We start from the raw sequence: 69,915 nt of genomic DNA, 5'->3' as shown, positions 1-69,915 counted from the left end.
CATCGACTCTGAGGTTCTACAGAGTCCCAGCTGCAGGGAGGGCACCACGGCAGGACCCACCTGTGTGAGCAGGGACTCCCGGCGCTGTGTGGAGGGAACGTCGTACACCTCACTCCTGATGTTTGGGGCTGAAGCCCGGCAGGCTCTCGGGAGAGTAAACAGGTGCTTGGAGGGGGAGAAAAACAATAATGAGAAAGCTGCAGTGAGCAGGAAGCTCAGGACATCTTTGGAAACTCATTTAACTGGATAGGCCACTGTTGCAGTAATCACTCTTAAGGGATTAAAAACCTTCAGCTCTTCACTGAAGCCGGGGTAGGAACTGAGCTTAGAAGCAGGTGGCATTCTTCCCTCAGAATTCTCCTTTGCCAGCATTTCTGCTGTATTTCAGGTGAGATAAGAACTGGCACATACAAATCAAAGACAATCTGCCTGAGTAACCATGGGAGGGAAAAGATTTGGAGGAAATCCAGCTTCACTTATCACTTAAATCTTTAGACTAACCAAAAGCAGAACCACTGAAAAAGGAAGTGGGGAAATTTCTGCTTCTCCAGGCACACAGAGCCATGGGGTCAAGCCATATTTAGTGTAAGAGCAGCAAAAAGGTGTGGGCTGAGCATTATTCTGTAGTTATGAAAGACTGACTCATTCTGTAGTTATGAAAGACTGACTCAAGGAGTAAACCTTGATGTCCTGTTCAGCTCCATAAACAGGGAAGTCTGATATGAGAATTACATTATTGGTCTGTAGTCGAATTCTCCTGTTTGCTTAAAACATAATTTGAGAAGGCATGACCACATCTGTGGGATAATTAGTTAAGATCCCAAAATTTAGGGGAAATATGGTAGAGGAACTAGACTTCACCCTTACAACTGCCTGTTTCAGCTTTGTGGAAGCTCTTAACTCTCATCTGAAGAAAGGGGAGGAGGAGTGAAGATAAATCCCCTTAGTGCTCTATGAAACAGAATCACAGAATCACTGAGTGGTTTGGGTTGGAAGGGACCTTAAAGGCTGTCCAGTTACACCCCCTGCCATAGCAGGGACACCTTCCACTATCCCAGGTTGCTCCAAGCCCCATCCAGCCTGGTCTTGGACACTTTCTGGGGTGGGGCAGCCACAGCTTCTCTGGGTAACCTGTGCCAGGACCTGGTGATCACCTTTACCTGCAAACAGAGGCGTAAAAGAGACTTCCCTGAGCAGAAAGGGTAAAAGACAAGAGGTATCAAGAAAGCCATCCTTAGCTCAGCTCTGTTTTCATGTCGACAAATCTCACTATACAGCAAAAAGGAAACTCACTGGATATCACATCTTACTACTTTTTAAAGTCCTTTCAGTGAGAGTAAAACATGAAGGTGCCCTGTGTGTCAGGCAGCAGCAACGAGGCTTCTCTGTGGGCTCTGAGGGATTTTGTTTTGTTTTATTGCTTTCAATCACAGTGGCTTTACCCAGCTGCTCAGAGGACAGCTGACTATGCCAGGAGCTTTGCCAGTTGTCCCACAGGCTCTGCGTGGGGCGGTCCGAGTGCTGCAGTTCATCCTGGCCTTTCACAGGCTGCTCTCCCTGAGCCTTCCCTGCATCTGGGCATGGCTTGTGACCACCACAGTGCAGTTGGTGTGGGAACAGCTGGGACACTGTGCAAGACACAGCTCAGCTCTGAACTTCTAGATCATAAATGCAGGCTGGGACATTTCCTTTTCATTCTCGGTTAGAGCAGACAAAGCTTAGGTGTATAAACTCAGGAGATGAGAGGAAGAGCCAAGGAGCTCTTCTGTTGGGCCATTCATTCAGAAAATGAGTAGATGAACATTTTCCACCTGATTTGCTGGCACAACGTGGAAAATTTGTCCCAATCTCGCATTCAGTTTGCAAATGGCTCCTTTAGGATCAGGAATGTGGAGAAATCAGATCACGGTAAGTACAAAATGGTCCTTTGCAGCTCTTAGCTTGAGCTTGCAGTTGTGGGAACTGCACACAAGGTCTGCACTGCAGCTGCAGTGCTGAAAATTAGGTTTCAGTCATCAGGGTTGCACTGAGTTTGTCTGTTTTCCAGCACCCATCTGCCACACAGCAGGAAGCAGCATCTCGGTTTCCATGACTTGCCTCCCAGCACAGTGGGAGGGAAGGTGGCCCCATAAATCAAATGATCATTAAATCAGCCTAAAAGACTGTATATCTCAGGGCTGAATTTTCTTCCTTTTCCTTTTTCAATTAGCATTTCTAACATGATTTTCCTACACAGAATAAAGAGCCACCCAGGGCTGAAGAGCTCATGGAACTGAACAAAAACTTGGACTTGAATTTTGTACTCACTTGCTCTATTTACTTTTCATTATAAAACAGTCCCCATTTATTTTTTTCCTGAAGAAAGCACAAGTTTTTGCTCTTAAGACATTTGATGCAGCATGTACATGTTCCATGTGCAGATGGATGTAAAGACCCCACATGTGCCCAGGGGACTCTGGATGGCCACATGCTGTGAACAATCAGAGGAGAAAGTTCTGTGTCTTGTTATTTTAACTTCGGGGAAGGTTTGTAAATAATTTCTAGATTCTCCCAAACAAATGGTATATTCTTTGCTTCCTGCCCTATTTTACAGCTGCTTTAAACTGTCAAAAAAGTGAGTGACTACAGAATATAGAGACTCTCATATGTTGCCCAGAGCAGTGTTTCTCACATAATGCTATAAACTGTAGTAGAATTGATGGGAGTTTCCTAAACACCATCATTCTTTTGCTGCAAATTCCACTGAAAAGCTCAGGCTGACGGCCTTTGTTATTTTCCCACTCCCAGTGGTTGTTTCAATAATAACATCTGTTACTTTCAGGGATGTTTGCCTTACCTGGTGTGTGGAGCTTTTGGTCCTCTCACTGAGCAGCTGCGCAGCCAAGGCTGGCACCTGATATATGGCTTGGGCAGGCGTGGCAGAGAGCCTGCCTGGGGGTTTGACCCACCCCTCCATCTTCTCGTAGGTGGACGACACCACGGTGGGTTTGGGGCCGGAGGGAACCTGGTAGATGTTTTGTTGGCCCGCTGGCAGCTCCGTGGGGTCGCTCCGGGTGGAAGGAAGCAGCAGGATGGTGGGAGAGAGCAGCTGGAGGCGGTTGGCGGGGGCCAGGCCCTGCCTGCCATGCAGGGAGCACTTCCACCAGCCCTCGCTGCCGAGGACGTGCTGGTCCAGCACGGTCAGGATGTCTCCCTTGCGGAAGGCCAGCTCGTCCGAGCACTCGGCCTTGTTGTCGTAGAGCGCCTTGGCCAGCGTGTTCTGGGGACACAGAGAACACCAGCAGTGCACTGTTACACCCACAGCAGTGGTCATTGGGGTCTGCTTTGGTGTTTATCCCCACCTCGATTTCGATTTAGTTCAAGCACAGCCATTATCACATCAAACCACCTTTCTCAGAGCACTGGTCTCAGGAGTTAAACTTCTGCCTGTGCAAACTTTAGTGCAAACTTTAGCCTGTGCCTGCTACATTCAGTGCATAAAGAAATAGATAATAATAACTGAACAGCAAGGTCATGGGTTCAATCTCCTGTTCAGTCCTCTGTTCAATTCCCTGTATGGGCCATTCACTTAAGAGTTGGACTCAATGATCCTTGTGGGTCCTTTCCAACTCAGAATGTTCTGTGATTCTGTGATAATACTACAATATATTTCTTCAGCACCTTTTCCCCACAAGGCTCTTGAAGAACACTGCTAATGTTCATTATTTAGACTTATTATATTAGACATATATATATATGAGACTTATAAGCTAAAACACAAGAAGTTCCACCTCAACATGAAGAAGAACTTTCCGTGGAGGGTTTGGCAGAGCATTGGAACAGCTGCCTTGGGAGGGTGGAGAGTCTCCCTCTCTGGAGACATTCCAAACCCACCTGGATGTGTTCCTGTGTTGCCTGCTCCAAGTGACCCTGCCTGGGCAGGGGGGTTGGACTGGATGATCTCCAGAGGTCACTTCCAACCCTAATGATTCTGTGATTCTATGACTACTGATGAACATTCCTATATGAAAAATAGATGTTTTTCCCATTGTCATTCTGTGAATTCTTCATTCTACCCCCTGCCATGGGCAGGGACACCTTCCACTATCCCAGGTTGCTCCAAGCCCTGTCCAACCTGGCCTTGGACACTTCCAGGGATGGGGCAGCCACAGCTTCTCTGGGCAACCTGTGCCAGGGCCTCCCCACCCTCACAGGGAAGAATTCCCTCCTGACATCTAATCAAAACCTCCTCTCTGTCAGTTTGAAGATGGCACTTAAAAAAAATGAGAAGTACTAACAGCAGGTGGCTTTGGTCACCTGAGGCGTTTGTGCAAAGGTTAGAGAAAGCTGTGGATGTGGTTGTTTTCAGTACAAGATAGAATTTGCTTTCAGCTCCAAAATGGGACTGTCTGCTTCCCAGGCAGAGGGACACTGGCTGTGTCTCAGTGTGAGTTTATCAGAAAGTGCAAGTAATGCCCAAAGAGATAGCACCCAAATAGGAAATGTGATGCCTTGTATTTTTGTCCAGAGCATTTGCTGTAAAGCAACAGCTGGCTTGAAGCTGCAGCAGGAGAACCCCAATTTGTCACCTCAGCTGGTGAGAAGGGCCCGTTGTTGGCTGCACACGATCCGTGGTCGGGGTGGCCACGAACAATGGCCTGTTTGTGAGCTGTGGGCTCGTCCCTCAGCAGCTGCCAGGGGTGGACAACAGCCCTTTTTACCTTGTGTCCCAGCCTGGTTTTAGCCTCGAACATGGGAGTCCCCCTTCTGCTTGGACAATGCCAAATGTTGCAGTCAGGCCCCCAGGAATCCCACCACGAGCACAGCCTGGGCTTCACACGTCGTTGCAATTGTGGAAAAAAAAAAAAGGAAAACGTCCAACTTTTCCTATTATTCATCAACACTTTGAGATCCTTGTTGTTGGATGCTGTACAGACACAATGAAAAGCAGACCCTGTTCTTCATCCCTGAGGAGGATGGGCAGAGGAACTCTCTCCCCCTTTTCCAACGTGAAGAGCCTTATCCAGGCGCACGCAGGAAATGGGTGGCGGGGCAGGAAGCCTGAACTCGGGAGTGGAGCTTGGCACAAACAAGGCTGTCCTTCCTAATTGCACCAACACAAACAAGAGGAAGATTTGTTTCACTGTGTGGTTTTAAAAGGCATCTAAATGTTGACGTTTCCTCAGCTAAGTCTTTCCCATGGCAGTAGCACACTCAAAACATTGCTGGGCCTAATGCTTTAATCAAACAATGTGTGAAACCACACATCTATTTTCAAATCTCATTTCTTTTAGAGCAACTATGCATCCAGGCCAGAAATACCAATTCACATCTAGTCTGCTAGTGGTAAGAAATAGATTTACTTCTTAGTAACACAGGATGCCATCCCTGTTCCAGTTTGCCTTCCAAAGATGCCTCATTTTTCAAGACAACTCCTCCCAGCCAATTGATTTTGTGATCACAACAACAGGAGGAGAAATTCTATAGACAACATTTCCAGGAGGTGGGTGCTTGATATGACTGCACAGATTGCTAAGGTCCACCAAGTCTGTCTCCAGTGGTGTGGAGTGAGGTTATCTGTACTCCAGGCTCTGGATCATCTAATGCGGGGCTGTTTGCCAGAAATCCAGCCCTATCTACACTCTCAGCTCTCTGGGACATGTGTGAGGGATCACTGTGGCAGCCCCTTCCTATCGTAAGCAGAAGCATCTCTGACCTGCCAGTGACTATAAACAAGAACTGAATTCCCAGGATCACAGAGACCTTTGGGGATGCTCAGCTCAGAGGAGGCCGTGCTTTGGGGGCAGTGAGATCTGCATTTTTTCCCTGTTAGCCAGAGGAAACTGTCTGTCCAACGTGTCACCCACAATGTGCCAGCCAGGGCCAGCTGGGTGGAGCTCTGTGGTATTTTATGTGACCTTGTTAATGTGTCCTTACAATAACCAACGTGTAATAAGCACTAAAGCAACACAGATGAGATCAAAGTGTTTTTCCTCCTTTGACATTTGTTGTTTCATCCTCTTCAGCAGCGCTGAAAACACTCTCCTAAGACAAAGAACATCCTAAAAGGCAGTTCTTGCCCCATGAGAGACCACCTTGGCTGTGACTTTTCTCTCACTGAGCAGATTTTAACGAGATGATGACAGCACAGACCTAGAAAACAGAGGTTGTGTTCCCTGCAGCCCCTTCCCGAGGCTTTGTGCCCCCTCCAGAGCCCATGGCTGCCCAAGGGCAATGCAAATGTGTCACACACTGAAGGGATTTACAGTGCCAGGTCCCTGGAAACAGCTTCAGTTAAAAAGTTTATGTGTAGCTGGAAGTGTGTCTCCTTTATTGGAGTGTGGATCAGATGTTAAGAGACTAATTCCTCCTACAGACTGGACTGTTCACACCTTTACTGTTTGCATACCCTTTTCCAGCTCCCCTATAAAACCTAACAGCCCTTGAGAGTCATCGAAGGGAAAGCTGTTAACTCATGTTTATTAATGGAGAGAGGGGAAATTTAATTAAGAGGCAGTGAAGATGACCAGTGTACAATTCTGTAATATAAAATTCTATACCATCCAAATGGGAATACTCATAGACTGACTCTGTACACAACAGGAAAAAATACCTCAGTATTACCAAGATCTCCTGATCCCTCTCCTATCCCAAGCCCAATCCTCAGCCTATAGTACTATGCAACAGAAAAAAAAAAATCCTTATAAAATATATGCAAATGTTGCTAGAAAAATCCAAGTGATACCCAGTGATGTGTACCAAGTGATAATTTCAGCATCCTGCCTGAAAGCCTGACACAATAATTTCTCTATTCCCTCTTCCCCCTCAGTTTGTGTTTGGAAATGTCAATTTATCACCACAGATTATTTCACATGATACACAGGTAAGGCACTGCTTCACAGCATTTCAAATAAAACAACGTTTTTCATTTATTGTCTTAAATTTGCTTCTTGAAAAACCTATTGAAATAATGTAAATAAAGAGACAGCTTTAATCGTGGGAGGTTTTGTGTGGATCAAGGTAATTATTTCTCAGCTGCATTTTGCACATAAATACATGTGTAAGCACTTTTACTGCAGGAAAACGGGACTTAAAATATTTGAGGGGGAAGAGACACAGCTAAAGGCGTCGGGTTGTGTTTGCTAAACAGTTCTGTTCGTGCATCAGTGACACCTCTGACATGTTTACAGAGCGGCTTCCAGTTAATCTCTTCATCTCCCAACAAAGCTGGAGGACTAAACATTCTCCCTCGTCCATTAGCTGGGAACGGGCTTCCCAGAGAATTCCCTTTTAAACAGCAAGCGACTTCGAGTCAGTTCAGTTTTGCCCAGTTAATTGTAGAGAGTTCCCATCGTCAACCTCCCCAGGAAAAAGGAGAATTTACCTTAAATGATCAGGTCTTTCTCTACATGCAGGTGCCTCCCTGTGGCCACGGGGCTGCACGTCCCTCTGATGTGCAGCGTTTCCTCTGACTTGCAGAAAGTCCTTCTGCTGCATTTTTTATTTGTTTATGTATTTTGGAAAATAAACGTTCAGGTCATACAGAAGTTTTGTGTGAGCTGCAATGAGGAACCGTTGTCAGGACTTGCTTTTATTGCCTATCCAACGGTTAATTGATTTTGGGAGGGTGGACCCAGGTGCTAACCAGCAGGTTTTAAATTCTCAAATGGTCAAATCAGTTCTTGATAAAATAAAGAGCCACTTTGAAAATTCAAGCAGGACCACTTAGAAATCCTGCAGCTTCCCCCAAGTCAGTGCTCCACATACAGTGGCAAATACAAGCTGGTTCTGTTAATTTTCCTCAAACTCTTTTTTCTCCACAAATGTAGTTAATCAAATTCTAGCTGTGTTAAAATCAACAGAGCTGGCAAGTGCACGCAGGATTTCACACCGTTCACAGCATTTTTGCCTCTGTGGTCTTATGGCCAAGTTCAAGAGAAAATAAACTGCCATTTCCTGATGTTTCAAACCCTGACTCTGTGTGTAGTTCTGGGATTTGGGTCCTCCTACTATCCAAAGGTTTTTGCCCATATGCTCCCAATTACTTTGCTTTTTAAACCTTTCAGTATCTTAATTACATTTTACCACAACATTTACTTCCAAACATGGATTTACAGACACAGGAAGTTCTGATGAGTACAAGTTTTCTCCTGTTCCTCAGAAATAGGTGCTTCACAGCCACTCCTTAGAGCAAGGTCCTTGCCCTCTTTCTTCCCCTTGCTCAGGGAACACACAAAAAATTCTTGGGGCACGTTGTCAGGAGCAAACTGCACGTTTTTCATTGGCAGGGACTGCTGTGTGTTCCTCTCCTGGGTGCACAGATGTGACAGGATAGTGTCCTTGCATCCCATCTGACCCGTGGTGGAGTTTCTGCCCATTTCCTGGATGAGGCAGAAGGGAGAGCAAGAGGAGAGGTCGGGGTGGGTGTTTTCTGATTCATAATGAATCAGCAGCAGCACCACAGCTCCCAAATGCAGTGGCTTCCTGCATCTCTCTCGCTGCAGTTATCTGCCCCCAAAATCAGTTCTTTTTTTAACACTTTGGACAATGCTGCAATGGTAGTATCGCTGAATGAATTAATTAACTAAATCGAACAGATTAATAAACAAGTTATTTCTGAATAAATATTACTGGCACGACAATATTTCTCTGGGAAAAGGAGCGGCTGGTTTTCCACCTGCCCTAATCACTGGTGTCCGTCGCCGCTCCCGGGTGGCAGCTGGACTTTCCCCTTTCCCTGTCATTAGCACGGGACACATGGTGACAGTGCAGACCCGTCCCCAGCCACAGCTGCCAGGGATCAGCTGTGACAGGGGGAGTCATTTAGTTGTGTGACAGCCAAAGCACAAAGCCAAGGCTGGGGGTCCCTGAGCTGTGGGGGAGTCTGGGCAAAAACACTGACATACGACTGCAAAATGGATTTGATCCATCCACCTATTCCCCCCTCCTCCCAGGGGACAACAGTATTTCCTAAAAATGAGCACTGCCACCACTCCTTTCCTCCTTTGAGCTTCACTTCTCGTTGCAAACAGCACTGCAGGACGTGGCCAGTCATTATCCTAGAGAGCACAGGCTTTCCCAGGCTCACATAGCTCCTATTGCAATTACTTGACGTTTTTGTTATCACAGCATGACTCAAATTGTTGAAACATTTCCATTACCTCTTTTCTAGGAATCAATGCTAAAACCATAATCTTTTTCTAGATAAAGTCCAGCTCAAGTGTTAGTCATTTAACCTCCTTGTTTCCAGGAAAATAGGGAAATGGCCAGTCAGGGTCATTCAGAATAACTTTGTAATAAGGCATGTTATGCATGGTAGAAACCTTTACCCTCCTTAGCCATATTGTTCTTGATAAAGCATTTTTTTCTCAGTTTTACTTGGATAATATTTTAAAAATTAAGCCCACGTGCTCTGTTAGTGATGTGCAAATCAGATGAACACAATCACAAAGGGACCCTGCCAGATGCAGATTTTACACTACAAATGAAATCAGTAAAGTCAATAAATTAACTGCAACAGAAAGAAAAGAATCCAGTACTTACATTGACCTTCATTTTGTTGCCTCTTATTTCCCTGCTAGTCCATCACCTGAGGAGGAGGAGGATGATCTCCCCCAGCCCGGCCAGTGGATCAGGCAGCACTGGAGGGTCTGGCTGGAAGCCTGGAGGGGGAAGGCTCAGCCTCTGGCACCTCCTGCTCACTGGGAGCCCCAGGAAAGGGGCTCTGGGGGATGGAGGGAGCTCATTACGTAGCAGATTTATCTGCAGGGAGCCACTGGGCTGCAGCTGGTGACGGTGCAGGACACACAGACATCCTTCCTGCAGACACCCCCGGGAAGTGCCTTCCCTGCTCTGAAGAGAAAACCCAGGGCAGCAAGGCTGGACCAGAAAAAAGGATTGGATTTGGAAGCATTTTTGCTGCAGCATTTTTTACTCCTGGGTTTTTTGTTTAGGTTTGTTGTTTTTGTAGGTTTGTTGTTTGTTTGTTTGGTTTATTTTTTTTTAACTTAAAAGTGGTTTGAGGTTTGATACACTTTGCAATTTTCCTGTTCAGGTCTCTAGAAAACTTAGCAGGTCCCTTTTGTGGTTATGGAAAACCCTGCAAAGCAACCTCACCCTACAGAGGCAGAAAACCCCGGGAGGAAGGCTAAAGATGACCTGCAGCTGAAATGTTTTGTTTCTTTGATTACTTAAAAAAAATCCTTTAATATTATTAAACTATAATGTTATTTAAAATTATTCATGGTTGCTGTTTGCTCAGCAGCAGTTCAGCCCAGGTCACACTTACGCAAATGCACAGGTTTTACCACTTTGGACTTGTGAATGTCTTGGGGTTTGCAAACTTTTACCGGTTTTGCTTTTGTACATGCTGCCTTTTCTTTGACAAAAGCCTTTTCCTTCCTCTTTCCACGGTAGCTTCAAGATGAAATTAGACACTTACTCCCAAAGCCACAATCACTTCACTAGAAAAGACTTTTGCGTCTTGGAGAGAAAATGCTGAATTGAAAATGCTTTCTCAACAAAATCTACACCTCTGGGTTGGGACCAGGGCAGCAGCTGATGCAGCTGCCCAAAGGAGAAAGAATTCCTGGCATGAACCATCCCATTTGTATTTTTTTTGGGTTTTTTTTTTTTTTTTTTTTCTTTTTTTTTTTTTTTTTTAGTATTAAAACTAACAGTTTTTCTCCTTCAAACAGTCCATGCAGATGATAAAGAACCATTCAGTTGCTACCCTGGAATTTTAAAGGTGCTCCAGCCTTTGAAATGATGGAGAGTATAAACAACAAAGCCACAATTTGTGGCCACAAAACTACTTTCAAATGCAATTAAATGTTCTCTTGAATGAATCCCAGAAACCTCTGTGAAGGACCTGGGGTGGACTGAGTGTACCCCCTAAAAAATAAGGCAAGTTGAGACCAGGAAGGGGGAGGAAAGGTGTTTACTCAAGTGTTTCCTTAATTGTTCATGGTTTATTCTTTCTCAATCACCCAAATCAGAAGTTTGTGTTAACTGGCATTAAATTACATGAGGTGAAAATTCCCTGGGTCAAGACTGTTCTGTCCATGACAACTAAAGTTTCACCTTTAAGATTTCCCCAGGAAAGTTGGGCATTGAGTCTAATTCCATCCCTGAGAATAGCCCCAATTTTATTGTCCGAGGCCCAGGAAAACAGAGACTTCACCATTTTCTCCAGTATTTCCTCTTGGCTATTGGAGTAACTCCTTGCTCAGTATATCAACTCTGGCAAATCCTATTTTGAAACACATCGTTTGCTCCTGAGTGTTTGAGATGGAGACTGGGGGGTGACAGCAGAGCCCTGGGGCTGCAGGTGAACACATCCCCAGGAGCAGAGGGACCCACAAAACAAATCAGAGAGTCACAGAATGGGCTGGGTTAGAAGGAACCTTAAAGATCATCTCATTCCACTGCCAGCCATGGGCAGGGACACCTTCCACTAGCCCAGGTTGCTCCAAGCCCTGTCCAACCCGGCCTTGGACACTTCCAGGGATGGGGCAGCCACAGCTTCTCTGGGCAACCTGTGCCAGGGCCTCTCCAACCCTCCCAGGGACCAATTTCTTCCTAATATCCCAACTAACCCTACTCTCTGTCAGTTTGAAGCCATTCCCCCTTGTCCTGTCCCTCCAGGCCCTTGTAAATAGTCTCTCTCCATCTTTCCTGGAGCTCTTTCAGGTCCTGGAAGGCCACAATTAGGTCACCCCAAAGCTTCTCCTCTCCAGGCTGAACAATCCCAACTCTCCCAGCCTTTCCTCCCAGCAGAGCTGCTCCATCCCTCTGATCATCTTGGTGCCTCCTCTGGACTTGCTCCAACAGCTCCAAGTCCTTATTTTGGGGACCCCAGAGCTGGAGGCAGCTCTGCAGGTGGGGCCTCACCAGAGAAGAGCAGAGAGGCAGAGAATCCATGTCATTCCTCACACACGTGTTTGTGGATGAGATGGGAAGATGCAAAGTGGGCATTTTAAGAGAGACAAACCTCAGATCCACTTCATGTGTGTTTCAAACACTGTGTTTGTCCTCTGGCAGCAGCACAGCCCGTGTTGTCAAACAGCAGGAGCGCTATTTCGTGAGCAGCCCCCGTCGTGCTCACAGTGCTTGAAACTGCACCGAGGGGTGCAACGCTTCCTGTGCAGCCTTTGCCACATGTGGGTGCATAACAACAAAACAAAAGCAATGTTTTCTGCCTGCACTCACAGACTGAATTAATTTTTAGAAGGTGGAATAGCTGGGGCACAGGGATAATTGCAAAATGTTGCCATCGCGGTAACACTGCTGAGGGTTGGTGTTTCAAGGAGTCCAGATAATAGAAAAAAAAACCCTTAATGTTTTTGTATTAAGCATAATATTCAAAAATTATAATAAACAGTACTGCCAGGGTAGTAGGAACCTTATAAACAGTTCATAAATGATGTAGCAGAAATAAATTTGACTTTTTCAGTTATTACTCAGCTGAAGTTGTCTGGGTGTGCTACAGCCGTGTCTAAAGAGCTCACAGCAGAACAGGGAATCATTGATTTACCATTGACAATCCATTTAAGAAAATTGGAAATATCAAACCTAGAAATAGAAAATTTCTCTGTATAGAGTCACTTACTGTGACTCAATGTGAAAAATAGCCCCCTAATCTTTACACACCTCAATGGAAAATTGACTCATGGAGCTCATACTAAGCTTTTTCCCCCCACTACATTTTGTATCAAATTTCCAGGAGGCAGCTTATTTACAGCAAACACTGAGATCATAATCCAGGATGAAAATCACAATTTCATTACACTGCTTATTAGACTTGCAGACAGTAGGACAATGAAGGCACTGACCTGGAATCAAGACCTCAGCATTCTCTAACCCTTACAGCTGCAGCAGGGCATTTTAGCTATGTATATATATAAAATTAAACTAGATGTAATATGAATACACAAATGTAAAAACCCTATATAAATTAGTTCCAGTCTTTCAAAATAAAAATAAAATAGTGCTTCAAAATGTTTTCTGTTTTGCTCATAACGTAGAGATGCAACTGGTCACTTGGACTGTCACTGAAAGCCTCTGACAATGTAACCATGTCTGCAATGTCACTACAGGATAGCAGTATGACAGGTGGAACCTTGAAGTTATATATTTGTAATTTCACATATGTGGCTATCTAGAGGTATGTGGTGTTTAGGAATCCTGCTTTATTCAGAATCCTCTCCAAAAAACCTTTCTTGCAGTCAATAATTCTGTCACAATGAAAAGCAGAGGGTGACATCAGGTACATGAGCATTCTAAGAGCCTTCTGTCCCCTTGAGATGAGAAATCCAAACACTTCACAGTCACAGAATCATTAAGGTCAGAAAAGCCCTCCCAGACCAACGAGTCCAACCTGTGACCCATCCCCACCTTGCCCCCCAGCCCAGAGCACTGAGTGCCACGTCCAGTCATTCCTTGGACACCTCCAGGGATAGGGACTTCCCCACCCCCCTGGGCAGCCCCTTCCCATGCCTGAACACCCTTTCCATGACTAATTCCTCCTGATGTCCAACCTGAACCTGCCCTGTCACAGCTTGAGGCCATTTCTAGGGCCCAGAACTGGACACAGCTCTTGAGGTGTGGCCTCACCAGTGCTACCTCCATCATCATCAAGCATCACACCGAATTCAAACATCAAACCCTTCCCCTGGGCCCCCGTTTCTTACTTGTTCATAAGCAGAACTCAAAAAACCAGACGTACCGTTGCCATTCTGTTGACCCCTGTATTTTTATCCATTGTTGTCATTCCCCAGCAGCACCACTTGAGCAACACAAAGAATTACAGCAGGGTGAAGAGTCTTCAGCCTTGCACAGGCACCATGTTCTGGAACTGCGCCTCAGGAGAGCCCATCTGACAGCTCTGCCCCTAACAGCACCTGGGAGCTTGGTGAAAAGATTCTTATGAAAGATAATTTCTGTGACAACAGAGAAGATAAAAAAAAGGACAGAACACAAACCAGAAAAACCCAACTGGTGACCAGAAGTGAGAAAAAAAAGTCTGCCTGCAAGTGGAATTTTCCTTGGTCTATCTGTCACTAACTTGTCGCAATTAACCGCAGTGGGAAGTCTCACCCCTCTTTTGCTACGTGTTCCTGTGTTTCCTCTTTTAGCAACGCAATGAACACCAGGCAGTGGTACCACAGGGAGCTGCACAGGGCTTGATAAGAACACGGCTGCCACAGTGGTGGAAATCCAGGATTTTGAGGCCAACAGTTTTCATGGCTTTCGAAGTAGTTTCTGCTTTCATGGCACCGACAGTTTTTTGCCATGAAGGGGCTTTGGGGACGCTGGGTGTGTTCCCAGCCCCACCTGGGTGGATGCTGATCCTCCTGCCTGCACCACAGCTCCAACAGGCCTGGGAAATGCTCAGGGAGCAGAGCAGTTGTGCTGCAGCACATCTGAAGGGTCCCCTACGGCCACACCGAGAATTTCCCAGCCTGAACCACAATTACCTTCACTACTTTTACTTCTTCGATTTTTCCTGGGATTCAGTCTCACAGGGCAGCTCTGGTGGAAAAACAGCCTCTGTGTCCAGGAAGTGAGAAATGTTTATCCCAGAGCAGTATTTCCTCTTAAACAGAAAGTTTGATGCCTAACTCCAGAAGTGGTCTCTTAGGAAAGACCATCCCTTAGAGCCACATGCCAGTTCCTGACTGCCAAATCAGCATCCCAAGGAATGCTGGTGGCTGAAAGCTACAAAAAGAAATGATTTGTCTCCAGAGTTTTTTTTGGCTTTCACATTGGCATAGCTCATGTGTTATCCGTGGCATCACCTTGCCACATTCCCACAGGACCTTATTCTGAGGAGAGGTGAAAGTAGGTTACACATCAGATGGATACAATGGACCTTTAGACAATGATGGAGACCTTCCTGACGTGGTAAATTCCAAGTATTACAGTGCTTCTCTGAGCAGAGCAGCTGGGATGTCTTTACCAAGAGGTACAGACTGTGAAACTCATGAAAGGCAACTGGAACTGTAATTATCAAATACAGCTTTGAGGGGTGAAGCTCCTCTGACCGCAGGAGGGAGCAGGAGCCCATGAGGAATGGTCACTCAAGATACTTCCAGACTTCCACACTGGAAAGATCTTTTCAGCTTATGTTGGAAGGGACCTTAAAGCTCATCTCATTCCACCCCACTAGACCTGGTTGCTCCAAGTCCCATCCAACCTGAGCAAAGTTTCTTCCAGCCTTTACTCCTCAAACGGAAACCCACCAAACCTCTGGCCTCAGGAAGAGGACCAGGATATGAAAAGTCAGTAGGGCACCCACGGCAGGATGGTTTTGTGTTAACAGAGTAATTTCTACACTGCAAGTTCAAGACCGCAGAACTAAGGAAGCCTGAGGTGAGAGCTCATGTTAACACTGTTAACACCCACAGCAGTGCTTTAGTACGTGAACCACCACAGGAGTGTTCTGAAAGGTTGCAAACCCCAGTAACAAATGCATTAGTTATGGACAGCTGCTTTAACAGAATTTCAAAAAGGTGACACTCCAAATGAAAATGCCACTGCTGTCTGTGGCAGAGCTGCTGTCACCCAGCACACACCACTCACCAATGGCTGTGTCAGGACTTCCCTTTTCCCTCCCCCAAGCTCTGCTCCTCCTTGTTTCTCCACCAAAAAAGCCACCAGAACCACTATCTCCGGCCACCCATGTTTCTGAAGTTTCAGAAACTCAAAGGGAGGCAGAGGAGGAGCAAAGAGGATTCTTAAGCCCAGGAAATATTTTGCATAGCAGGAGCTTTTAAAGAGAACATTGAATTCCATTCTCTCTTTTAAAACCACCATCCCACTTTGTTAAATCTGTGGCTGTACCTGGTTCAGGTGTAACACAATGAATTCATCAAGCTTTAACAAGTCCCTAAAGACCCAGCTTTCCATACTTGATCCATTTCTCCCTTGTTATACAGAAAACAAATACAATCCCTTCTTTACGTATCAAAGAACTTTTTAAAAGGCAATTTTTATTTAAATACAGACAAAACCTGTACCCTCATCAGCCCTTGACAATTTATCAGTGTAATGGGAAGTTAATCCAGCAGCAAAACAATCTTACTTTTAAAAATCCTCATGAAGGCAAGTGCTGAGCTTGGACCAAAGGAACCTCCCAGATGTGACACTCAAGAGCCCTGCACAAGGAGGCCTGAAAAAACATGTTTACAACTCTGCTCAGGCTGTCCTCTGTGAAAATAAGTAGTGAATTTTCAAACTTACAGGAAGTTTTAAGCACAGTCTCTTAACGATCTGCACTGGGTTTTTAAGTAATTAAAAAAGAATGTCATTCAATGCTGTGTAACAGAGCATGAAAAATTCTCGGTAAAATGAAACGGTGACGTTTCTGAGGTACATATACAAAAATTTATATGCACAAGTTTCGTGCTTTGAGAGGATACTAAAGGTCTCTAAGGCAAAATAATTCCCATTTTCATCTGCAGCAGCGCTGTCACATTTTAGTTGCAATGAGGATATTCCTTGAAAATATTATGAATTTATTATGAAGTCCCACTTGTTCAGATAAATTCAAAAGAAGATGAGATGGAGTCTGAGGTTTAACACCAGAACTAGAAGACCATTTCTTGAACTTATCTAAACAATTTAAAATCCTGTTTGAATTCTTATGGCACAAGACAGCTCAGAACTGAAGGTCCACTTGGCCAATTCAAAAAAATAAAAAAAAAGATCCACCAAACCCCCAGACTAAAAGATACAAACCAGAGCTTTACAAAGGATGAATTGGGGCTGAAGGCAGTTTAAGGCTTCATTAAAGTATCTGCCAAGTTCTGCTGCTCCTTGTGTAATCCATTAACAGACTTCAGTGGGATTGCACAGACAAAACACGGAGCAGAAATGGCTCATTCTGCCCAGTTTGAGCAAGACACAGTCACATTATCTTTTTTTGTGATTCAGAAAGGCAGGAGAAAAAGTTTAGCCCTTCCTGCCAGGATCATTTTATTCTCCACCCCTTCCCTTGAGTACTATTAGAGATGACTTACAAAAATTAAACCACACACACTAATGAAAAAATTAGTGTGGGGCAAAGAGTCTCAGTATTTTGTTGTTTTCCTGCCACGTTTGACAGAATTAAAAACCAGACACAGCACGGTTTTCACGCAGGCAGCTGCTGGCGGTACAATCAACACAAGGTGGTGTGTGAGTTGGCTCATCCCTGTCTGTAAAGCTGTCCTTAGTCTGTTGTTGACCTCCTGTACCAAAACCTGGCCCTGTAGTCGTCACTGCAGGTCATGAAGCCGGGGTTGGTGGGGGAGTGGACAATGCAGCGGACGATGCTGTTGTGCCCGAGGGAGAGGAGGTTCCTCCGCTCAGCAGTTCTGGAATCCCAGCAGCAGAGACTTATGGTCCTTTCATCTGGGAGCAGCACATAATCTTCTGTGTGGTTGAAGACAGCTTGTGTCCTGTGTACTTGTCGGCCACTCAAACCGGCACCTGAATATACGCAGCAAAATATTGTTAAGTTTTAGGAAGTTTCCAAAGACCTAAGAATAACCTTTTCATAAGTATCAATTCCTGCAGTCTATGAAGGAGTTGTATTTTCTCTGCTTTCCTACCACTTCCACCTGCAACAGGAGACCAATAATGAATATTCTTTTGTAGAATCATAAAGGTGGGAAAATATCGAGTCCAACCTATGCCCGATCCCCACCTTGTCCCAGAGCACTGAGTGCCACTTCCAGTCATTCCTTGGACACCCCCAGGGATGGGGACCCCACCACCTCCTTGGCAGCCTGACCACCCTTTCCATGAAGCAATTTTTCCTGATGTCCATGCATAGATACGTAATATATTACAAAATTCCTTAGAGGATGGAAGGAATACCTACTCCAGCTGTGCCCAACCCCTCGGTATGAGTACCATCATTTACCTTTAAAGAGCACTTTTGCTTTATATTTTTGCATGAGGCTTTCAGCTGTAACCAAGGGGAAAGAGCACAGACAGGAGAACACACAGATTCTCATGATCACTGAGGACTTTTTAATGTATATATCATATGGCCTGTTGTATGAGCTTCCCTGGCCATACCTTCAATAAAATGTGTGTTTCCCATACAGACATTTACTATGCACTGCACACACTCGATCCTACCTTGGATCCTGCATGTTTCCTGGGAAGGTGCTGCTCCCTGCTGGCTGGGAGCAGGAGAGAGCTGGAGTGCAAAAAGGGACCTACACAGCCCAAAAGCTGAGCCAACTTTCAGCATCCTCTTCTCTTTTATGCTATGGCTCCTGCTGCTGAAGCACTTAGTGCTTGACACCAAAACCTCTCCCAGCACACAGCTCCTGCCACATGCAAAGCTCTCCATCCTTCATCATTCCCTAATTCCTGCTGAGATCAAAGCATGGCACTGTTACCATGCTCCAAGGATTGCACACAACTGCATCCTTGGAAAAAAAAATAAGCAAAAAAAGAAACAAACCAACTGCAGCCACATTTCAGACTATTGCCATGGCTACAGAGCTATTTTTTGCACCCGAGTTAATGGTTAAAACAACTGCCCTGAAGTAGGTTCAGTGTTTCTTTTTACTTTTTACTTTTCCCCAGTTTAAGGATAACATCCTTCCAAAGCAATGGAGCAGTGATGTCAGAAAAGTCTCCAAAATCTACTCAGACTAAATACATTTACACTGACACAGAAGGATCACAGATTCTCTTATGGAATTAGTTTATCTGTTTTCAAAAATCTGGGGCAATTTATCCTCAAAGCAGCAGTCTCTCATTGCCTTTAATTGTTCTTTGACAGTATTTCCACCCCTGCCATGGGTTAATACCTGAAAAAGAAGGTGTTTGGGAGGTCACCTGCCACATACCTGTGTATTTGACCAGCGTCCTACCGGTGGATATCTCCCAGAGCTTAGCTACAGAGTCTTTCCCACTCGACAAGATATACTTGGAATTTTTGGAAAAAATAGCAGAGCAGACTTCGGCTCCATCGTGTGCCTTCTCAAAGGTGGTGATGCAGCGGTTGGAGACCCCATCCCAGAGTTTGATGCAGCCATCCTTGCTGCCCGTCACGTACATGTTGGCACTGGCGTTGTAGTTGACGGAGCAAATGGCGTCCGTGTGCTGGTCCTGGGGGTTGCAGGACACGAAGCACTGGAAGGTGTTGATGTCGTACAGTCGTAACGTCGGGTGCTGGGTCCCAACCAGGATGAAGTCTCCAGAGGGGTGGAAAGAAATGGAGCGCAACATCTCCGCTTCCTGTTTGCAAAAATACACAAATGGGTAAGGAAGGACAAAATCTGCAATGGGAGGGTGAGTTCTGGTGGCACCGAAGTGCTAAAAAACTGCTTAAATGATCACTTAGCACAATGGGTTCTGGTTTTGCAAACTAGAAAATGCTTCCTAAATAGGATTTAATGCCAAATAGGATTAAAATGACAGGCTACCTGTAAGTGTATCACAGTTCTTGTCCTAGAGTAGCCTGCAGTGCCTCCTCATTTTTGGGATATCACACAAAAGTGACAGGAGGCTTTATCAGCCAGCCACACAGCCCCCAGCCCACCATCACCTAATCCCAAGCTCCCCTCCAAAACTGATGATATAACTGACTTCAAACTTAGCCACATTAGATTTAGTCTAGATGAACAAAAAGCTGATAGGCACTAGATTTACTTACTGTGTCCATTATGCACCAGCTCTTCACCATAATGCCTGCAAATGTTATACCTGTGTCCTCCAACATCCCTAATCCCTGATCAACTCAGGCACAACTCAACTCACTGATACCTCAGCAATTAAACATTCCAGCTTTGGCTGCTCTGAACTGGTACTGTATCTAACCTGTATATATTTGAAGGCTCTTTTGGCAGAAGGTTTTGAATAATCAAACAATTTAAGTGTGTAGTCCCTTGAACCAGATGCCAGGATCTGTTCTGTTGGATGGAAAGCTAAACATGTCACTTCATCCACGTGATCATACAGAGTCCGGATAACAGGGTGGTTTTCCATGTTTTGCTGTGCTGTCTCATTCATCATGACCTACAGGGAACATTCAGCAAAGTTATTGTTAGAAACCAGAATGTTTTTGACAAGAAAAGTAGGTTCTAGGCTTGCCAAATAGCAGCTCCTTTCCAACATAACCAGGCACACAATCTTTTTTCTTCATTGTTTTGATGCCTTAGAATTTTTAAGATTTTTAGCAAATATGGATTTTTAGTATGGCTGTAAAGTTTCTCACACTTCAGAACAGCAGCTGACAGTTACCAAACCTGTGCTTCATATTGAATTTTCTAAAGTCTTTAGGCTTGTTTAATGTTCTTCTCAAAGAAAGACTTTAGCAAGGACATTCCATTGAGACATGCACCTGGACTGGAATAACAAGATATGTGGTAGACAAAACAAGATATAAGGACCCTTGGAGGGGCTCCAGTGGGGCAGTTCTGAGTGTGGCACCAGGGCAAAAGGACTGCATGTACCCACTAGACATGATAATTAGTTAAAGATATAAAAGTGTAAGAATTCTGTATGTAGGTGTGTGCCTATGTATTGCGTGCACCTGAAGGCCTTCATTAAAGAGCTGCTCTCTATCTCATTTATACTGATATTGTTTGGAGTATTTTTTCTTCCATTTCAGGCATCAGTTTGAAGGCCTTTTATATACTGTCAACAAACTAAATCCCTGTATCTTTACAAAGGTCAAACAACTTGCTCAAGGACAAACTAGTTTCAGTAGTAGAGAAATAGTGAAAGAAAACATCACCTTTATAAACAGCCCAAAGCAAAACACTGCACTGCTATAAAAACTGAGGGAAGCTGCACCAGAATTGCAGCTTTTTGCTGAGAATTTAGTGTGCACTCTGTGCAAAAAAGCCCACTTTTAAATGCCACCTGATAACTGCCTTGGAAAAATATACAGCAAATCAGTATGTATTGTATGAAACAGTTTTGAAACACCCAGTGAAACACATTGCCATGGGGGGCTGCAGAGGCCAAAAGTGCAAGTGGGTTCAAAGTAAACTGTGTTCAGACAATACAGCAAAGACCAGCAATCAGGGGAAGCAATTCCTGGTTCAGTTCTCTCTCTGCTGCCAGGAGCGACACAGGTGTCCTTGCCCTAGTTCTTCCTTTTTTTCCAAGGTCTATGAGCCACTGTTGGTGCAGGAAATACATTGAGACAGGTATTTAGTCCCACTCACAGAGGGCAGCCACACAATACAGACATGGCAAGGACACAGCTCCCAAGGGGTTACAATTCCCATGTTACCTCAACGGGCATGGCACGGACACAACTCCCAAGGGGTTACAATTCCCAAGTTACCTCAATGGGCATGGCACTCTTGGCCAACATCCTCTCCGTATCCAGGATTTTGATGGAGGCATCAGCAGAGCCCGTGGCTATTAACTGTCCATCTCTGCTGTAGGTGGCCACACGACAGGGCCCTTTGTGAGATGTGACGTAGCAGGTCTCGTACTCTGAGGCCTCAGGAGACATGGTCTGCACGTCTGCATCGAATTCCAGGTCAATTCCTGTGCCCGGAGCCACCGTATCCGACCGGCCAATTGCGTATTGGACAGCGCTGTCATCGTTCTCCATGCCTGCAATGAGAGAAGGGGGGGCACTTTACCAGGGGAACCTCCTCCTCAGACAGAGGACAGACCCTGCCATGGCTCCAGGGCAGGTTTTGGGAAAGGGAACCCCGAGGGGCAAGGCTGAGCTGGCAGAGCAGGTTTGGTCACACAGCAGCACTTGTGGTGAGCAATGAATGAGGTGCTTGGGCTGCGCCTGAGCAGGCACAGCTCAAACTAACTGTGGAAATACAACCAGTGAATATTGTAGTGTTCAGTGCTGGTAAATGCACTGAGAATCAGCTACGGGCCATGGACAGGCCTCTGCTCAGCTTTTCACAGGGGGTGAAACAAACCCCAACACTATTACAGGAGTTTTCAAGTAAAAAACCGAAGCATTCACTGATTCTTTTCTTATTTTATTGCACTCAAGAACAAAGCCTACTCCACAAACAACTATGCCTGTACTGCAAGGCAAAAATTTTACTGTTCTGCACACCCAATTTATAGATTTTTATTTCTGGGATGCACCTGCAGAACAGAGAGTTCAGCACTGACAATCATAACAGGGCAGACACAAGAGTTTTCAGCCCTGTGGTGATCATCAAATGATCAAATGCAGTAGAACAGATTTTTGCTGCTTTCATCTGCAATTTCAAGTCTCTCATTCATATTTCAAACAGACATGAGGTCTCACGTATTTATACCCTTGGAACTCAACCAGTTCAGGCAGCAAAACCAGCTGAGTTACAGACAAGACATGATGTCATGGCCAGAGCTCTTCCAGGACTTGTCAGCTCATTCCAAGAGCAGCTCAGGTGTTTTCCCTACACACTGAGGCCCTTCCAGAGAGAAGGTACGGGGAGAGGACACACGACACGTCTGCTGAGACCTCAGACTAGGAAGATTTCCTGAAGACTGATACATAAAAGCCAGCAAAGATTGCCAATGGAATGACTTGCTCCCTCTCCAGCACTGCCAGGAAGAACCACATAGAAACTATTTCGAAAGTTGGCAGAACTGTGAGGGTGGAGTTTTCTCTCACATCTGTGGACTCAGTGATCCTCTTCACTGAGGTGATTTTAGAAAGCTGCCACTCACCCAGGACCTAGGGCAAGTGTTCTTATATGGTACAGGAGTTCAGACAAACAGATCTGGACAACACTCAGAGATCTGTGTTGCTTTTAATGCTCACTAAAGGATAACACAGGAATGCCCTCCAAAAAACACCACAGAGGCAAAGGCTGTACCCCAATATGAAGTGTGGTGCTCTTACCAGACACAACCTTTGCATCAAAGATGTGTTTCCAGTGACACCAACCTCTTCATTCACTGGGGATTTAGAAACTAGACTTTTATGTCAGCTTTTGGTTGTGGCTTACCTAACTTAATTAGGTGCAGCAGTTGTTCAGATGGAGCACAGACAGACTGAGGTTTGATCTCATTTATCAAGCCATTGGCAATGTTGATGTATCCATCATAGAGCAGCTGACTAATGATCAGTTTGTAAAGTTGCTGACGGTCTTTCAAACTGACTTTTGTCCTATACATTGTGAGCAAGGACTGCCTTGGAGGGGCCTGAAACGGAGAAGAAAAATCACATACAAGAGAGTTGCATGAAACCACCACAACCTTCCAAGAAATTTCAGTGCAGGCACCAAATATTGCCGTGTTTTAGGTGAGAATCAGAGACAGAAAGGGGAGAGAAAGGGGAGGAAAAACCTGTTTCACATGTCTGCAGCGAAAATGAGAATCCGACCTATAACCGGGCCCGGCACTGCACGAAGCAGCCCCGGAGCCCGCAGCGTTACCGAGGGACCGTGCCGGTGCTCCCGGCGGGCCCGCGCTCCGATGGATGGATGCACGGGGCGCGCAGGGCAGCACCGCGCCGGCCCCGCCGTCCTCCCCCCGCGGTCCCCGCGCCCTGCCCGCCCCCCCGCGGCCCCGGGCGGTGCCGGGCTGCCGTGCCGGCGGCCCCGAGCCCCGCGGTCCGGTACGTACCGACCCTTCCTTCTGCCGCCCGCGCTCTGCCCCTAAGATGGCGGCGGGAGCGCGGAGCGCATCGAGCGGCGGCGGCGGCGGCAGCGGCGGGGGCGGCCGGGCCCGCAGGACGCTCCTCCGCGAAGGCGGCTGCATCGAGCGCCCGCACATCGATGGGAGGCGGCTCTTGAGGGGGGGCGACAGAACGGGGCGGCGTCACGTGACCGGGCACCGCGTGGGTCACGTGACGCGGGAGGCGGAGGCCCCAGGGGGGAGCCCGGGGGACCCTCTGCCCGTTCCAGGGATCCCGGGGGACCCTCTCCCCACTCCCTCTTCCGGGGGTCCCCAAGGTCCCATTCCCCATACCAGGAATCCTGGGTGTCCCTCTCCTCATTCCCCCCAGCAGGGATCCCCCGGGGTCCCTCTCCCCGTTCCCCCTTCCGGGGATCCAGAAGTCCCTCTCCCCATCCCCCCAACCAGGGGTCCCGAGGGTCCCTTTCCCCGTTCCCCCTTCCAGGGGTCCTTCTTCCCATTTCCCCTTCCGGAGGTCCAGAGGTTCCTCTCCCCATTCCCCTTTCCGGGATTCCCGGAGGTCCTTCTTCCTATTCCCCTTTCCCCGTGGGGATCACGATGGTCCCTCTCCCCATTCCCACTCCCACTCCCCCTCCAAGGGGTCCCGAGGGTCCCTCTCCCCTTTCCCCCTTCTAGGGATCCCGGTGGCCCCCATTCCCCGTTCCAGATCCAGCGGGCCCTCGCTCCGTGCGGGCTGCGGGGCGGGCTCAGCGCGGGCCGTCCCCGCACAGGACGCAGGTTGGGGGGGAGGCCCGGGGGGTTCTTTTGTGTCGCAGCCGCGAAGCTCCGAAGCGGCGCTTCCAGCAGAGCGGGATCCCCCCCCGGGGCCGTGCCGGGGCTGGGCGATAAGTTGCCGGGCGCTGCAGGCCGGGCCGGCCCCACCGGCGGCGCCTCGCCCCGCCCGTGCCCAGCACAGCCCGACCCCTCCCCGGTCCTACTCACGTCAGCCTCGAGGAAGGGCAGGCGGAGCGGGCGCGGGTCGAGCAGCGGCGCCGCCATGGGCGCTGCCATGGCCCCCATGCCCCGGGGCAGCTGTCGTCTGTCACACGCTGCGGCCACTCGGCGGCCCGACATCTTCTTCTTCCCTATCCTGACCCGCTTTGCAAACACCCACACACAACAACCAGGGGCTCTCTCCCTTCGCTCTTGTTTTCAGCACCGCGGGCGCAGCGGAAAGTTGCCTTCGGTCGCGGTTCTTCGCTGGATGGAGTTTTTCCTCCCCTGGGCGGCCGCGGAGCCTCACGGGGGCCCCGGGGCAGCACCGGCACCGCCTCGCAACTCACGGGCCGCACTCGCTGTCCCGGCTCTGGCCGGGTCCGGGAGTGCCACACGCGGGGTCCGCGCGTCCCTCGGGCCGCTGCCTTCGCGCTGTAACGCCCGCGGCACGTGGCGCTGCCCGCGCTGCCGGGACGGGTCGGGAACGCTCCGGGGACGCTCCGGGAGAGGCTCCGGCCCTGCTCGGCCCGTCCGCGGGATCACCCACACAATGGCCCCGGCGGCGCTGGGCCCCGCGCGCGGCGGTGCGCGGAGGGTGCGGAGTGGGCGCGGGGGGCGCGCGCGTGTGCCGGAGGGGGCGGCGGGACTGACCTGGCGGCGCGGCGGGGGCGCGGGGCGGGCGCGGCGGCGGCCACAGGTGCGAGCGCGGCGGGCGGGGCGCGGGCGCGTTACGCACTTTGCGCAGCGGCAGCGGCGGAAGCGGCCGGCGGGAAGTGCGCGGGCGGAGCGCGCCGCGGGGCGCGGGCGCTACGCAAAGTGCGTAACGCGCGAGCGGCGCGGCCACCGACACGGCGCGGGCAGGGCAGGGCACCGCGCGTGCGCCCCGCGAAGGGGGCGGGCACGGCGGGACAGCCAATGGGAGGGCGGGGCCGCCTCGCGAGGGGAGCCAATCAGGGAGCGCAGGCGGCGGCAGGGCGGCCAATGGCGGACGGCCGGGGTTTTAAGGGGTATTTAAGGCGCGGCAGTTTGAATTCAAACAGACGGGAAGTGGCCTCTGAGGCGGCCGGACTGGGGTGACAGTAGGGATACTGGGAAGGATGGAGAGGGTCCTGAGGCTTTGTGGGAGTGTATCTGTTCGCTGGGGGCGTCCCTGCGGCTTTGGGGGGGGCCCCTACCTGCCAGAGGGTCCCTGTGGTGCTGAGGGGTGGTCCCTGCCCGCAGAGGGGTCTTTGTCCTTCTGTAAGGAGACCCTGTGATTTTGGGGGGTGGGTTCCCTGCCCGCCGAGGAATCCCTGTGGTTGTGGGGATGTCCTCTGCCCACCGGGAGCGTCCCTGCGGTTCTAGAGGGTGTCCCTGCCCGCCGAGGGGTCCCTATGGCTTTGTGGGGTGTCCCTGCCCAGCGGGGGGACTACCCCGGACGGCGTTCAGTGGCGGTGGAAGGGGGTTGTTGATAAGAGCCCCGAGAGCTCGCGTGTTCTTTCAGCTGACCCCTTTTCCCCACCGTCTCCTCCCAGGCCGAGCCGGGTGTCCCTCTCCTCGGGCGCTATGGACAGGAACAAGAAGGAGAACTACGCCGCCTACCCCGGCCGCGCTGCCAAGGTAAATGTCCGAATTACAGGGGTTTTATATTAGTTCTCCTGAGCTGTTTCTTATGCTGGATCGCTGGTCTTTCTTTGTGAATTCTTGTGAGATTGCCATGAAGATTCTGGTGGTCTGTCTGGTTGGGTTTGGGGTTGGCAGTTTTTGCTTTATTTTTTAGTGAAGGCGTTGGTAGGGTGTATTTCTCCCCAGAACTAGAGGTTTCAAACTCCGTGGTAGTGTTATCCTTCTGTAGCTTTCTCTTTGAGACAACAGTGCCCAGAGCTTACTTTTTTTTTAATTGTTGCTAATATTAGCGTGACTTACTTGATTTGGGAAATTCTCTGTACGTTGTAAGTACTTTAAGATCTCTTAGAGAGAGAGTAAGTGTGTATAATCAACTTATTCCAGATAGTTTCCAAAAGCAAGAACTGTGTCAATGTTGCTGTTAACACACACATGCAGCAGTGCTCAAGATCATCCTGACTACATGTATTTTCTATTTAGAAACACAAGCACTTTCTCACTTTTTTAACTTAATACCAAATAGTCCTGGTAAGATTTTGAATTAGCATAAACAAAACTTCCTTTTAATGAATCTGTCAATGCCTTATTTTTAGTGAACTGAACCAGAAATAATATCTAGGGGGAGAAAAAAGTACAAACTGTTGCATAAGTACAATTAGAGGGTCAAAAATGTAGGAATGCTCATCATTAGCATTTGAACTGAACTGTAGCCAAAGGACTCTAGAATGACTAAGATTTTCTTAAATACAAATTAACTTTTCTCACTGGAAACAAAAGATTGAAAGTATAAAAGCAGGTGAACCTTCTGAATTTGCTTTGTTCTGCTGACTTCCTCTTGCAGTGCAAGATAGATTAGGATGGCCAGTACTAAGGGCAGCAATGACTCAAAGCTGGGTATGTGTTTGTAGCGAGCATCTGCTGTCTTAATACCTTTGGCTGATGTTCTTCAGATGTGGAAAAGTTCTGCTATGAATTTTTCTACAATTAACATAAATCTTTCCTTTTTGCAGGTTGCTAATCCCCTTGGGGATGGCCCCAGACGTGTCCCTGTGTCTCAGCCTACTGCCCAGAGCCGGTTGCTGACCAGTGGAGCTCAAGCACAACGTGTCCTGTGTCCTGCAAACCTTCCCCAGCGAGTTCCTGTGCAATCCCAAAAACCTGTGCTGTCAACCCAAAAACTGTGCCAAAACCCCCCAGCACAGCAGCTCCGACCCAAACAGCCCGTCCAGGCCACTGTGAAGCCTCGGTTTCCAAGCAAGAACAGCGAGAAACCCCAACAGGCTCCAGGACCTGGTAATTCTGAGGATGATGTGCCTGTGGTCACACAGCTGTGACACTGGGGATACTCCTGTGGACCAGAGTGGAGTGCAGGAAACCTAAAGCTGCTGCTAATCTGGGAACAGCCCTGTAGAGAAGTTCTTTGTTGTGCCCCAAAACAGAAGAGCAGCACGTGCTTCACCTTAGATGTTAATGCACTATCCTTGTAAACTTATCTTCAAACTGACCATTTAGAGCCAAAATGTGTGTTAAAAGCTTCCAGGTGCTCACTGGCCAGCTGTGAGTTAATGTAATTGGCACTCAGATATCACAGGTTTTTGAGGATTGATGTTAATCTTTTACACACAAGAATATACTTTGGGGGTAGGGGGAACCTCATGGGGTTCATTTTTTAAGAAAGCTGTTAAAATTACATTTTGCTAGCCCTCTTTCTTTCCCAGCAGTCAGCTATGCCAGGTTGCTTAAAGTGTCACAGAATGTATTCTAAGAATGTCTTCAGATAGTGCACAAAGGTTAGATTTGTTCCTGTGTTGAGTGTTTGTAGGTCTGGTTCATAAATTGATTTACTTCTCTGTTCATAGCAAAAAATCCTGAAGCAGAAAGCACCTCTAAACAGAAAACTGAAGAGACTGCCAAAAAGAAAAGTGAAGAGACTAAAAAGTAAGTTTTATACCTGAATTCTAGATAAGTGAGGCCTGTTGGATTAGGCTTGTTTTTAACTTCTAGAACTTCATGCTACAGTTAAACTGAAGGCTACTTGAGCCCCTTAGTTGTGGAGATTGATGATCCCTACACTTTGCAGTGACAACATGTGAAACACTAGGAAATCTTCCTTTGAACTGATAATTCTCAGGAACAAGGACTTGTTGTAAACTAAACAGAACTTTATGCATTTAGCATAAATGCATAGTAGCTCTTCACATGAGAGAACACTGATAGCTGCTGCTCCAAGATGTACTCTTGAAAACAAAGCCTCCTTCATCTGGGCAAGAGGCTGGAGTCTAATTCAGGATGAAGTTGGATTTGTTTGTGGCTGCCTTAAATAGTTCTGGCATGCACTACTGATGTGTTGGTGTTAAATGTATCCAAAGGAGCCAGTCTTGATTTCGTAGTAGTGTGGTTGGTGTTAGTCTCCATTTATTATCAAGGTTAGTCTGCATAAATTTTAGGAAGGAATAAAACAGCTTTCAGAACTTCCTTTTGGAAAGTCTCATTGCATACTTTTAGTCTTCTGGTGTTCTCTTCAAGACTAAAATCACTAAGAATCTATTGAACAGGAGCATTAGAAGTGACTGTAAATTTAGGAGGCAAAGCCCAAAAAAGAATCTAGCTTTTAACTTTCCTCTTGCAGAAGGCAATGGTCCCTTGAAGATTTTGAAATTGGTCGTCCTTTGGGAAAAGGAAAATTTGGGAACGTTTACCTGGCACGTGAAAAACAGAGTAAATTTATTCTTGCACTGAAAGTGCTCTTTAAAACACAACTTGAAGAAGCCGGTGTAGAACATCAACTAAGAAGAGAAGTTGAAATACAGTCCCATCTTAGGTAAAGTTTAGTGACTAATTACTCTGCTTTGTTTGCATTCAAATAAATAAAGTAACCTGGATTATGATAAGGTTTCTTTATGATAAGATTTCTTCTTTCTTGAAAGAAAAGAGAAGTTTCTTTTTAAACATATGACACCCTGGTATTCCTAGTCAGGATTTTTGCCTTTCTGCACCACAATTTACCTTTGTCTGCCTTGCAATGAAGTGACTTCTGGTAACAAATCTTCCTATTATAAAAATGCTGCTTGGATTTATGTGGCTGCAATTTCTCGAGTCTGAGCTTGTTTCTGGTGTTCTGCTTCCTGGAAAATAGGAAGAAATTGAGTTTTCACAGAAAATACTTAAGCTTCAATTCCCAAATCTATAGGAATTGGCACCTTCAGTGGTAATTAGTCTTCCAGCTGCTGTAGAAAATTATGTTCAGAAGACAAGAATTAGCCAAACTCTTGGCTGGCTGCTTCCAGTAGGGACTCTAAGCTGCTGCTTTGGTGAACACCATCTCTCTGCTATGAAGCTCTTCTTGATTTGTTGTGAGCTGAAGGAACACTTATGAGATGAAGTTCCCGTGCTGGTCTTGAAATGGGGGAGGCAGGAAAGGGAAATTAAAGGTTTTGGACAAATACCTTGTTCAGAATAACACTTAAATCTCTTTGCAGGCACCCCAACATTCTCAGATTATATGGCTACTTCCATGATGCCAGCAGAGTCTACCTGATCCTAGAGTATGCACCTCGTGGAGAAGTCTACAAAGAACTTCAGAAGCTCACTAAGTTTGATGAACAAAGAACTGCTACAGTAGGTTGTTCCAGCTTCCTATACATCACTTTTAGTAGCTGGAATATCTGCAGTATAAAGCCAGCTCTTCACATAAAGTTCTGTATTCTGCTATGACACTGAGATTCCTTGGATCTGGTTTGCATATGGGCTTGTAACAGGGAATAAGTTGGGAACACAGTTACATTAGTGCTGTGTAATAATGTATGTTCACAACTGCTTGATTTTGCAAGTGCTTGGTCACTTCAGGCACAGCCTGTATTGCCAGATTTCAAGGGTTTAAGGAATAATTGCTTTAACTTAACACTACTAATTATGCCTAGAAAAAGCTGTACTGCAGCCAGATAAACTCTAGTGACAATGTCTTTGTTAAAGATTGTTCTCTCTCAACACAGTACATCACCGAACTAGCAGATGCCCTCTCGTACTGTCATTCCAAAAGTGTTATTCACCGAGACATCAAACCAGAAAATTTGCTGCTTGGCTCAAATGGAGAGTTAAAAATTGCTGACTTTGGATGGTCAGTGCACGCTCCATCTTCTAGGTGAGAATTCAATGTAGTGAAATCTTTCTCTAGTGAAAATAGCAGTTTTTGTGTCACACAGTTGTGGAATGGAGATGAACTTCTTAAAATACTGGGAAAAAATGTTACCACAACAAAGGTCTTAATAGTGAACTGGTGTAGCAGAGGAGTGTTGTTATCCTGTTTTTTCAACAGTTCAAACCTTGCTGACCCTGAAAGAGGGTTGGGTGTAGGGTTACAGTGGTCTCTGAGATGACAGACCAACACTGGCAATATGGTTATTTCCCACTGAGTGTGAAATTGCACCTAAAAAAGGAGGACTGTATTTGTTCTCGCAGGTGAGGTGAAGAAAGGAAAGTGATTGCAGGGACTGAGATAGGAGAAAATGTACTGCTGGCAGTTCTTTGCCAGATATTCTGGTGGTGCTGAGCCCATTCAGGTGGACTATACTGAGGTACTGATGATGGTCAGCATTAGTTTTTATCTGGCTCTGGAAATAGATCCTATAATTGCCATAATCAGTGATTAACTTGGACTTTCCTGCAGGAGAACAACTCTCTGTGGTACACTAGACTATCTGCCTCCTGAAATGATTGAGGGAAGAACACATGATGAAAAGGTGGATATTTGGAGCCTGGGAGTTCTGTGCTATGAATTCCTTGTAGGGAAACCACCATTTGAAGCAACAACATATCAGGAAACCTACAGAGCTATTTCCAGGGTAAGTGCCAGTGCTTATTTGGACAAGTTGCCTTTCAGCTCTAGAAATTTTGAATGACAGATGTATTTTCACTAGAACTGTAGCATGACATGATTTGTGTAAAACTGTATCCCCAAAACTGTCTTCAGTCATAGTGCAATGACTATAAAGAGACTTCAAGATACCTTGTCTTGCTTCCTTGGTTCTACCCTGTTTCTGCCTACATCTGAATTTCTATGTTTCATAAAGCAACTCACCTTCTAACAGCTTTTCTAATTGATAAAATGAATATTTAACATTCAAGATGTTATTAAAAATACGTAACTTTTCCTGTTGCATACCCCAGAAAGGTTTCAGCAAACTAGTTTTGTTTGAAGCAGGCTGAAAATATACACAACTATACAAATACTTCTGCAAGCAGCGAGAGCCTTGTTCAGGATTACGATGAAATTATTTGATCTCATCTTTGGTTCTGTAGTTTGGTTATTGCCAAAGAACTTTTCCCTCATCTTTAATGTCCTTTATTTCTTAGGTGGAGTTCAAGTTTCCTCCATTTGTAACAGAAGGTGCGAGAGATTTAATTTCCAAGCTTCTGAAGCACAACCCATTCCATCGACTGCCCCTGAAGGATGTTCTTCTCCATCCCTGGATCACGGCAAACTCTACAAAGATGCCCAGCAGCAGAAAGAGTGATGTTGCTGCCCCGTCCAAAACGTAGTTTTAGGAGGACCTCATGGGATCAACAAGAGGAGTCTTGTACTGTGACTACTGTAATGCTTACAAATAGAAAAAGCAGGTCTCGGAATCTAATGGCAATTGGAATCCTTGTTGTTGTCTTACACTCTAATTGCAACATAAAGTTCTTTGACTTCCAGTTGGAGGTTGCGGAATATTTAATATACTTGATATCCAGGTACTTGTGGGCCAGGTTTGATGTAAGTGTTAAGCTGTTCAAGGCTCTTGTGGTCAGTGCTGGTAATGGTTTGTTGTTCCAACCAGAGGAAGTTGTTGCTTTGGCTCATTGAACAGTGCAATATCCTGGAGGAACCTGCTCCTCGCTTCCTGGGCTGCTAAGGGTGTCTCAACTGTGGTGTAACCTGAGACTGAGAGAGTTGAATGCATTTCTCAAGCGTTTTAAAAATGATGTGTCAGATATTTTTTGTCTCTAGTTTGTTTTCAATGTGAGCACTCAACTTTGAAATAAAGATTTGTTACACTGCAGCCAGCATGGTGGGGTTCCTTGTGGCACTGGTTGTCTCTAACAGCAGCACAGCTGAACTCCTCCTCTGTGGTCACTGAGTAAGTTTAATTCCCACCTCTGTCAAAAAGGAAGCTGGTATAAAGTTCTTTTCAGAGTGCTGGTACCACCAAGCAGGTACACTTAATTAACAGAAACTGCATTAATGGAAAAAAAGCACTTAAGTACTATCTTAAATTAGCATGAATTACTATCCCTCAATCCCAAATCAGGATTACAAGGTAAGTACCAAAGGTGTTGCTCCTTACCTTGTTAATTTATTTAGACTTTAGCCTGCTTTGTCCTTTCTTAAATGAATTCATTCAAACACAACATGATCTGCAAGCACTTGTAAGAGAAAGGTCTGGAAAGAATTGTTATCAAATAGGATGTCATATTAACGTCTGGCATTGGAAGACATTCTTTAAAATGTACCAAGGGTCAGGACCTTTGCCACCAAAATCTGCAGACCAACTATTTTCCAGTAAAACACTTCATGCAAACTAAGAGAAAGCAATTTATTGTATTTTCATTATAAGACTTCAATGTCATCTTCACTATTTTACAAACGCTTTTAAAAAAATGATCCTTTTACAAGCAAGGATTCTAGAATTCAAAATATATTCTCAAATTAATTTAAAATATACTTTGCCAAAAAAAACACTTCATCTAAACAAATTGCCAGTAGTTTATACAACCATCTTTATAAGTAATCTGAATTCTGGTCATAATTTATATGAAGCTGTTTCTTTTCACAGCAAGAAAACTCTAGTGCTGGTGCCTTGTAATGACATTTGCTTTAAATTATTCCAGCTTTACATGTGATTTTTGAGAAAGAGAAGGAAGAGTAAAAGCTTGTTCTATCAAGTTCAGGACAAAACAGACTTAGCAGAACTGATTCTAAATAAGAAAATGAGGTTGCCTCATTCTGGAATTCTTCTATTATTATTTGGCTGTTGTCTTACACTCTAATTGCAACATAAAGTTCTTGACTTCTAGCTGAAGCTTGTGGAATATTTAATATACTTGAAATCCAGGTAACTGTGGGTTTGATGTAAGGTGCATTTCAAAATATATTCTCAAATTAATTTAAAATATACTTTGCAAAAAACCCACTTCATCTAAACAAATTGGTAGTAGTTTATAAAACCATCTTTATTTTAAGTAATCTGAATTCTGGTCATAATTTATATGAAGCTGTTTGTTTTTACAGCAAGAAAATTAGTGCTGGTGTCTTCTAATGACTTTTAGGTACATTTGCTTTAATTGATTCCAGCTTTACATGTGATTTTTGAGAAAGAACAAGCTTTGACTATTCCTTCAAGTTTAAGACAAAACAGACTTATCAGATCTGATTCTAAATGAAGAAAACAAGGCTGCCTCATACTTATTCTGGAATTCTGTTATCTTTGTACAGATGGAGCTGGGGAACTTCAGTGCATCCAACCTGCCTCTGGATTGGACTTTCTATGTGAGGAAGGAGTTAAGGTGCAATTTAATTTTATGGCAATAGGCTGCTCATAACAAGAAGTTATTTGCTTTTTCTCTCCCTCAGCCAACTCTCATCCTCATCTCATGATTCCTTCCTCTTAATTCACTAAATTTCAGAAAAAAAAATGATCACCAGGGCAACTTCCTCTCTTTTACTTTAATCAAATTCCTCTATGGGCAGATGTGTCAGAGCCACCTTGGGGCCAGTGTAAGGACAAAGAGAAGGTGAAAAGACCTGGAAGGAGGAACAGGTCCAAAACACCACAGATCTGGCTCAGCCTGTCTCACACCAGCACAGTTCTGAGTCTCAAAGCCAGGCTTACCCCAGAATGTTACCCTGACTACTCAGTTTTGGGATTCAGTCTTTAGTTGGAAGGTGGAATGTGAAAATGCACATGTGTATCTACATTCTAATAGAAGTGGAAGGAAAAGCAGAAAAATAGAATAAGGAAAGGAAAAGCAGCTCTAATGGGTACATTCACCAGTCTCAGTCAAAACCATAGGAATTGTTCCTCAGAAGCCATGAATTGGAATGTCTGGACTTCAGGTGCAGGTTTAAGACTCCTCCCCAGGAGCAGAAACTGCTTGGGTTACTTTTAAGATAAAAATGTGTTTCCAGTACAAAGCCAGATCTCAAGGCATTAAAACACCACAGCTTGTCTCTGACTTGATTCTCTTTGGAGCATGTTCACATAGGAGGTAACTCTGGTTACACTGATTTCAGTAGACTCAAGATCCCTTCTGAGTCTATAGGCATAAAAAAAATTAAAGTAAAGCAGTTCAGTAAGACCAGCTCCCAGCCTATAAATAAAACACGTTTTCAAACAATAAAATCTTGGAATATGGAAGCAGTACAATGGAGGTGTAGTTCCAGACCAGTGCACCACTTATTTTGGCTAAAACAATTATCACTGCAATAATTAATCACAGGGGTACTCCCACTAAAGTTAGTTCAGTGTATGTGTTGTAATGCAAGACAGACCATAATAAAACCCTCTTCTAACAAAAGAAACACCCACTTGCAACTTTAGATTCCAATATAAACCCTTACCAAAAGAACTACCTGTGTAGTAGGATATTATTCTACTGGAAAGAGAATCTTACTGTTTCTCAGCTACACAGTAATGAACTAATGCTGAGACTCAGTTCTGACAAGGAAAGAAATTAAGGCCCAAAAAGAAAGATTGTAAAGCCCCAGGATGTGTTAAGAGACTGCTTGTTGTAAAGCATTTATACTACCAGCTGCAGTGCAAACCAGACACCATTTTAACAGGTTTTTCCGAAGGAGAGGTGGCAAAAGGGAAAGAAGGTAAGGATAGCGTTTTTCACAGTGACATTTACCTGAAAGAACAAGTCAGAAATGCAAGGTGAGGTCAGCACGAACACAGAATCCAAGGAAGTCTTTTAAAGAAACTTTGTGGATATGGAGCATTTAAAAACCCAAATCCAGTGACAAATCATCACGGGTTGGAGGCAGGAGGTTTGAAGAACCCGATTTTGCGGCAGTACCGGACAACAAAGGGCACAGAAACCACCGTGATGCTGATCCGGACCGGAGCAAACAACTTGTGCACAGCATAGGCCAGGACAAAGGTGCTGGTGCCTGCAGCCATCCTGGACTGCAGGGAGGATTCACTGAAACCAAGCTTCAGGAGAACTGCAGTCATATCCACACCACTGGGGGGACAGAGAACAAGACTCCTTTAGTTAATTCTAAGGTTTGTATTTTTTAAAATATAAAGCGCAGTTTAACGTGGCACAGTTCCAGCTCTGGAATTGATGTGCAAAGTAGATGCTGTTAAATATTGAAAACAATGGGTTATTTCAGCAGTAACAGCTTAAATTACTTCTGTATCAACAACACATGCAGTATTTCCCGATTTCAATTTTTTTCTTAAATTGGCAAGTTCCTTGTGAAGTCAAATATCTCCTCAGTTTTCCAAATGTACAGTTGCAGCACGTGCATGGAAAATACTGATAGAATGACAGAATGGTTTGGGCTGGAAGTGATCTTAGAGATCATCTAGTTCCAACCCTTCAGCTCAACCTCTGGAGAGAAAATAATCTATTTTTCCATACAGGGATTTTCAAAAAGTTAGTGTGAATTTGTGTTGGAAATGTGCCTTTCCAAATTTCACAATAAAGTCTATCCTGTCTCTGAAGGAAATTTATCACTTAAACATAGAATAATGCAAACCAAATGAGGTACCTGTTGTTGGGCTTGGAGTGTTCTAACACAGGGGTACAAAGCTGCTACAATGAGAAGTATCTTATCTAAAATCTAGCAAGTGAAGGAAGTAGTATCGATCTCAAATGAGCCTTATCCACCAAATGCATGAATATTTTAGTTCTCTATATACATAGCAGCTTTCATCAAGGGTCCTGTGTTTGGAGCAATTTTTCAAAAGAAGTTGTTAGTGTGACTTTTCTCCCTTCAGTTGCCAGTACAGCACCTTTTAACTGGGAGTTCATTGTCACCCTGTGCCACAAAGTAGTAAATGGGAGAAATTCCTGTATTCCCACTGGAGTCAGGAGGAAGCAGCAGGGAATGTTTGTCTCCTCAGCTGAAATACCTCATGCTCAGCAGACATTTGTACCTGATGCATTCCCACCAAAGCCACACACACAATTGCTGTATACACTGCATGTTCTTTTTACTCTAATCCTGTTTTAGTGGCTGTTGTTTCCCGCAGTTCAACTGCAGAAACTGTGTTCAACACCCAGAAAAATAAGTTTATCTCTAAGCCCCAATGCTTTTGCATGGCTCTATCTCTACAGACCATGGCACTGTGTGAGCACAAGAGATATCTCTGCCAAACAAAGACATTCTCTCCTCTGTTCAGTTACTCTGGTGCAGTCTCTGCTGTTTTCACTGATGGTAAACCTGTGCAAAAATATCATGCACAACTTCTCTCATGGCTGATGGGAGATCAGACCCACTTATGGACCCATCCACACTCAAAATTCAGGTTACTGTGTATAGATCCTACAGACATAAGGTACATGTCTCCTGCCAGGAATAAGCACAATGCTTAATATATTTTTCTTGGCCAAACCACTACTTTGAGGCAACAGACAACTGTACAAACCTCACCTTGACACAGCCAGGTAGAAGATTCCTAGAGATACTAATGAAATTCCAACATGGAAAGAAACCCCTACAGCACCATATTCTTTAAAAACTTGTTTCAGCTGCTGGGATTTGTTGAGTTTCTTGTTCTCACCACTGGGATCAGTGGCTGTGTATCTGGGGGGTTCACGTGCATCCTAAAGAGTAAACAATTAAAAGTATTTATTAGTATTAAGCACAAGATCATATTCCAGTCAGTTGAACCAATGTGAAATAATGAAAGCAGTGTCTTGCAAACAGTGATTTGGGAAAACAGTAACACACTTCTGCTCTTTCACATCAGCAGAGCAGATGCCTGTGGCAGAGCCCAGGCAAGGTCCCTTTTCCCAAGTATTCCTATCAAAGGGATACACTGAGCTTGGTGTAAGTTCTTGCATAATTCAATTTTCATAATTAAAATCAGATTATTTTATCCAAATGTGTTTGGAGGCACACCCACACAACTGCTTGAGAGATGAGACTGAGGTGGCAGAGCCCCTTGCTTACACCCACTGCTCAGCTTTCTGCAGTGAATTCTTGGAACGCAGCTTTTTATTCCAGGGCTAAGCAGCTGGTGGCACTGGAAGCCAACCTGATACCAGGCTGCTGCTGGCTTAGTAATAACTCATTGGTGGAAGAGATCCAGTGTTTAAGTTCCTATAAATCACCCTGTGTAGATCAGCTGATAAAAGGAAGAACTGCGGAACTGCAAGTGTTGACAGCAACGAGCAATTCTGTTGCCACGGTGTAGACAACAACTACAGGGACGTGCCAGGGCTGGTGTGAAGAGCCCAACTGCACTGAAAATGTTTGTCAGAGTAGAAGTGATTGACAGCTTTTAATCTGGGCACATTTAAAGTGCAAAACTTCACACTAAACAGACCCCAAAGCAAACTGAAATCAGACACTCTTGATAGCAACAAGACAGCCCCTGTGCTTGCCAGAGAAGAAATACTGACAGGAAGAAAGCATTGCCACAAAAGCCTCAGGATTTGGCAAATGAGGAAAAAAACCACTCAAAACCATTTTTTAAGCAAGCTCACTAAGGAAAAGAATGGATTCATAGTTAAACACTCTAATTACTTTCAGCCCCCGGAAGGAATTAGATTCCATGGCTGTACTCCATGGCTGCTGCTTCACTGTGTTTCAGAACTCACCCTCTTATTCTTCAGTGTTATTATAGGAAGGAATTATTTACTGGGGAGGAGGGAAAAATGCTGTTTTGACTCCCAGCTTGTAAAACTTAAATACTGAGTTACTGAATGGAACTATCTGAATAACAGAATAGTTTCATAATACCTTCTGCCAAAAGCTGTCCCAACAATTCAATCACTGCCACATGCTTAGTCAAGAACACTCATTTATTCTACAGCATCATTTTCTTAAAAGCCAAGCATGGTTTGAATGGTATTTTAAAATTTAATAGCTTACAGTGAATTTTTCATACGAACAAAGATGGTCGTTATCTATTTAAGGAGCCAAACGTGGATTTTCCTCAGAAAGCTGCTGAGAAAACAGGATCTGACAAACTACAGAGGTACATGAGCCTCAGGGGAACTGTGGTACCGATGGATCATATGTACTAAAAAAATGCTTGTTCTCATCATTCAAGTCCATTCCAATTCACTCCTGTTCCCAGTCTCACACACCAGGCAATTTTGGAATGATATTGAAGAAAGACGTTAAAATAGAATCACTTCAGCAGATGTTATTTGGACCACCCAGGGTGGTCATGCCCTGAATAATGCACAGCTTAGCAAAGAAAGCTGCTGCTGCTGCAGTATTTCTGCTAGAAACACAATTTTATTCACATAATTTCGGTGATTTAAGGCATGAAACCGCGTCTGAAACATCCTGTTACGCTTTGTAACGAGGCTACAGAAATCACCCTGCAAATTAAAATGCAGAAATTAAAACTATAAACGAGGCGTATTGGAAAGCTCACATTCACAGTCTTGGCACCGGCGGGCGTAAAACAGCTCCCCGTCCCCTACAGAAACCGGGGATAAACACGATCTAATGATCCCATGGCCCCGGGTCGGGGGGGTGGGATGGGTGGGACCGAACTTCTAAAGGCACCCCAAAAAAACCCGAAAAACGCTTGGAAGTCGGGGCATTTTGTGCTTTAACCCAGAGCTCGCCCGCTCCCCACCGAGAGGCGCCCCCTCGCCCCCCTCACGTACCTTGGCGGAGCTGCCGGCGGCGCATCCCCGGGGGATCGGCAGCGGCACCGGCGGCCGGAGCGCGGCCCAGGCGGGCCGGGGGACGCGGGGCCCGGCGGGGCCCGGCGGGCTGTGGGGACACAGGCGGGGACACAGCCGGGCCAGGCGGTACATGGCTGTTCATGGCACCGGGGCGGCCCCGGCCCTGCGCGCATGACGAGCCCCACACACACCGCAAACCCGCCTCCTTAAAGCCGCAGCGGCCCCGTTCGCGGGGCTGCGTGAGGCGGGGGCACCTTCCACCGCACCCTCTTTTAGTTTGAAGCCGTTTCCGTGTCACTCAAGGGGCTTGTAAATAGTCGCAGAGCCACAGGATATCCTGGGTTGGAAGGGACCCACAAGGATCGTCGAGTCCTGTCCCTGTCCCTGAGAGCGTTGTCCAAGCGCTCCTTGAGCTCTGTCAGCCTTGGTGCTGTGCCCGCTGCCCTGGGGAGCCTGGTCAGTGCCCGACCACCCTCTGGGGGAAGAACCTTTTCCCGATATCCAACCTAAACCTGCCCTGACACAGCTCCAGCCGTTCCCTCGGGTCCTGTCCCTGGTCCCCACAGAGCAGAGCTCAGTGCCTGCCCTTCCTCTGCCCCTCCCGAGGAAGTTGTAACTGCAGTGAAGTCTCCCTTCAGCCTCCTCTTCTCCAGCTGAACAGACCAAGTGCCCTCAGACCCTCCTCTCTCCATCTTTCTTGTCGGCTCCCTTCAGGCACTAGAAGGCCACAATTAGGTCACCCTGAATCTTCTCTTCTCCAGGCTGAACAAGTCTTTAGTGACCAGTGACAGGACCTGAGGGAATGAGCCTGGCAGAGCTCAAGGAGCATTTGGAGAAATTCTCTCAGGGACATGGTGGGATTGTTGGGGTGTCAGGTTCCCTTCTTTCAGCCTGAAGCCATTCCCCCTTGTCCTGTCACTCCTGTTCCTGACAAAGAGTCCCTCTCTGGCTTCCATGTAGCCCATTCAGAAACTGGGAGGTCCTTTGAGGTTTCCACACAACATTCTCTTCTCCAGGTCCCAACTTTCTCAGTCTCACTTCATAGGGGGGTTGCTCTAGTAGCTTTGCCAACTTCATGGCCTCCTTTGGACTTGCTCCAGCAGTTCCATATCCTTCTTATGTTGGAGACCCAGAGCTGGAGGTCCCACTGCAGATGGGGTCTCATCTGAGTGGGGCAGAGGGGCAGAATCCCCCCCTCACCTGCTGCCCACGCTGTGGGATCAGCCCAGGACACGGGGGGTGTCTGGGCTGTGAATGCACATGGCCGGGGCATGTTGAGCTTCTCACCCACCAATGCCCCAAGCCCTTCTCCTCAGGGTTGCTCTCAATCCATCCTTCACCCAACCTGCAGGTGTGCCTGGGATTGCCTGGACCCAGGCGCAGGACCTTGAACTTGGCTTTGTTGAACTTCGCACAGTCCCACCTCTCAAGCCTGTCCAGGTCCTGCTGGATGCCATCCTGTTCCTCCAGTGTGTGACAGCCCCACAGATCAGTGTCACCAGTGAACTTGCAGAGGGTACCCTCATACCTGTGATCACGACTTTGTCACAGCTGCCATGGCTGCAGTTTTCCGAAATGGCTCTGTGCCATCACACACACTCCCTGTGGGGGGAAGGGTGAATATCACATTAACTGCATTAATGTCCTCAAACTGCACCTCAGTGCTGAACCCCAGCAATAAAATCCTGCTCTTTGCCCAGCTGCAAAGCCTTCCCTCCTCAGCCACGCTGTAGTTTCTGCAGCGATGGAACCATAGAGGCCTGAGTACAATGGGATAACTGTGTCCCATAAACAGGAGGGCTTCCCTCCGGAAGAACTCGTGCTTTAGGAGTACAAACTGGAGCTGCACAGGACAACACTGAGTGTTACCATGCTGGAACAGCGTGGTGGGAGGCTCTTGTTAAGTACAGTGCACCACAGAACAGATGGGTTTCAAGAAGGATCTTGGAGGAAGAGAGGGGGAGAGCTTTGCTTGTATTGAAATAGTCTCTTCTGGGTATAATCAACAGGACTGCCAGTTCTAGGGTGTTTTTCCTTGAGTTCTTGCTTCACAGATCTGGTCTCTCTCTGAATGCTTTGTAGAAAAATACTTTCTTAGAACACAATTTCATCTATTTATTATGTTTATTACTGTTCCAAAGCAATTTGCTAATGTGTTTTCCATGACTGTTTACACACCAGAACTACCTGAGCAGACAGATGATATTACTGTGGCAGTGCTTTAAGCAAGACCACACTACAATATTGTCCCTTTTCTTTCTGAATAATAAAAAATCTCAGGAATTAATTCTGGTCTCAGTGAAGGAGATGTCAGTGAAGTTCCACTGTCACAGGCCACCTCTGGACTCTGCACATGGACACGGACACTTCCCTGAGTTTGTCTGGTGTATCTAATTTATTGTGGTGTATTGTAATCCATTGTGGCACAGAGACCACAGAGCTGCTCTCCCATGAGAGATGTGTTACACTGCTGCTGGACATCTAGAAATCCTGGGCAAGTGCAGAAAGGAGCAGGAGGTCAGCTAATGAGGCATAAAAGCATTAAGGCTGGCAGTTTTATGTGTACAGTCTGTCTGGCTGCTGTCTCCAAAATCTCAGTGGGTGGTTTTGCTCAGAAGCAGGAAGGAACAATATAGTAAACATCCAGTGATATATGCTCAGTGAAAAAGGAGCAAACACTGCCAAGATACCTTAATGGGAAGATGGTTTATAAGTGCAGGGGAAAAAGACATTAACTCTGTTGTGCTCACTGTAACTAAGACAAAGGGGAGAAGGTACAACTCATGCAGTTTACTATTATTTTCCTTTTTTAATTTTCCAACGGCCAGATAGTGCTGTTCTGGTTCTGTGTTATTTGTGCCATTGCAGCTACTGTTTATCATCAGTAAGTGGAAAGCTGGGAAATGAGCTGAGAGACACCAAAGAGGCAGTAAGTATAATGTCACCAGAAGACGCATTTGGATTCCTGTGAGGCAAAGACTTTTCCATAATGGCCATTCTGTATAATTTGTCAGAAATGTTTGTCATGCTTTTATCAGAATGTGTATGATGCAGTGATATAGCAAAGGTATCTATTATAAACCTCTTAGATAATAATTTCCCTTCCATAATTTGACTTTTTGAAGTCAAAATCTCTCTGGGTTTGTCAGCTCTGCAGGAACAGTGATAGAACTGAAATGTGCAATTTCTGTAACTGGAAATCAATGTTGCAGAGTTGTTCAATCTGTGGTTTGCCAAGAGACCAAGCTAAATTCTGCCCCTGACGCTTGTGGGACTCTGCAATGAGCACTATAGGTCAGGAGTTAAATCCATTTGTAGGGATAAATTTGATTAGTAATTCAGTAGCAGCCTGCATGTAAGAATGTCTTAGTCAAACTACAAGGATGTTTTGATGATGAAGAAATCTTGGAAGTCTGCTAAGTTTTATAAATTGCATGAGAGCAAATTCATTACACGTTTTTCAAATCATTTAATCTACAAATAATTCAGGGATCGTGAATGTGCTAGTTCCAAAATATAATGTCTTCTAATGGACACATAAGAATTGGTTCCTGTGTGAGAGAGGGAGGCAATTGCTTCTGCGTGCTGGAAGCTGTCTCATTTAACTTTAATACAAATGTAGTAATGCCATGTATATAAATATAATGAGAGAAGCTGGGAGCTGATCATGAACGTCGTTCAGAAAAGGACCTAAGGTAAATGTTTTCATACTATAATAAATTAAGGGCATGGCATATGAACTAGTTTTAAGTGACCTAGTTCTTTAGTGCATTGGCTTTTCACATCATGTTCCAGGAGTGTTTAAATCATGAAGGTGAGATAATGTGGCTAGTTGATGAGATGAATAAGAATTAAAATTATATCAGGAAAGGAATATCCATATGCAGTTGATAAACATTTTTATTAGGAAATTCTTGTGTCATGAGTGTTCAAGTACATACAGTCAGCTTTCAGGGACATCTTTCTTCTCAAGCAAAACCAGTGAAAACTTGGTATCTTCTATTCAAATGGGAAAAGTCTGCAGTGCCAGGATAGCTAAATCAAAAGGAAACCAACCTGAGTATTTTTGTCTGTGAGAGGAATTTAGGGTAAGAGAAATCTTAAACAGGACTGCAAAGGGGGAATTATTTACTTTATTTATCTCCAAATCCTTGAAGAATGGGGCTGTGTGGGCCTCTTTCCTTTCCCTGACCTGGAGAGGTGTGGGAACTTCCATGGTTGTCCAAGCAAGGGGAGCTGTGGCTTCAACCGAAATCCTTTATAAAGAAAATCAGGCCATTTATGTGATGATTTGTGGGATCCTCTGCCCAAAGGTGAATTTCACCTACTAAGCAGCTCTCACTCTGACTTCTTAGTCTTGCTGAGCAAAAAAGGGGTGTAAAGTAAAACCAGAAGAAAACAAAGGTGAAAATATCCATATTGCTTGTATTTATGGCACCTGTTGCTGATTCTGTGTGCACATGTGTGTGAGCAGACTTGCTGCTGAGCACTGAAGGTCCCTCTCTTTCTTATGGAGTTCTCATAGTTGTTTCTGGATCTTTGTCTTGTAGCTGACACAAGTCAGCAGCATTAATTCTCCTCTCCGCAAGATCCTCCCCAGTAATCTTCTGATGAGGTGATTTTTCATCTGGCTTGTGTGATGTGTAGCCACTCGGTTCTGTGTGAGTGTAAATCACATCCAACATCTCCTGCTGGGTATGGGATTGACAGCCCCAGCAAGGCAGGAAGGTTGTTTTTTCGCAGACCAGCTAAACTGCAGGGGGTGACAGCAGAAGCAGCTTCCTCGGCACTCACTAATGTGTTTCACCCTGATGTGGAGGGTAACTTGGCTCCATGTCCAAACAGCTCTTGGTCTTTTTGCCTGTCCCTGTGTACACTGAGGACACACAGCTTCCTTCACAGAAGCCACCAGCTGTTCTCACCTTGCAGTAACTGGGTTACATATGAGGAGGAATAATTGCTGTGCTCCTTGAGATGTGCTTATCAGCGACCCATTCCAAGTTTGAAGACAGACTTTAACATTTAACTCCAGTCACCTTTTTTGGTATCCAGAAAAGTTTGCATAAATCAGGTCTGGGAAGAATTTACCATTCTCTACCCTTAGATTGATATTTATGTTGCACTGAAGTGTAAACAATTCACTCAGGTACCTGGGGTTTGGCATTTGGGTAAGATTTCTGATGGCTATTTATTTATCATTCAGTGCAACCCACTGTATTTATCATTCAGTGCCGCCCACTCCAAGCAGAGGTGTCTGCTCTAGACCTGCACCTCTGGGAAAGAGCTTTGAAACTTCTAAACAACATGAAGTTGAGTAGCCCAGGGAAAAGTGCAGTGTCTTGTGTTGATTACTAAACACAGAGAGGGATGTAAAATGATGCTGTTTAGTGAGTTCTGTTTAATATCTGCTGCCATTAAAATGGGTAAAAGGGGTATTTTGTAAAGCAAAAAATTATGGAGCTGAACTTGGAAGCTGAGCATTTAAACTGCTTTGCTTCCTCAAGGTGTTTTACATCTCATCTGATTCCCATGGACTTTCAAAGTTGCACAGAGACTCTTCTTTAGATCTAAAACCTTCTTCTTTAGATTTCATTTTTGATTCCTCTCTCTACTGTACTGATGATAATTTAGCTTCATGACAACTTGATAAAAATTAGGCAAGGGCTGCTCAAGACAATTAGGAAAAAGGTTGTCCAAGGCCAGGTTGGATGGGGCTTGAAGCAACCTGGTCTAGTGGAAGGTGTCTCTGCCCATGGCAGGGGATGGAATGAGATGATCTTTAAGGTCCCCTCCAACCCAAACCATTCTGTGATTCTATATGATTTGTATCTGTTTTTCTAAATGTTCAGCAATTTCAAATTGTTTTAGCACTATAAAAGTCAATTGTCCTCTTCTCCTTGAGGCTTAAAAGCCGTAAATAATTGATAACATCCTCTTGTAGCAGCCTATAACTCACATTCTCAAGGGCAGATTTTCCTGCCCTTTGCTCCTTCCTGATATTACTGTAAAGCAAATTGTCGGTCCATTTAGTTGAAACAAGTAACAGCCAAGGGCAGATTCCCTCTTTTCCACCACTCAGTGCATAATGCCATAATGAGATTCTGCTCAAACAGCTCAGGGCAATGCAATATTCAATCTGCAGTGCACTCAGAAAAGGCTGATGTGAATTACTGAACACAGTCATCAGCCACTGTTTGTCTGAGGTTACTGGAAATTGTTCCCACACCTTGCTGGTGGTTCCACTGCTCCGCTGGGACACGGCCTTGGAAGGGACTGACGCACACGCTCTGTGCTCTTACTGCGTGTGAGTGCATCTGGCAGCTCTGGAATATACACCTTTAGTTTGCCAGGGAGGTTCTGATGTGATTGGCCATAAGGGAAAAAACCTTCTGTGAACTTCCTTAAAGCTTGGATAAAGGGACCAAGGGGGTCCTCAACTTCTGCCTGCTCTACGCTCAGGAGCAGAGCAGCAAGAGCCTTTGGCAGAAGGGGAGGTGCTCCTGCTTGTACCTTATGTCTGCTCTTGGATCTGAAGAATGGCTTCCCACTCACCAAGAGCAGGCTTAGATTAGATAGTAGTAAAGAATTCTGCCCTGGGAGGATGGGGAGGCCCTGGTACAGGTTGCCAGAGAAGCTGTGGCTGCCCCATTCCTGGAAGTGCCCAAGGCCGGGTTGGATGGGGCTTGGAGCAACCTGGGCTAGTGGAAGGTGTCCCTGCCCACGGCAGGAGGTTGGAACGAGATGGTCTTTAATGCCTCTTTCAGCCCAAACCATTCTATGATTCTAAGTATTCTGAGACCAGCAGAGCAGCAGGTGCAGGAGGAGAGGTGCCTTCCTTTGGTGTCTTCTGCTCTTTTTTTTCAGCCAGAATTTGAGATACACTGAATATTGTAACTAATGTGAATGACTAAACCTTAAGTAATATGTATCACTTGCATTGATACAGGCATTTAACAGATGTGAGTAGCTTATAATATGAGCCCGTAGCCAGAGGGCACTGTACATTACCCCCAGAGTTAGAAGCAGCCTTTTGGTCTGCTGACCTTTCTAACAATCCCTAACAATGGTGAATATTCTTTTAAAATGTCTGTCATTTATCAAGGATTTTTGTCACATTTTCAAGTGTGATTTGGTGAAGTAGGACCACTAAAACTAGAGACGTTCTGTCTAGAGTTGCCAGCTTTGAGATCTTACAAAATAAGGAGCCTCTTTTTGGGCTCTGGCATGTGCTGCCCTGTTCTCAGCTGTATTACTGGTGCCATTAGTACCTGGTTCTGATGTTGCTTCATGGTGGTGTTTATTAGATGATCTCAAGAGGAGAAAAGAGCCCATTCTTTGGCTCTGGGCATGTGATAACCCTGTGACTTGCCATGTTCTCTTTGTGACACTGATTAGCTGGCACAAGCACCCACCCATCACGAGTCAGCAAGTGTGAACACAGATATTCCCTCTGTATGTGTGAAGTCTTTCACGTGTGTGGCAGCTGCTGCTTGAGAGTAGGCATTGTAGGAGCTTGTTTGGGGCCTGACTCTGATGTAGGGAGACTTCAGCAAATTATCTGCAATAGCAGGAAGGCAGGATGGAGGGGTGTTGCCTGTCTGCAGGTGGATATTTCTCCCCTGACAAACACATGCCTTACAGAGTTCAGTCAATGGATGGCACTGCTGGCTTTGCACAGCTGGGCTAGTTTTGGGAGCTGGCTTCTTTAGTGCATTTATGACTCATTGTTCAGCTTAAACCATGTCTGAAAATGTGCTGTTGTAAAGTGGTTACTTCAATAGTAGTCATGCAGTTCCCCTGGAACAGGGAGAAAAGAGAGTGGGATGCTGATTATGGAGAAGGCCTATGGAGAAGGCCTAAAGCACATTTTATTAATATAAGCTCAACCTGCTTGGGCTCGACCTGGATCCACTGCCAAGTCTGAGCAAATCTGCTTCGAATGTCATAGAATTGTATCGTACAATCGTGGAATGGTTTGGGTTGGGAGGGACCTTTAAAGCCCATCCAGTTCCACCCCCTGCCACGGGCAGGGACACCTTCCACTAGCCCAGGTTTCTTCAAGCCCTGTCCAACCTGGCCTTGGACACTTCCAGGGATGGGGCAGCCACAGCTTCTCTGGGCACCCTGTGCCAGGGCCTCCCCACCCTCACAGGAAAAAATATGGGCAGATATCCACTAAATTGCTGAATATTTTTTACTGCTGCAGAAGGTTTTTTACTTGTTCTTCAGGTATGCATCCAGTTGCCAAAATATTCTTTCAAGAACTACTTTATAAACTCTACTACAAGTAGCAAGTCTGGAGGAAGTAGGCTCAGAGGTATCCTCAGCACTAGGGAAAGAGGGAGAAAAGCTGTTATTAATTATTTCTTATAAATAAGGAGTAGGAAATTTTTCATTATTTGTTATCCTATGGGATAGTACATGAGAATTCACTTATTACTCAAAGATTTAGCAAACTTATGGGTTTATTATAGACTACTTCTCATTTGAGCTTTCTGAAGCAAATTCTTAATTACTCTGTTGTAAATCCAGAGTTTGTAAAATGGGAGATAAGAGCTAGGAGATAAAGCAATGTGAATTTAAAGGGGGAGCCAGAAAGAAGAGCTGAAAAATTGATAGCAGTGAGGATCTTGAATGCTGTACAAAGGTTACCAAGCATTCAAAGAGAAGAAGAAACAGAAAAAATGAAAAGGCAAAGTTAGGAGCAAAGTTATCTGTGAACAGATCTTCACAGAACAGGGTAGGGTTTTAAAAAAATAACCTGATTCCAAATGCTCCTAAAGAACCTCAACCTGATAACACACTTGGTTTAGCTGGATGCAGTTCAGTGACATGAATAGTGTTGCAATGGTATAAAACTGACATAAATCACATTTATCTGTGCTTTAATTAGCAGTCCTGTGGAAACCCCAAGTGGTTTCTGTGGTGCATAACCCCCACATACTAATTGGTCACTTGCCTTCTAGAAATACTTTCCAGATAATTAAGAAAAATAATAAATTGGGAGATTGTTTTTGCTTCTAATTGGGTGTCAGACATATTGAGCCCTTGAAAAACCGAAGGTTTTGCTAATCATCAAAACCCATCGGCTTTCTCTGGTGCTACCTGCTTTGTTCTGAGTTGTTTGTGAAGTGTCAGGTTTTTAATGGATGTTACATGCACAGATAACCGAGGGACTTTGGTTTTGGAGAAGCTGTTCTGCTGCCAAAGTGAGACTGAATTTTGCTGGCCTGAAAATAAGGTATTTCTCATCTTCGGGGTTACAAAACCTGATTTTGCCTGCTATTAGAAAAGCCTTCAGCTGCCTCTGACAGTACTGCAGGCAAAGTAATTATACTGGAGAAAAAGATCTAAAATATGCTTTGTCTGCATTAAACTTCACTAGATTAAGCAATTCTGCTTTGTGCTGTCTCATGAAGTAAATAAACATCAGAGTGTATCAACTGCTGAGAATGGGCCTTATGAATTCAGCTTTTTGACACGGTCTTTGGGATTTGAAGTTCCTGGATGATGCTTGAACCCACAAACATTAGGCATGTGCTTGTAAGTGGTTTCCATGGGAATAGCATTAAAAGGTATTTAAAGAGTGGAAGAAAAATGTACACATATTTTACAGATTTTTATGCCAGAATAATTGATCCTAAAAGCTGGTGTGAAGCAGTTCACACGCTGATGGAACAGGGCACAGAGATGTTTAGTTCTGGTTTTGTTAGGGGTGAAATATTTCTAAATGCTTGTGACAGACAAACACTGCAGAGAGAAGTTATATAAACATTTATAATTCTGCTTTATCTTCACTTTATGTGCAGAGGAACTGTACTGATAAACACTTCAGCCTTTTCTAAGGCGGTATTTAACATCACTGTTTATTTCCCAGTGAACAGAAAGAGCTCAGGCTTAGTTCAGATTCTCTCTTTCTCTTTTGTTATCAGAATAAAGTCAGAAATTTGAGAGGAAAAAATGAACTCTTTGGTCTTTTTTGAAGTTGAGCACTGGAGTAACAAAGCAGGGCATTCAACACTCACAGACACCCCAGAATAATAAACCAGCACGTAAACAGACAGTGAAAAAAAGGGGGGAAACTAGCCTGTAAAAAAACCCCCAAAACTCTTTCTGAGTAACTCTGCCTTTTCCATGGGTAACTGCAGGGTGCAGAGGAGGGAAAGAAAAGGGTGGGAATGGGGGCAGAATCGATTGGAGAAGCAGAATCTCGTTACAGGCTGCCAGGGGACAGTGGCTGCCAGAAAATGTACATTATTAATTCAACAAACCTGAAACACGGCCTGTCAGGGTCATTTTGAATTGGGCCACTGTTGCTCCAGTGCAGTAGCATCATCAGGGCTGGATGTGATGAAATTAAAGAAACTGGGAATGTTAATTGTGTCATCCAGCTCTGCCACCTGAATAGATTTTCTCCCACACCATTGGCAGACACAAATTTTTAGCAGCTGATAGACCCCAGATCAATAACTTACATAATACGTTTCCTGAGCCACCTGCAAGCAAAGTTTACACATGTGAAATTGGAAAGAAACAGTCTTGAGCTCGTGATACCCCACAATGGGCAAGGCTGGGAGAGGCCACAGTGGGTCAGCTGCTCCAGTTGTCTTTCCCATCCCCTCTTACAGCTGTTTTCCTTGGAATAGGGTGTTTTCCCCAAGCATCAGGGTGTGCCCAGCTCCCCTGTGCCACACAGGCAGCATCTTCTGCCTGCTCCTTTGAGCTGCTCTGCACTGAGCAGCACCAGCAGGCTGGGATTGAACCAGGGGAAGCTCACTCCTTCCAGAAAGTTCCCCTTTTACGGTGGAGTGGATGTAAAATGTGACCCTAGGAGCACATGGGAACATTTCCCTCGGTTCAGGTTGCCAAACACAGCAATTAGGGCCTGACCTTGCAGCAAATCATCATGTGCTGCAAGAGATGCTTAAAAAACCTTGGGACTTTTCAGGTCTTTATTTAGAGGAATGAGGAGATAATAAGTTCACAGGATGCACTTCAGTGGACAATACCAATCCAAATGAAATTTTAAGCTGTATATTCAAGCTCAGCAATAGATTTTTTCTTTTTTTTTTATTTTAATGATGTCAAATGCCAGATAGAAAAGTGTTTTCCATCTAGGTTAACAATGGGAGTTCTTGCATAAGCCACTGGAGCTTTAAAAAAATGCTTAAAAATAATTTCCTGAAGCCTTCTAAATGGAACGGACCGAAGATAAGATTTGGAATAATTTCCTCTGGGACCTACGTTATTTTTAACTTCTTGTTATCAACGTCTGAATTGAATTTCTAAGGCAGCAGCCATATGTGCTCACAAATTAGAACCTATACTGCAGGCTTTGATTTTAGTAGTTAGAAATGCTCCAAATGAACAGAGGAACCTTTGCTTTTAGGAAAGAAAAAATCTTAATGATAACTGAAAACCCTCATCTTGCCCATGATGCCTAAAATGGAAGAAAAAATTCTCCAAACAATATTAAAGGTTGCTTTGGCTACAATGATATCTTGTTTTTCTGATTCAGGTGCACATGTCCTAACCACAACAAGTTTGTTAGAGCCTTTTGCCCTGAGAAGAACATTAAATAAACCAAAACAATTTAGAAAATTTGATGTGAAACGTGAGGACATGGTTTGGTAACTGCCAACTGCTATTCTAAAGTGTGAGAAGCTTTGCAGCCATACTAAAAATCTGCATTTGCTATAAATCTTAAAAAAGCTAAGGCTATTCCTTCCATAGAATAACAGAGGCCAACTTTATATTTTAATTCTGCAGCTGAGGATTTGTGTATTACGAGGGTACAAGAATGTCCAGCAGGGAAGAGATTCGATTTTCTGGAAATTTGTTGAAGGCCATGGAACGTTACCATCTATTTTTCTGTTCTAAATATACAGTTCTTTTCTAAACATATCACTGAACATTTAATAAATATTACAGAATTTGTGACATTACCATTCCCATTTCTGTCTTAATATGAAAGGACCTGAAGGTTGCACATTTCCATGCTCAAAAGTTCAGATCCTTGGCAACTGGAAAACAAAACTAGATGGATAAGCTCTAATGAATACTGAGGGGGTTTTATGTTTATTTATTATTTTTTTTTTTTTGGTGTATGACTATGGGGAAAAGTCTGATTAACAGATTTGTCTTCTTCTGATTTCAAAAGCTTTCAGATTTCTTCTTCACTTTCTTTCTTAAACCACAGTGTAAGACTGCTGTGTGCTCTCAGACTCAGGTTAATTTGTACCTCAGAATAATTTGGTGACTTTTCCAACATTTCTTGAAGCACACAAGACAAAAAGAATTCTATTGGTGAGCAAGTTGAAGCCGTATTTAGGGCTCTGTAAAAAAACCAAACAATACTTGTCCTCTTATATAAAATATTTTGAATGTATTTGCTTCCTCATTCATATGAAATTTTATTCTTATTTTTTAAAAAAACCCTCTTATAATGGGCTTTGTAATGTGCACTCTGGGCTGTTTGTAGTGCTGAGTTCTTTCACCCTGCTGATTTCACATGGAGATGTGGGACAGTTCCTTGCTGGACAGCTGCTTCCCAGAAATAATCCAACATGCAGATACTGAGCTTTAATGAAAGACTAATTATCTGGTCGTGGCTGAGCCTGGTTGTATCTCCAGGCTGTATCTCCAGGCTTTGGCTCCAGTTTCTGTGGCAGCAGCTGCCCCTTTCACACTGGGTTTTATCTGTTTTGGTCCCAGCTCAGCACAGTCGCACCCTTGTCACCACCAGGCCCGGAAGGTGAAAGAGAAAAACATCAATTTCCTTCAAAATTCACGTGGAGTTCAGTTCAAACTTCAGAAGATACAGTTGCTGATGACCCAGGGGTGATTCATCCATTATCAGATAATCTGCCTTTAGCTGAAGTTATTTAAATCCAGGGAGTTGAAGACAAAACCCCCCAATGTTCTAGAACAGAGAGAACTGCCCATAGAAATGAATATTTTAACTGTAATGAGTATTTCAAGTTAACTGAACACTTTCAAAATTGAAAAAAGTCTGGCTGCTTTGGACTCCTCAGTGGAAGCAAAGCAGAAGGAAATCTGATTGTCCATGCATTTAGATGGGCTTCCCAGCTTCTTTGTGCAAAGGAGCAGGCTGAGGTTGGAATATCTGCCTGTTAGTTTTAACCTTTCTTTTTTCCTCTTTTTTTTTTTTTCAAAAATAATAATTATGGAATGAACAGTTCTTGGACTTGTTTAAAGATTAAAGTGAGCAGATGCTCACTCAACATGACTTGACACCTATGGTTTTCAAATCTAGTTCAAATTCTGGATTTCAAATTCTGTTTCATCAGTTGTATCCTGATTAAAAGGGCCTGGACCATTTTCTGATGTTTGATGTTAGAACTTTGGTTTTGGAAAATCTCCTGGGTTTTAACATTCAATAAGCCAAGAAGCAGAGAGGACTGAGGTAGCTGGAGTACTGAGGGCTGTTAGCACAATCTGTGGACCAGAACAATACCTTTAATTGGCAATAACTAGACTTTATGTGGCTTTGGACCCTGATATTTATTTTTCAAGGGCTTCTCACTAATAAGGTCCTTTCCTTTTTTTTCTTTTCCTTCCTTCCTTCCTTCCTTCCTTCCTTCCTTCCTTCCTTCCTTCCTTCCTTCCTTTTCTTTCCTTTGCTTTCCTTTCTTTCCCTTTTGGCTTTAGATAGAAATGGCTTATTTAATGGATTTGTCAGCTTTCCCGTCCTGTCAGAAATCAGACAAATAGCCACTCAACTATAGTGGAATCAGTCTAGTGGAAGGTGTCCCTGCCCACACAGGGGGATTGGACCAAGATGATCTTCAAGGTCCTTTCCAACCCAAACAATTTCATGATTCTGTGATCCTGAGTAAGGCAAAGAAGGGGTTTATATACTGATATTCTGTGAGGGAGGAAACAAACTGAGTGTCTGATCCTGCAACTCTATTCACAGCAAAGCTCACATTAAATCCTGGTATTTCCATGAAGAAGTCATAGTCTGGCAGAGTATTAATAAATAAATAAATAATCTCTTAGTTTTACAAAGCTGACATTGATGGATGAGCACTTTCGTGTCTCATTTGATGTACCTGGATGAGAATGTAGCCTGGAAAGTAGCTTTACCTACTGCTGAGGGGAATACTTATCATCTTAGTTGTTTTTGTATTTATAGAGGAAAATATTTGAGATAAACTTTTGGAAGAACCAGTGACTATTTTAATGTAATGTAATGTATCTTTGTTTTTCCAGGAACTGGACATCTCTGTTATATACTCCGGATCTGAATCATCCTCACTCTGAAGTTAAATATTGCTGATGAATTCTCCCCTGTATCACTTGTAGGTCATTTGTTTCTTTGTTTACTGAGTTTGATTTTCATCTTGCATTGATGAAATCTTGCACAAGCTTTCTCAGGGTGGGTACCCAAGGTACCAAACTAACACAGAGGATTCTTCTCATGTCATGTATTTGCCATTTTTAAATTTAAGCCACCATAAAAGAAAACACAAGAGAGATATAGCTGTCCAGTGATAACTCCCTGCTTCCTCCACATCTATTTTTTTGTACCCTTCTTCCATTTTCTGTGCTGCCCATAGTTTTGTGCCCTGTGATGAGAAAACTGACCTCTGCAGGTTGCCAGTTCTGGAAGAGTCCTTAAAAAATCACTTGTGTAACTACAGATGCCACTGACCCCTTGATTGCTTCCTGACTGCACAGAACAACAGCCTCTTAATGCTGGGGCACACGGAGGTTCAGTGCCCTGAACATGACAGGAAAGAATCAGGAGAAACTTTCAAGAGGGATCCTTTCCATGAAGAGAGGCTGTCCATGGTCATGGAGACAAAAGGCAGGAATGAATTTCACTAAATCTGAAATGATGACTTTTTCTTTGAATCAAAAGGTGAAGCTACCCTGTGAGATGAGGAGGAAAGAAGAAAGAAATAATCTCTGGAGCTCTTTTACCACCCTGACCCCACGAACATGGCTTTTTTTTGTACTTTTAGAGAGTATCTGTGATTTTAAAAAAACCAGCAAAACCAATCCACAACAAAACAACATACAAAACTTGTCCACTAAGCCCCTCTACTAAAACACCACCTTTCTCGCTGTTATGCCATTCTGTCTGCAAGACACACCAGTCTTTTTATGTTGCCTTTTAGGCGGCCAGCTAAACAACTCGTGATGCTAATGGTGCAATTGTTCTCCATCAGATCTTCAGTGCTGGAAAGACAAAGCCCAGTTTTCCTGTTCTGAGCCAGGTCACTCTTCTCTGTTCCAGCAGGTGGAGAAGTTCACCAGTGCGGCGGAGAGGGACGGGACACAGAAGTCAGCAAACTGCAAAGCAAGACCGTTCCTGATCCAGAAACCCTTTGTTTTATTTGTTTTATTTAGAGCCCAAACCTGACTCCCCCCCCCTTTTTTTTTCCTTTAAAGAAAAATGAACTGATCAACGAATGTTTCCAATGTAACATATTCCTTTCTCACGGAGGAAGATGACTTTCATATCCAAGGACAAAGCGCTGTTTCACAGCTCCCTAGAGTAGTCCAGGTGCAGAATTTAAGAATTAAGTGAAAGACTGAGTGATATATGAAGCAACAGACAAATTCCTTCTTTTGAAGTACAATCCTGCCTTTTGATGCAGGTTGGCTCAAACTTTGAAAGCCTGGCTCTGGGAAACTGGACCTTAATCTTTCTCCTGGACTTTCTGGAAGTGTCCTGTTTACTGAAGGTCTGAATCCCTTCAGCATCCACCAACATTTCTCTTGCCTCAATCCTCCTGCCCGAATCTCAGCACCCGAGAACACGATAGTTAGAACATGATAGTTTGAGGTTGTATCAAGATGAACTCTGTACTTTCAATCTAATATAATGTTTGATCTTTCTGACCCCAAATCAGAGCTATTTTCTGAAGCATTGCCATGGTGATGCACAACACACTGTGTTGTCATTGCCAGGGCTTTTAGAGCTTTATTGAAATGCTTTTGAGCTGGGGAAAAAGATATATGTGAAATAATAGTACATTATGTTGGAGATTGACTTACAATGGGCTGCTATATGAAGTATTTAATAGAATCTCTAAAATTGTATCAAGGCAAGTTACCAGAAAATTAAAAATACCAAAGTATATAGAGCTGCAAACATAAACATTAATGTGTTAGTACAACAAGGCCTCTCCTTCCAAAGCTCTGAAGGAAAATATGTTTGCTGGCAAATTGAGTAATTGTTTCTGAAAATTGGCAGCTATATGGTTTCTGGGTAAGCCTTCAGTATTATCTATTCCTAAGAAACTTCTTTGGATTCACAGAGTGCTTACTATTGTGAAGCTAATAGATATGTTTTTGATGAATACATTTTCCCATTTGAATTATGAGAGCAGTAACCTTTAGTCATCCACAGACAAGATCATTTAAATTCTAGGCTTAGTCCAGCAAAATTGCTTGATTCAGAATCTGATATGTTCATTGGCTTAGTTATTTTTTTGGTGTGGCTTTTTTTTTGTTTGTTTGTTTTTTTCACATTGTGACTAATCTTATGCAACGATCAGATAGGGAGGTTTATTTTATGTGTAGGGTGCATTCACCTCTGGTCTGATGAACTTATTTCTCCTCTGCTTTCCTCCGCTCTTAAAAAAATATACAAGGTTGCTTTTATTGCTTTTTCAGAACAGCCTTTGTAAACATCATATTCTGTAATTCTATCTTCCCTGGAAACCCTGATGTGAAATCCTGACCCTATTCAGGATTTAGCAGGAATCTTAACTAACTAACAGGTAGTTCAGACTCCACTCAGTGCAAACGAGGGTCAAAACCCATTCATTCCCCAGGTCAGGCAAAAGTCCTACAGCTCTGCTGCTGAAATGTGGCACTGACTGATGAATCTGTGTGTCTGCTGTGATTTAGGCAGGTAAAAGTGCAGTCAGTGTTATGTGGTTTACCTTGTATAGCATTAATTTTAACATATTTTGTCATTTTCTCCCAAAATTCGTTAATGAGAATAGAAACATTAAATTTACATACATCAGTGACTAAGCAGTTATGTTAATCAGATTGTTAGAAACATTGATACTGCTTGAAAGCAGGTCTAATTATATGCTGCTTCCCATTTTGGATGTTACTTCTGTCTGAATTGTAATGTGACTAAATTATTATTTTTATTAAGCTGATGAGTTCATTCTCATTTATCTCCTTCTGATTTATTTCATTCAGAAACCTTTTAAATCTACACATCTGCCCCACTCTGAGAAGCCTCCCACTAAAATTCAAGCAGTACAGGGCTATCTTTCCCAGGACAGAATTATTGGAAACTGGGAGGAGGAAAAGAACAGGACATTCTCAATCCATAGGGATATTTTAAGTCACAGTACTGAACTTTCTGAGTGACTTTGGACATTACTGGGGAAGTTTGTGTTATTGCAAATCAATGCAAATCAGTTCAGCTTTGCATCCAAGAAGCCCAATAAATGGATTGAACTAACAGACCTGAACTTGCCTGCTCTAACAGTCACCCTGATTAGCTGCCTTTTCCCAGCAGGTCCTTACCAAGTCTGGAAAAATTCTTTTCCAAGGATCTTTGTTTTCCATTCCATGTGTCATTTCCTGAGACTGATGCCCTGCTAGTTGGTAATCACTGTTTCTCCTGAAGGAGGCACCTGTCAGATTCACGAGGCCATTTCCTAAATAACGGGGGAGATTGTACAAGTCCTTTCAGCTTTAATGAGAGCTCTCAGTGGTGGGCTCTTGGCACCGAAGTCGTGAGGCTGACAAGACACTCCTGCTTGTTCTTATTGTCTCCCCATCATGTGAATAGGGCTCCATGGAGTCGGTAGGGAGCACAGAATAAAGCTGAGTGCCAGAAGACTCTCCAGTCCAACACAGAATCACAGAATTTTCTGGGTTGGAAGGGACCCACAAGGATCATTGAGTCCCACTCTTACACACAGTGTTTGTCTTATCTAAAGAAGTGACACAGCTCCTCATTTCCAGATCCATTTACAAGGCTCATTAACACTTGGTTTACGAAGAAAAAATAAGAATTAAAAAACAAACAAACAAACAAACAAAAACCCAAGGAAACATAGCAATCAAAGGAACAAGTTGGGAATTACAGGAATTGTGGCTGAGCATTAGAGCTCAATTGGTCACTTGTTTGAATTGTACCTAATCAGCTCCCCTTGTTGCACAACTTCTAGTTAGAATGTGAGAACTGTGATTGTGTCCAGCTAAAGCTTTGCAGACATGGTTAAGGGCGAAGGACAGCTCTTGTATGTGACATTTTTGGGCCATGTGGAGCTTTGTGTGCTGTGAGCTGGAGGTAGGTACCAGAGACAACGCTGGGGGCTCTACCTGTGACAGTACTGTAGATTTAAAGGACTGGCTTTACATTTTACCTTGTACTGGGTTGGTGCTGCTCTGCTTTTCCCAGGGAGGTGGTGGAGTCCCTATCCCTGGAGGTATCCAAGGAATGACTGGATGTGGCACTTGGTGCTCTGGGCTGGGTGACAAGGTGGGGATCAGGCACAGGTTGAATTCAATCAGGTTTTTTCCAACCTCAAAGCTTTTGTGATTCTGTAACACCAACAAAATTCTTCAAACATTGCTGGTTGCGTCTGAGCTTTGCCAGACCTCTCTTCTTTCTGGCTGTGATGCTCAGAGTACCCACTAGCAACATGCTACAGAAGAGTGACACAGCTACACTGGCTTTCCTCCCACACTCGGTGTCTGACCTTTGCACATGTGTGTTTAGCAATTGACTTCCCCGTTCTCAGTGAACCACTACCTAAAGGGTAAACTACCAGCCACAATCACATGCTAATTAAACCAGTAAACAGATTAAATACTTCATTGTTTTATATTAAAAACATGCTTCAGATTACCAAAGAGATTTTGGGGTTTGGCTGGATATCTTGAGCCTAGTCCTGCTCCCAGGGGAGTTACAGCCAGGTAGTCTGTGTTGTGGGTTGTCTTCTCACATAGGAAGACCTATTCCTATTGTAGGGGGGTGGCACCATTCTCCAGACAAGCCAGTCTTTGTTTCTGGCTCTCTCTCTCTCAAATACAAGCTGTGCACCAGCTCTATCTCCCTTGGCAGTCTGGATTCAAGACAGAGTAACTTAATTAAGGATGCTCTGTGGGGAAAAGCGAAGGCTGCGGCAGCCAGAGGACAGCACAGCAAAGCAGAGCATCCACTGCAGCTAAATGAACAATTGTATTGCAAAAAGAATCACGGATCCAGCGACAAGTTGGATAAAAGGCAGTTTGTGTGAATCAAGGATCCCATGTTATGTTCAGAATCAGGACACAGCTCATGCTTGCATGAGCAGCTCATAAAAAAGGCAGTACGAGTGTTGTGTCTTAGTGCATTGTTTCATCTTTCTAATTGGGCCAAGACATTAAGTGCAACTGTGATTTTCTCCTCATTAATAATGCAAAATATTTGAACAGTATGTAGCATTGCTTTCAGAGGCTTTGTTGCTCTAAGAAGGACTGATTAGCCTCAGTAAGAGAAAAAGGATGGTCTGATAATTTCTGTGAGTTTAGGAGCTGCAGGGCTCCAGTAGAAGAATCTACAGTCCTGTTTAAGGAGCTAATTTTCCCAGAAGTGGTACAAGGAGCTTTTCTATCTTGCCAACAGTTTCCAGCATCCTGGACTCTCCAGCTCCTGCAGAGCCATCTTCAAAGGAAGCTCAAGTTGGAGTGCCTAGAGATGTGCCCATATGTTCCACTGGGCACATATGAACCTCCTTTTTAAGACTTTTATCTCTGTGTGTGGCACAGGATAGTGGGGCAGAGAGTTAACAAGTCTCCATTTTGTTACTTTACTTCTTTTGTCAAACTTCCTGATTCCCTGAGGCTTTTAGAGGGAGAAAGGGCCTTCTAAATTGATCTTAGATTCAAATAGACAAAAAAATCAAAGGTCCACATTCTTCTCTCCACAATTGTTGTGGCATTGTCAGAGCAATTCTAATTGCACTGATGGTACTGAAAAGAAAACTACTTCAAAGTTTCCCCATTGCAGCAGGAATGTTGAGATTATTGTGATGCTGAAACTATTTTAAAAGTTAAGTGCTGTAGCTGAATCAGAAGCTGGCTTAAAAATCTATAAATCCAAACTCATTCTAATGTTAATTACACTGAACTACATACTGGACTAATTGCAAAGCTTTTAGCTATTTTGGTTGTTCATGTACTCCTCACTTCCTTGTCCAGAAGTCCCAAATTACATATAATGAAAAAAATGAAAGCATTAAATGGTTACTGCAAGTGGTTAGATTGCAGTCTGCCATCACATCCACGGCATCAGCACAGGAAACAAAAAATGTTATTGTCTGGAAAATTTCCATTCAGAGAATCACAGAATTGTTTGGTTTGGATGGGAGCTTAAAGAACACTTTGTTCCACCCCCTGCCATGGGCAGGACACTTTCCACTAGCCCAGGTTGCTCCAAGCCCCATCCAACCTGGCCTTGGACACTTCCAGGGATGGGGCACCCACAGCTTCTCTGGGCAACCTGTGCCAGTGATTCATCAACCTCTGAATAAGTAAATTGCTGCCTAGTGATTAAACTAAATCTGCCCTCTGTCAGCTTGAAGCCATTCCCCCTTGTCCTTGTAAAAAGTCCCTCTCCAGCTCTCCTGGAGCTCCTTTATGTACTGGAAGGTACTAGAAGGTTTCCCAGAGCCTCCAAAAAGATAGTTCATCTAAGAAACATGGGGAAGGCCAAGCACTTGACTTTTAAATGAAAAATTTTTATATCTTTATATACTACAAAACAATAAAAGTGGTTTTCTTAGAATGTGATTGTGAAAGACTTCTAAAAGCTGTAGCTTTACAAGTAAGGATTGTAGATTAGATAATAAAGAGCCTGAGCATAATAACAGAATTCCTTGGGTTTTGTGGTTACTGCTTTAAGTATAATGTCTTGGTAAAAAAAAAAAGTGATAGTGAGAGGACTTGTCACAAGGACAAATACTCCTTGTTCCCTCTCGAAGTCCTCAAAGAAGGAAAACTCATAAATGGAAATGCCACAAAGCTATTTTTTTGTTGAGGCCTCTTCTGATGCAGGAGGAGCTGGAAGGTTTGCAGAGCAACAGGAAACATGTAACCACCTGTTCTTTCTCTGGTAAGGAATGACTCACATTCTGCCATGGTGGAGTGTGCAAAATTGCAAAGCTCCACCAAAACTGAGCTCTGGCACGGTGTGAACAAGGTCATCCAGGGCTGGGCAGGCTGGACTGTCTGCAGCACATTTTACCTGCACTTGGCACTGCAAATACTCTCCTGGTTTTCTTGTTGTGAAGGTCAATTGCTTGTGCTGTGCAGCAGAACTGAATGGCTACAAATATTTCCCAATGTTTAATTTTTCCATGATTATTGAAGTAGTGCTTGGCTTCCATCACGTTTTCACCATAATGAAAAGCAATCCACATGAATTATTTGTTTTTGCTTGTTACTATTTCCCACATGCTGGTGATGAACTGTGTAATTCAGCACCAGGTGGGCACTGCCAAGTTTTTCTGTGGCTGCAGCAAACCAGAAATGTTTGCCAGTGACTTATGTTCAAAGATGATAAAAGCATCCCTGCACCAGTCAGTGAGCAGAATAGTCCCTGCTGGAGGTCTGTGCTTGACTGGCTGTTCAGCATAACCAGAACGAATGTATTTGTGCTGCTTGGCAGGTACCTGAAAACAAATTTTCCTTGAAAACACTGTGCTATATTACACTGTCCTTCAATAACCTCCTACTCCTGAAACTGCTGTAAGGAAGACCTTTGCCACTGATAATAGAGGTGTTAAAATGAAAAAAAAAAACCACTCCATTATTTTTCTTCAGGAGGTCCTGAAAAGGAGAAGAAACAAGTCTTCGTGGTTCTTTGATTTTTTTTTTTTGACTATTCTACTCTGTAGTTACATCCTTACCCCTGTAGCATAGAAATATCTTCATAAAACTTGAATTCATCCCCTGGGTGAGAAGGAAATAGACTGAGAAGAAAGGGAAGCCTTAAGAATTCTACTACAAAAGTGTGCATGTGCTTTTCATGCTCACTTATGATCTGCAGCAATCCCTTATCTATATTGTAACTATTTCCAGTCCCGATCTGAAGTTGCTGTTCTTTGACATGAGCTACATCATGGAATGACATGAGCTTTGACATGAGCTGCACCCTCAATGATAGATTGGAAGCAGTTGTGCTTTCCAAATAGGATATAACCCATTGGAACCAGAGCTGTTGAGAGGAGTTCACAGAATCATTGAATTATTGAGGTCGGAAAAGACCTTTAAGACCACTGAGTCCGACTGTAAACCTAACACTGCCAAGTCCAGCTCTACCCATCAAAGTCAATCAAAAGCCGTGGGAAAGGGCTGTAAAATGGTTAATTCTACAGCTTCTGAAGTTATTAGAGAGGCCTGTTGCTTTGGGCCTCTCCACCAGCTCCAGCAACAGGAATTCTGCAGCTCCTCTTGAAGTGAGCTACCTTGAACCCTTGTGGAAAACTGATAATAAATTGGGCTGATCCTAACTGGTCAGTCTACCAAGCAGTGTCATTAGGAGTGTTGCAAAATACTCCCCCACCCAATGAAACCCACAAAAAACGACCTCCTCCCTCCAAACCCCTGAATGCAACTCCTGCTTTTGTTCTGGCAGCTTGGAACAAGAAATTGAGGAAAATGAGTAACAAGTTCAGCATGAAATATTTACCATGTGTGGCACAGGCCTTCATCTTTTAACTTATCAAGGTCCTGGAGGTCAGATCGTGTGCATCCACTGACAGTCTTGCTGTTCTCCCATTTTACCCTGCTCTCAGAAATTAGAGGTTGTAGCAGTAACCACAAAGTCCTGGGGCATTGTTCATTTTAAACAGTGTCACGTAATTTGGGAAAAAGTGTACGAAGTCTGCTTTTGTCTACAGAAATAGCAGCATCACTCCAGTCTTTCTTCCTTGTATTATCTGGAGGAAAAACAAACATTCCCTTTCCAGTGCCTTATGGCAAACTTTTAAGAGACAGCATCTCTGAGGTGAAAATGTTATCAGGTTCATACAGTCAGAATAAATTGGAGTGAGTTTGGCTGACCTCTTGCTGTTGTTCAGAAACACCACTGAGAGCCTCCCAGCTGTTTTTTCTGCTTTGCAGGAGCACCCCAGAGAGAGGATGATCATCTATTGTCAAAAAGTGACACATTTTCTAACAAGAACAGTAGAATTAGAGGCACGAATGTGGAATTATGGCAGCATGTTATAAACGAGAGCATCCAGGAGACAACCAATGCATAAATCTGCTTCCTGAACAAAGTACAGGAAAGGTGCAATTGGCATGAACCAAGATAATAAAAGCAGCATGAAAAGAAATCATTGATGGGTATAAGGAATCCTGATGCACTGGAAACGTCTGTCCTCTCTTTCATTCTCCATGGACACGTGCTTCAACTTACTTGGCAATCAGCTGCTGGCAGTTTAATTTAATTTGGAGAAAGCAGATATAAATATTTACGTATTGGCAGCCAAACTCAGTACAGATTATAGGGAAATGGGCCACCTGGGCTGTTGTGTCTTCTGTTTGATCCCACTCCCGCTGCTCACTGTTCCTGGGAGGGCTCTTCTGCCATTGAGGCTTCCAGGAGCAGCCTGAGCCCTCTGGGAAGGACACTGGCAGATTTTGGGAGCGGTGATGTTTTCAGAGGTGAACTTTCTCTTTTAGATGAAGTTGTTCTCTTCTGAAAAATCTGTGTCAGCAAAGCCTAAATGTCAAGTCTCCTGATACTGTAGTGTCATCGAGTTTGAATCATGGCACCTTAGATTTGTGTGTCTCTCCCTGAACTCTTGCTCCTGTCTTTTGCTTTCTTGCAGTTTGAGACTTGCAAGGAGTTAAACTATGCAAGTCTTGGTCAGCACCAGAGTTTCCTTTTCCTCATGGATCTTGCTGTGCTGCTCCAAGCAGGCAGAGTAAGAAGGCAGACACTGAATTACCTCACTCTGGAGCAGTGCAGGTCAATCCCAAATTCAGGCCAAAGAGGAGGCACAGACTGAGTTTTCAGAAAAACCTTGTTGAACCAGATCCTTTGGCAGTGGGATGGAGTCGTCCCAACAGTGAGGGACAAGAGCACTGACCATTTTTCCAGGATGGGTGTGTGTGATAGTTATGATTTTCCCCTTGATTAATAATTCACCCTTTGGAGTTTAAGTGACTTTTTCAAGCATTTTTGTTGCTGCTGTTGAAGGTTACTGGAGTCTGAAGCTGGCCAGTGTAATGAGTCAGGGCTGGAAGCATTTGCTTATACAGCCTAGAAAAGCCCCTGCCAGTGTCTCACAGTGTGGTGTCAAGAAAGCCTTAATTTTCATGTGCTTGACAGTAAGAGCTAGTTGATTTGTAATTTACCTTGGGTTTGTTTTGATCTGGTTTTTTAATAAGAAATTTCTCTAATTGTCATTTAATGTGCACTGTTCTATCTAATGCTTAACTTTTTCCACTTGAGTGACTCTTCCCATGGTGGTTCCTGCTCAAAACTGAGATTTTTGTCAAAGCAAGATTCTTGATGGCTCCATAATCTTGCTCCCTTGAAAGAAAGCAATTATTCAACCAAAATATATACACTTTGGTTATTATGTCAACATATCCACTTCCTGCTGGGTATTAAACTGTATTATTCCTGGAGTCTGAACTGGGAATATGATTAATAACAGGTTCTGATATATAAGATAGCAAATGAAGGCAGAGTAATAGTAATTTTTCATTTGAATCACAGACAAATTGGCTGTTTTGCAGTACTTGTCTATGGCAATTACATGTTGTTTTGCTTCCTAATGTTGATTTCCTTCCACAGTTTATTAGCATGAATGTCAGGGAAACACTGGCATACTGTTTTTGTGTATAAACACTTGTGGCCAGGTGGAGAAGGCAGCCCTGCCTGAACTGCTGATTAGATCTGTTTGAACCCAGGCACTCCTGCAAGACAGAGCTTTTGCCAAGTGCCTCCTGCTCCTGCCTCTGGTGTGGCAGAACAAGCTGCTCTCAGCCCCGACCTGCCCGAGGTGGTCACCTGTGAACGGCTGGGTTTGGAAATCTGGGGACAAGCTGTGCAAACCTTCTGCAGATGGAGTGTGTTCCCAAAGCCAGATCATCCTCTGGCTGGCACAATTCCCCTTGTTTAACCTGAACTGCAGGTTTGGGCTCTGCTTTGGAGCGGTGCCAAGCTGCTCCGAAAGCTTTCACTTATTTGTTATTCCAAAACAGGATCTTGTTCAGAAATGTTCAGAAATCTGACCTGCTGAGTTAGATTTGCAGTCAATCTTTGGATAGATCTGCACAAGAATTTCTTCCCAATATCCCATCTAAACCTACTGTCTTTCAGTTTGAAACCAGTTCCCCCTTGTCCTGTCACTACATGACACTACATGTAATTGTAATACATATATATACATATAAAAATACATAAACATATATAAAAAGAAGTATAACTCATGATGACAGTAAAGTTCTTAACAGGCTGCTATTTTGTCCTGTGAGCTACTAATTGTAGGATGTGAAAATACACATTTTTGCTATTTAGACCCCATAAATGTACAGCCAAAGTGGCTCTGATTACACAGGTGCCAACACACTGTGCTCTTGAATACACAATGGAAACAAAAAGAATTTTGAAGTCTATTGCAGCATTAATGTAATCATGTTAGAAATTTTTTTTTAACAATTGCATATTTCATAATAGCAACTTCTCAATAAGGTATGGCTTGTTTCTAGACTTTTCTGCCCTACAGAAATTACTTTTTGCTTTTAACACATGCTCACTGATTATGCAGATGACTTAATGATCTTGTACTCATTGCTATTTCAATGTGGGGACTGTATTCTTTGTTAATTCCATCTTTTCCTTTATTCAGAATATCTGATTGCTCCATGTCCTTTGATGTGGTGGTTTTGATCATGCAGAGCTCTCACTCACCATTTACAGAGCTGTCTTAATGTACTTTTCTCTACAGGAAAAGTAATGGTAAAACCTTGTGTTGCATGTTCTGCTCTTACCAGCTTCCAATAAAGCAAGAAAGTGGGTAGTATATCAGTGATTTAATTTTCTAAATAGCAATATTTGTGCATATGCCAAGGAAGTTATTTGCCTTTTCTGATTAGCAGTTATACAACAAATTGGAAGTAATTATCACATTAGAAGGAAAGTATTACTTCAGTATGTCTGAATAATTTTTCATTAAGGAGAACCACCAAAGGGACAGCATTTAAGAAAACAAAACACCAAACTGTCACATAGCTCTAGCTATCCCAGAAAATTGTGTTCTCTGAGCTGTCTCTTGGCTGTTACAGTCTGGAAAACACTGTTCCCTGAACTAAATCTCCTCCCTGACAACTTGGCTGCCTTCAGTATTTGACTTTAATAAAGACATGGTCCCCTGCATCTTTTCTGATATCTTCCCTTCAAAGATAAAACTCAGAAGGAGCAAGTTTTGTTGGCTAAACAAGAAATCCTGTTCTTTTAGGAGAAGGCAGGGAAGGACACAAAAGATGCTTCTGCCTTTGGTACCACTTAAGTACCATTTTGGTCTGTAAACCAGCACCAAAGGGAGAACTAAGCCTTGAATTCCAGTTTTTATTAAGTAAAGCAACCAAAGGTGCCCAGTAGGATATTCAATACCTCTTCACATATTGCTTTTCAGACAATAATTGAGCTGGGTTGGAATATTTCTCATACATTCGGACTGTCAGTAATTTAACAGCTCTTAGATTCTGGTAAGGAGCTGCACTTAGGTCAAAAAATGATATTTAAAATCTACCATATCTAAAGAGTAATTAGTTCCATTTTGAGAGGGGAACATTGATTTTCACTGTACTTGCATTACCACACAGAATTTAGAAAGAAATCAAACCTAAACCAGGTTAAATTGATATTATGTGAGAGAAGAAAACAATGAATTTGAACATCTGAGAACATCATGTTTTTCTACCTGGTGGATTAATTTTTAAGAACACTTTTTATTCACTTATGTGTGTCTCATTGATCCCCTGTATCCATGTATGCCTGGTTTAATTTCAGTAGATTTTGTAACAACTTAGTACCCACTTGTAGAATTTCTGATTAAAAAGCAAAAGAGAAGTACCATCTTTTTCTCTTAATAGAAGTCACTGTCCTATGATAATCTGCTTTTGTTTCCAATATAACTCCCATTTTTCTAGCTTTGCTTTTAAATTTTAGGGTTTTGTAGTTATCAACTTTGTAACAGAATTGGTGGCATTTCTGGTTTACAATTTTAAGAGACTTTAACAAACAAAAGAATTTTGGGCAACAACAATATGATAGACGTCAAATTGCATGTCAGAAGGTGCATAATGGGGCTAAATTCTAAGAACCAGTGATGGAAACAATGTTTGCACTGTTATTACACCCACAAGTCCACTTGTACATGTTCTCAGTGGTAACTGATTTCAGTTTCAACTTCTCTCGCTCAGTTAAAAGCAAAAAGCCCACCTTTGTGGATCTAAATGCAGGTGGCAGAAGGGAACAATTGCTCATTAGTAAAAACTTTTTATCATTGAAATATGCAACTGTCCCTTTGTCTACAAATACACACACTTCCCAGTCCCTCTGTGCATTTTTCTGCTTCTTCTCATTTTAACCAAAGGGAACTTCTTTGATTTCGTGAATGATCCACTGTGGGGTCTCAATGACTGATTGCATTTACCTGAGTTGATTTTAAATGTTCATTTCTGTACTCTCCAAAGTATATTTGCCCATAGGAACTTGTTCAGAGTTACCCCTGTGCACACACCTGCTTTTTTTTTTTCGTATGAATAGTAATGACCCACCAACATATGAACTGCAGCTACACAGTTGTAGGGTTATTTATAGAAATCCAGGTTTGTCCACTTGTATACATGGATTATTGAGTTTGTTTGTTTGTTTGTTTGTTTGTTTGTTTAGGCTTCATCCTGTGAAGTTCCCAGTTGTTGCACCTGGCATTAAACAGGGAAGCAGTGTCAAGTAGTACTTAGGGAATGAGGGGAATTATTTGTCTGCTGAGTATCATTTGAGTAACCTCAACCATCGGTGTAGAGGAGAGGGGTAAGAGCTGAGACACTGCATAGGGTTGGAAGCACCATGGCATGGCTGGCAAGGGGACACAAAATAGCAATGAAATGACCAAAACAGCATCTTCTAGTCAGATTTTGTTTGTGACTGCCTGCTGTGACAGATGTCACAGGGAGCAGCATGGTGTCCCTGTAAGATTAAACAAACCTGAGAGAGAAACATTGATTTTAGAGAATTTTCTTGACTCTGTTAAAAAGCAAAGTCTATTTTAAGGCTGAACCTGAGCTCAGCTCAGTTGGTTAGAGCATAGTGCTGATAACACCAAGGCTGTGGGTTTGATCCCTGTGTGGGCCATTCACTTAAGAGTTGGACTTGATGATCCCTGTGGGTCCCTTCGAGTTCAGAATATTCTGTGATTCTGCTTTGGTGCCAACTGATGGACACTGTCCTTCTCTGCTGTTCCCTTCCCCTGGAACTGAATGTTCAGCTCACTCCATAATGCAGGAGTTGACAGTCTCCCTTGTTTAGTGTTTTTAAGTAGCCCCTGCTGTCACGTTTTTGATGCTGAGACAGACACTTGTGTCCTTCAGAAGAAATAGATGGTCTGTTATGTAAACATAAAAGATAATGCAGAACACTTGATTATGACACTAGTGCAGTGTTTGGTTTAATTTTTGTACATCAAGTTGTATATGCAAACCATTAGTTGCTTTCTTAGAGACAAGTTTACTGCCTGCTTCATGTTTGGTCCTGACTCCTGATTTGTTTTAAGAGTTTTGAATTACCAAGTCTACCTCAATTGCTTGCATGCAGAGAAATTTGAAAATGAAAGATTATCTTTATTTATTGTCCATGTACCATTTCAGAACTTGCAATTACAAGTCCTTGATTTAGAGCACATTTCCAAGTACATGCTGTACAATTTTAAGATTACTAAAGGCAAAGCTGTTCACAAGTATCTCATAATTGACTGCTACCAAGAGCAAGGCAACAAAAAGCTACAAGTACAAGGTCTGGTGTTTTGCCAGAATGAAGAGTAAGCTCAGCCTCACTTTGAGAGACAAGTGGTTTGTGAAGAGGTTCTTTGCTCTTAAAGGCTGAAGGAGTAACATGTAGGCTTTGTGAAATCAGATAGGATTAATCATGATATCTGTCCTAATTAGCTGTGGGCTCTTGGTTTCATAGTTAATGGTTCTTTTCTGCTAAACAGCACCAAAGATACTCATCCTTGGATCTTTCCCTCTCCTATGTCCCAAATATCACCACATGCATCCAGTAGCTGTTTTGCACAGCTGTTCAGACTTTGTTTCCCATCCAGCTTTCTCTTGCCTCTCTTTTTTGCCTTATGGTTTCTTTGAGGTGTTGGTCCTGTAGGGATGAAAATCTGAATTGCACTGATTCATGGAATTAGTTCATGGCATGTTGGGACTCCTGCCTGTGGGCAGTGCTGTAGAACCATAGAATAGTTTGGGTTGGGAGGGACCTTAAAGCTCATCTCATCCCACCCCCTGCCAAGGAGAGGGACACCTTCCACTAGCCCAGGTTGCTCCAAGCCCCATCCAACCTGGCCTTGGCACTTCCAGGGATGGGGCAGCCACAGCTTCTCTGGACAACCTGTGCCAGGGCCTCCCCATCCTCACAGGGAACAATTTCCCCCCAGTATCCCATCTAACCCTGCCCTCTGTCAGTGGGAAGCCGTTCCCCCTTGTCCTGTCACTCCAGATCTCCAAGTGTTTGGACAATCTTGAAACCAGATTTTCTCTAGTATCTCAGAGGTGATGGCATAACCATAAGGGATCGAGATGACTCTGCCTGATCCTTTCCAAAATTTCATAAAAATTCAACTTTGTAAATTTTTCACTATTTCCTTTGAGGTTTGGGAAGGTCAAGGTCTACAAGGTTGGACAGAAATTCAGTATTTCACTGAGGTAAAGATAAAAAGACTCCTTATTTCCCAAACAAGTTATTTTGAAAAAGTTATGCTCCTTCTCTACTTTTTCCTCAATATGAAATTTTATGTGACTGCTTTACCTTGACAAAACAATTAGGCACAAAACATTTAACATGCTAAGTTTTAGCAGTCCCTGTCTGCTCCCTCTACCTGAGGAAGAAAGTGGCTTCTGGCATGGATCTGGTGCAGCAGTGGCCTAATTTGAGTTTGCTGGACAGCAAGTAGAAGAGCCTCATCTTCTCCCGTGACTGCTGAAAGGAACTTCCTTGCCTGCAGCATTACCCTTTGGGAACATTCCTCACTGTGCAACAAGGTATTACAAAACCAGAAAATGAGTTAAATACACTTGGAGCTGAAGAAGTCCTGAGATGACCCTCAGCTGTATGAGAGTGGCAGAGGAAATACTCCTTAATGCACTTATTCTGAATCACACTTGGAGGCTTTTCTCAGCTTTCACTCGAGCCTTGCAAACACTGCTGCCAAGCCCTGTTAAGATGCAATAGGAACCCCTAATGAAATGAGTGCTAATAGGCTCTGGCTGCCTTTTCTCATCACAGGAAATAACTGGTTAGAGTGATTCTCCCAGCTGCACCTTTTCACTGCTCAGATTATCAGCTCGGTGTAATGGCCCCTCTGGGGGAGGTGGTTTCTGTGGCACAGCTTCTTTGGAGAGGGGCTGCAATTGCTACTCAACTGCTTGGATAATGTGGGATTGCATCGAGTGAGCAAACTGGAAGGGGAACGTGTGTAGCAGGTCTGTAGCTGTTCTAACCTCTCCTCCAGTTTCTTGTACCTCTGTGAATGTGTAGGTCTAAAGAAACATTCATTTCTCAGAATGTCTGTTGGTCTGTCTGTACTTAAATGTCAGTTCAAGCTGAATTAGTAAGTTTAAATAGCTGGAAGTGTTTCTGATTCAGTGTGTGGGTGTTTATTTCAAAAAAACCCGAAGTTTTCATCCTGTTAA

The 69,915-nt window shown here is 44.0% G+C and overlaps 4 protein-coding genes across 8 annotated transcripts in view; 1 reads left to right on the top strand and 3 right to left on the bottom strand.

Moving 5' to 3' along the window:
- Nucleotides 1-4,733, bottom strand: part of CASS4 (Cas scaffolding protein family member 4) — a 10,292-nt gene extending 5,559 nt beyond the window's left edge. The window contains exons 1-3 of the mRNA XM_017815194.1: nucleotides 4,569-4,733; nucleotides 2,837-3,259; nucleotides 61-165 (exon numbers count right to left, since the gene is read on the bottom strand). Coding sequence (XP_017670683.1) covers nucleotides 61-165; nucleotides 2,837-3,259; nucleotides 4,569-4,733 — 693 coding nt within the window. The remainder of the gene's footprint in view (nucleotides 1-60; nucleotides 166-2,836; nucleotides 3,260-4,568) is intronic.
- An 11,209-nt stretch (nucleotides 4,734-15,942) lies between these two features.
- CSTF1 (cleavage stimulation factor subunit 1) lies at nucleotides 15,943-24,866 on the bottom strand. 2 transcript variants are annotated; one of them, XM_017815326.1, is made up of 7 exons: nucleotides 24,523-24,866; nucleotides 23,530-23,694; nucleotides 22,911-23,106; nucleotides 21,281-21,558; nucleotides 19,804-20,001; nucleotides 18,831-19,221; nucleotides 15,943-17,451 (listed from the first exon to the last, which is right to left on the bottom strand). In XM_017815326.1, the coding sequence occupies exons 1-7, from the start codon at nucleotides 24,652-24,654 to the stop codon at nucleotides 17,192-17,194; spliced, it is 1,620 nt and encodes a 539-aa protein (XP_017670815.1). In that variant the 5' UTR covers nucleotides 24,655-24,866; the 3' UTR covers nucleotides 15,943-17,191. The 2 variants fall into 2 exon arrangements, with proteins under 2 accessions (XP_017670815.1, XP_017670816.1); XM_017815327.1 differs by lacking the exons at nucleotides 23,530-23,694; nucleotides 24,523-24,866 and adding an exon at nucleotides 23,251-23,358.
- A 555-nt stretch (nucleotides 24,867-25,421) lies between these two features.
- On the top strand, nucleotides 25,422-32,170 carry AURKA (aurora kinase A). 4 transcript variants are annotated; one of them, XM_017815332.1, is made up of 9 exons: nucleotides 25,422-25,523; nucleotides 26,031-26,115; nucleotides 27,132-27,414; nucleotides 27,981-28,059; nucleotides 28,751-28,942; nucleotides 29,601-29,739; nucleotides 30,114-30,262; nucleotides 30,788-30,962; nucleotides 31,474-32,170. In XM_017815332.1, exons 1-9 carry the CDS (start codon nucleotides 25,432-25,434, stop codon nucleotides 31,657-31,659), a joined length of 1,380 nt encoding a protein of 459 aa, XP_017670821.1. In that variant the 5' UTR covers nucleotides 25,422-25,431; the 3' UTR covers nucleotides 31,660-32,170. The 4 variants fall into 4 exon arrangements, with proteins under 4 accessions (XP_017670821.1, XP_017670820.1, XP_017670822.1 ...); XM_017815331.1 differs by having other exon boundaries at nucleotides 25,490-25,589; XM_017815333.1 differs by having other exon boundaries at nucleotides 25,502-25,601; nucleotides 31,474-32,169.
- Nucleotides 32,171-33,003: 833 nt separating this feature from the next.
- On the bottom strand, nucleotides 33,004-39,114 carry FAM210B (family with sequence similarity 210 member B). Its single transcript, XM_017815193.1, has 3 exons — nucleotides 38,962-39,114; nucleotides 36,764-36,936; nucleotides 33,004-35,346 (listed from the first exon to the last, which is right to left on the bottom strand). Exons 1-3 carry the CDS (start codon nucleotides 39,112-39,114, stop codon nucleotides 35,130-35,132), a joined length of 543 nt encoding a protein of 180 aa, XP_017670682.1. The 3' UTR covers nucleotides 33,004-35,129.
- Between the last annotated feature and the right edge of the window lie 30,801 nt (nucleotides 39,115-69,915).

The sequence above is a fragment of the Lepidothrix coronata genome, unplaced genomic scaffold, assembly GCF_001604755.1.
Source record: "Lepidothrix coronata isolate B3197 unplaced genomic scaffold, Lepidothrix_coronata-1.0 Scaffold49, whole genome shotgun sequence".
NCBI lineage: Eukaryota > Metazoa > Chordata > Aves > Passeriformes > Pipridae > Lepidothrix > Lepidothrix coronata.
Note: the sequence above shows the minus strand (reverse complement) of the source record. Positions and strands in the feature narration are given on the sequence as shown.

Excerpts from the sequence above, each read along its gene's own strand:
- AURKA (XM_017815332.1), top strand. The coding sequence starts at position 25,432 with ATGGGAGGGCGGGGCCGCCTCGCGAGGGGAGCCAATCAGGGAGCGCAG. Across the intron at positions 28,943-29,600 it reads GAAATACAGTCCCATCTTAG|GCACCCCAACATTCTCAGAT; the intron begins GTAAAGTTTAGT and ends ATCTCTTTGCAG. Across the intron at positions 30,263-30,787 it reads GTGCACGCTCCATCTTCTAG|GAGAACAACTCTCTGTGGTA; the intron begins GTGAGAATTCAA and ends ACTTTCCTGCAG.
- FAM210B (XM_017815193.1), bottom strand. The coding sequence starts at position 39,114 with ATGTACCGCCTGGCCCGGCTGTGTCCCCGCCTGTGTCCCCACAGCCCG. Across the intron at positions 36,937-38,961 it reads CCGCCGGCAGCTCCGCCAAG|GATGCACGTGAACCCCCCAG; the intron begins GTACGTGAGGGG and ends TTTACTCTTTAG. Across the intron at positions 35,347-36,763 it reads TTCTACCTGGCTGTGTCAAG|TGGTGTGGATATGACTGCAG; the intron begins GTGAGGTTTGTA and ends CTGTCCCCCCAG.
- CSTF1 (XM_017815326.1), bottom strand. The coding sequence starts at position 24,654 with ATGTCGGGCCGCCGAGTGGCCGCAGCGTGTGACAGACGACAGCTGCCC. Across the intron at positions 23,107-23,529 it reads GGCGGCAGAAGGAAGGGTCG|GCCCCTCCAAGGCAGTCCTT; the intron begins GTACGTACCGGA and ends TCTCCGTTTCAG. Across the intron at positions 20,002-21,280 it reads AGAGTGCCATGCCCATTGAG|GTCATGATGAATGAGACAGC; the intron begins GTAACTTGGGAA and ends TGTTCCCTGTAG.